The sequence below is a fragment of the Lepidochelys kempii genome, chromosome 5 (assembly GCF_965140285.1).
Source record: "Lepidochelys kempii isolate rLepKem1 chromosome 5, rLepKem1.hap1, whole genome shotgun sequence".
Classification (NCBI taxonomy): Eukaryota; Metazoa; Chordata; order Testudines; family Cheloniidae; genus Lepidochelys; species Lepidochelys kempii.
This window is the reverse complement of record NC_136384.1, coordinates 113,541,406-113,613,494: the sequence shown is the minus strand read 5'-3', so window position 1 is coordinate 113,613,494 and position 72,089 is coordinate 113,541,406. Positions and strand designations below refer to the sequence as shown.

General features: G+C 41.0%; 5 protein-coding genes and 1 pseudogene across 6 annotated transcripts; all 6 read left to right on the top strand.

Moving 5' to 3' along the window:
• Window positions 1–24,809: 24,809 nt before the first annotated feature.
• On the top strand, window positions 24,810–33,890 carry LOC140911966 (interferon kappa-like; annotated as a pseudogene). The gene is made up of 3 exons (XR_013635877.1): window positions 24,810–26,427; window positions 32,356–32,866; window positions 33,847–33,890. The product of XR_013635877.1 is annotated as an interferon kappa-like (transcript).
• Window positions 33,891–39,389: 5,499 nt separating this feature from the next.
• Window positions 39,390–39,965, top strand: LOC140912123 (interferon beta-like). The gene has a single exon (XM_073346286.1). The coding sequence runs from the start codon at window positions 39,390–39,392 to the stop codon at window positions 39,963–39,965; it is 576 nt and encodes a 191-aa protein (XP_073202387.1).
• A 9,064-nt stretch (window positions 39,966–49,029) lies between these two features.
• Window positions 49,030–49,605, top strand: LOC140912122 (interferon beta). The gene has a single exon (XM_073346285.1). It carries the CDS (start codon window positions 49,030–49,032, stop codon window positions 49,603–49,605), a length of 576 nt encoding a protein of 191 aa, XP_073202386.1.
• Window positions 49,606–56,232: 6,627 nt separating this feature from the next.
• LOC140911965 (interferon beta) lies at window positions 56,233–57,495 on the top strand. Its single transcript, XM_073346123.1, has 2 exons — window positions 56,233–56,806; window positions 57,452–57,495. Exons 1-2 carry the CDS (start codon window positions 56,233–56,235, stop codon window positions 57,493–57,495), a joined length of 618 nt encoding a protein of 205 aa, XP_073202224.1.
• A 5,089-nt stretch (window positions 57,496–62,584) lies between these two features.
• LOC140912121 (interferon beta) lies at window positions 62,585–63,160 on the top strand. The gene has a single exon (XM_073346284.1). The coding sequence runs from the start codon at window positions 62,585–62,587 to the stop codon at window positions 63,158–63,160; it is 576 nt and encodes a 191-aa protein (XP_073202385.1).
• A 7,493-nt stretch (window positions 63,161–70,653) lies between these two features.
• LOC140911964 (interferon beta) lies at window positions 70,654–71,265 on the top strand. The gene has a single exon (XM_073346122.1). The coding sequence runs from the start codon at window positions 70,654–70,656 to the stop codon at window positions 71,263–71,265; it is 612 nt and encodes a 203-aa protein (XP_073202223.1).
• The last annotated feature ends 824 nt before the right edge of the window (window positions 71,266–72,089 follow it).

Sequence of the window (72,089 nt, the reverse complement as noted above, 5' to 3'; positions counted from 1 at the left end):
GATATTAGGGGGACAAGATGAGAGAGGTAATATCTCTTACTGGATCCACTTCTCTTGGTAAGAGAGAGGCAGGCTGGCAAGCTTACACAGAGCTCTTCTTCAGGTCACATAAGCTCAACTGCTTGTCTCTCTCATCAACAGAAATTGATCCAATAAAAGATATTACCTCATGCACCGTGTCTCCCTACATTTGCTAAGGCTACTTGTCTTGTACTTTTTGGATTGTTATTTCCCCCCCAGAACACTTCTTACAATTAAAACAACAGCAACCCTATTTATTTATGCGCTACCCTTGAAAACTTATCTGATGTGCATGTACACTAAAGGAAACATACTTGTAAGAGAGGATTTAACTTCAAAAAGGTCATAAGTATGCTAAAGTAATGAAACAGCTTGACAGAGTTCTCTGAAGAGAGAGAGCCCAACTCTGAAACCCTTTATAACTGAATAGCCCCTTATTCCCTAAATAGTCACATTAACTTTCATTGTCACTGCTTGCATAGTAAGGGGATTTCCTTAAGCATCTTCAATATCAGGATCTGCCCCAAAGCATGTACTAAATGAGGAAAAGGCCTAACTCTTCAATAATTTGATACTGAATCATAGAAATGTGGGACTAGAAGGGCCCTTAATAGGGTCCCTAGTCCAATCTCCTACACTGAGGCAGGAATAAGCATTAGGCCGGGACTAATTCTTGTTGTAACTAATACTGGTCATATGAATAACATGGACACTCATAATTTTGGGTAAGAAGTATGAATTTTCTTCAGTGATGGCTTTTTAAAAATTGGGATCACAAATGTTAAACTACGCTAATTGCTTATTTAAAATTAATCTACTGTTAAATAGAATTATGCTCTGCAGTTGTACCCAGGCAATTGAACAGAATATGGCAACTGTACAGTTGGTTGATCCATTAGATACTGGATTACTGTTTTAGGAATAACACTATCTTAGCTGCCTAGAACATAGCATAATATTCTAAGAATTCACAAAACTTTAAGGCATCTATTCAGTTTTTCAAGTATGCACATAACTCATTATGATTAAAGGGTAGTACAGTGATGAGAGATTAGACTTGCTAGATTTGGGACCCTTTTGCAAAATAACTATTTTTAACTGAGAAATTACATGCAGTTTGCTTGCCTATACTCAGCACTCTGCAATTTTTATACAGAACATGCTGGTTTGAGAACAGATTCAGAATTTTTGCTTTCTCAGGTGGTATGAATTGTGGTGAAACAGTGGGCTGGCAGGGACAATGAAAGCGTCATCTCACTCTTGCATTACACCCGGCAGTGCCATCGCTGTTTAGTTTTCAACCCTAGTCATTCCTTTCCTTGAAAACCTCTCTGATTTCTAACAGTCTAAATCAGTGGCTCTCAGTCTCTCCAGAGTACTGTACCCATTTCAGGAATCTAATTTGTCTTGCGTACCCCCAAGTTTCACCTCACTTAAAAACTGCTTGTTTACAAAATCAGACAAAGATACAAAAAAGTGTCATAGCACACCATTACTGAAAAATTGTTTACTCTCTTTTTACTTGTGTAACTATAAAATAAATCAATTGGAATATAAATATTGTACTTGCATTTCAGTGTATAGTAAACAGAACAGTATAAACAAGTCATTGGCTGAATGAAATTTTAGTTTGTACTGACTTTGCTAGTGCTTTTTATCTAGCCTGCTGTAAAAGTAGGCAAATACCTTGATGAGTTGATGTATCCCCAGGGGATACATGTACCCCTGGTTGAGAACCACTGGTCTACAGTAATGCCAAGAAGTAAACTAAGTTTTCTCTTCTTAGATTTACTTTGGAACTTAGAAATCATTTGTGGAGAATGATCTCTGCCATTCTCTGTTCTTGCGGGGAGCCCAGCTGTCAACACTCCTGTTAGCTGTTCCATAGGTAGGGTGACCCAGATGTCCTGTTTTTATAGGGACAGTCCTGTTTTTTGGGACTTTTTCTTATATAGGCGCCTATTACGCCCCACCCCCTGTCCTGTTTTTTCAGAGTTGCTATCTGGTCACCTTATACATAGGTAGCTTATTCACCAATATCACAGAACCTAGTTAGCAAGGAAAGAAAGTTGTTTAAGGGTGGAGGATGAGAAGAGACCAGAACTACATTTAAGAACAAGACTTCTTTTTCTTATTTTGTAGTACATTAAGCCAAAGATATACCATGGTACAATGCCCCTTTCTATTAATCAAAATCACTTAGTTGGATATTCTTCCTCTCATTACATTATATTATACTGTCTTACTTTAGAAATCCATTTGGCTCTCATAAAATCTCATATGTAAATTATACTACCTGCTATTTATACAGTAGAAAAAAGACTCACTAGTCAAGCTAGTTCCCACATTTCACATGCATAATTTTGGAGATGTGAACAATACATCTGGAGGGTGGAACTAAAGGAATCAAACACTTGATTCTTGGCAACTTACACTCCACACATAGAAATTTTCACAAGTAAAAGTTTATTTTCTTGAAAAAGCTGTCTATGAATTTTGATGTTGGAATCAGCAATCTGAAATAGCTCTGATGCTCTCCACTTTCACTTCTAATTGACATTGCATACCAGGCAGATGAATATGAGACTTCTACATTTAAGAAGGGGAGTAGCGAGAGGGATGTTTGCAGGTGAAAGCTGTTGACGTCTGCAAGTGGTACATGTGAATTAGTTGTGGTAGTTTTGTTTGTTTAAAAAAAAACAAGAGCTGCACAATGGGAGGAGATGGATTGCCCTGCAGATCAATGAATCTTCATCACATGCTACTGTGGACTTCAGCCTAAATGCATTCTGCTGTCCATTTCCCCCACGGATTGAACAATTAAAAATCAAAATGTTGTTCTCCATTATTGTAAATATCTAAAACCAAATTATTTCAAATATCTTTAAAAAAAATCCAGAAAACTATATTCAAAGAACATTAAGATTGCAAAATCAAACATTCAGAGTAAGAAACACCAGAACTAAAGTTGCTCGGGCAACCTTAACTTGGGCCCCTTATGCATATGCAGTCTGATACAATCTAATTCTGATTATATGATCACATACTGTACTGTGTTCTTCCACAGGACCTCTTCCTCATTCAATGAATAGGTAGTTAGTGAATATTTCTTTTCATCCTGATTCTGTGTGTACCAGGCCTTATTTAATGCACACCATCCAAACCCTGTATTGAACATAAAATTACTAATTTCTTCCTGTGCATTTCTATGCTTCTTTCACCATAGTAGGAGTGCTTCACAGATGAGTTTGTCTTCACAATACCCCTGTGAACTTAAGCAGTATTATCCCCATTTACAGACCGAGATCTGAGGTATAGACACAGGCCAAAATTGTTCCAAGTGTCTACTACCTCTGGGTACCCAATTTGAGACACCTTGGGCCTGGTTATTTCAGACTACTTAGTGTTTATATGGCACTTCATAAGATCAAAGCACAGCTCCCACTGACACCAGTTGAAGTTAAGCGCTTTAGGACTTCTGCAAATCTGGTTCCAGATATGTCTCACTGGGAATCCAGGAAACCAGGCATGCACAATTCGTTGCCACCTGTGAAAACTTTGGGTTAAGTGATATGCCCAGCATCCCATAGCGACGCTGTGGCAGAGGCAGGATTAGAGTCCAGTTCTCCAGGCTAGGATTTGCATATGCCTAAACCATAAGACCTTCCTTTCTCTTCGTACAGTTTCCTACCTTGTTCCTGCATATCTTCTAATATTTGCAACAAATGCAGCAGGGGTCCTCCAGACAGTCTACTTACTGCACAACCCTGATTTATTCTAAGAAGACTGCCTGTGCATTCAGTGCACCGAACGAGGCACAGGTCCTATGGAAAACATAGTATGTGATGTAATGAAAGACTGTTGCTACAAACGCAAAAGTTCTGATGAAAGTGAGACAGTTTATTTTTAAAGGGGTAAACATTTTGTAGTGAATAAATAATCTATTGGGACCCAATCCAGCAAGAGCTTGAGCACCAGTGACTCCCATTGACATTAATGTAAAATGAAGGCTCTCAACACCTTGTGGAATTGAGCCAATCATAATATTAAAATAAAAAAGGTAGTTCCTCTTTTAAATATAGTAGTTGTACATTTCAAAGGTAGCTACAATTTTTAGGGGGCAATATATATAATATTTAAATGTCAGAGATAGATTTTTAAATGGTGCAAGTCATACAATGCATTTTTTTTAGAAGGACAGGCATGGATTTCATAGTTTCATTATAGAAAGTGATATTTAAAATAAACTGTAGCCTCATTTGATCTTAATTGGGGGAAGGGCAGCAGCGGGGCTAGTGCCCCCACAGTGGAAACATTGTGAGAGCTGATCTGTTTCCACCTTGCGTATCGTCCCACCATTCCGGGAACCCGTGTTCTCTGCAAACTGCATGCAAGTGTGGGGTGTGGCGGTGGCAGAAGTGAGCAGCTGCCATGGCACTCAGGTTTGGGTCAGGGAGCAGATTGGGCTGGGATCAGGAGCTGCTACTCCCAATGGCCCGTTGGCCCGTGAGACAAAGACAAACTGCTGGGACCCCTCTTCCCATCCTTGAGCTGGCTCTCTCCTTCTCTTCCTCTACTCCCCAAAATCTCAGTAGTTCCCCTCCACCCCACCAACTTCCCATGCAGAGCACTCTACCCGCACCCCTCCCGTCCCTCCATTCCATTCAAAGCAAGCTGCCATCGCCACTGCTTTTAATGAATTAATTTTTTTTAAAGGCCTGATTCTGACACGTCATACTGACTTCAAAGGATGCAGGATTAGACACTTCATTTTATTGCCCTAACTTGCATCTTTTTCTTTTTGAAAAATGTAAATGCATTATTGCGACACGCATGGAAAGGCTAAAGGTAACTTGAAGATGTGTCTATCACATAATGTTAGCTACTCCAATTTAAAAAAATAGGTGGTTTCACTACGTACGTATAAATTGCCCAGCTCATTGCACTGTAACCCTCAACTCTTGTTCCTCTTAAAAAAAAAAATGAAATTACCTTGTTTCATAGGCTTCACCCCCACCCTGAATTTTTACACTTAAATGCATATTTTTAAAATCCAAAGGAATATCTTAAAGAAAAACCTCTGGAACCATTTCTATAGCAGTTACTCTTAAACAAAAATCTCTTTATCTGGAACGTAATTCTCTATTATAGAATTCTGCAGGTGGGCCTTAAAATTCAGTGCAAAGGCTATTCTTTACTGACCCTGCTATAGGACTTCTCCAGAACGGTATTTTTTGTTGTGAATATTCTTCTGCTCCTGCATTTACAGATTGATCGTATAATGCATCTTTAAGTAAATCACCATTTACTAATGTCACACTTTGTAAACTAAAACACTATTTCAGAAGTGAGCATGGCATGATTAGCATTGCTCAAATATCTGGAAGAGGGTCACTAAGGCAAATAGTTAAGTACATCTTCACACATGAGAGGCAGAACTCTTCTTCTGTAATTCTCTTCAGGCCACTGCATTGACTTTGACATCCCACTGCCTCCCTGGAAGCACAGCTGCATTGGGGCTGCCATGGAACCCTCAGAAGAAGAGGCAGCAGAAAAGAAAGTGCTGTCTGGGGCTGTATTTATCATCTTCTCCGGGAACAGAGGAGGGGGGACTATCAACGAATTCCCCAACCTCAGTCCTGGCCTGCCTGCTATGCTACTTGGGTATTTCCAAATCTCTATACCAATCCTGGCTCCTTTCATAATTGCAGATTCAAGAAACTGTAAAGGAAAAGAACTGCCTCTACACCAGTCACCCTGTGTATGTCCCTAGTACATTACTGATTTACAATCGGAATATTCACTGACCTATCTTGTCTTCACCTTCTCCTTCAGTATGGACCCCTGGCCCTTACAGAGAGGAGGCAGAAAAAAAGGAGGGGGAGGATGGTGGGTGGCAGCCATACTGTAGTAGTGATTGAGCCCTCTTCAGTGCAGTAAGGGATAGACCTGAGCCAAAGACTGAAGTAATGGAAACTTCCATGGATTTGCCTAGAGCAAGATCAAAACACGTGTCCATATTGAAAATCCTGATTTAATCCAAGTTAGTTTCTTCAAAGCAAATATTCCTAACAGACTAGCTAATATGGCATTAGATTTTTTTTATTTATACTTTCGACATAGAAAATAATGTCACAAAGGTTTAAATATGCAAGAACTCATTTGTAAGGCATCTAGCCCAGGGAAAAGCTATATAGAATTAATTTATCAACACCTTTCTTATATATATAGTTAAAAAAGAACTAGAAAAGTTCACATAGCAATAAGCATTAATTTTTTAATCAGACATCACTGACACCTGACCATGAGAGCTCAAGATCGCAAACCTTTCGCCTCACACAATGTACAACACTGTGAAGCCAATGCTCTACATGCACATTGTCTTGTAATGGGGCATGAATCCCAGAGGTCACCAATTTATAAAGTGTAAAATGTTGCCAAGTAGCTTACCGTACACAGCTACCATTTGTGTAGCAAATAACCCAAGTTACTCCGTAAAACTGCGTGGAACAGTTACTCATTTCAGAAATACAGTATGAACTATAGTTCATTCTGCAAATGTAAATCCTGATACATATTGAGGAGTAGAGCTGGCTAATCACAGACTTTAAGGTCAGAAGGGACCATTATGATCATCTAGTCTGACCTTCTGCACAACGTAGGCCACAGAATCTCGCTCACCCACTCCTGTAACAAACCCCTACCCTATGTCTGAGCTATTGAAGTTCTCAAATCATGGCTTAAAGACTTCAAGGTGCAGAGAATCCTCCGACAAGTGACCCGTGCCCCATGCTATAGAGGAAGGCGAAAACCCCCCAGGGCCTCTGCCAATCTGCCCTGGAGGAAAATTCCTTCCTGACCCCAAATATGGTGATCAGGTAAACCCTGAGCATGTGGGCAAGACTCACCCACCAGACACCCAGGAAAGAATTCTCTGTAGTAACTCAGATCCAACCCCATCTAACATCCCATCACAGGCCACTGGGCATATTTACCACAAACAGTCAAAGATAAATTAATTGTCAAAATTAGACTATCCCATCATACCATCCCCTCCATAAACTTATCAAGCTTAGTCTTGAAGCCAGATATGTCTTTTGTCCCCACTGCTCCCCTTGAAAGGCTGTTCCAGGACTAAATTATTCACTGTGGATATGCTTTCTGAAACTTCAGTGCTTTTTTTCTTGTTTGAATCAATCCTCATTTCTGCAAACATTTGCAGTATTAAACATTCACAGAATAGTTTGTATGAACAATTATTAGCCTGTGGTGTGTTTGAACTGTTTGCTATTCCTCCTTTGTCATGTGAATGGTCACCTGGTATTGTTTCTATTTCCAGATTGAGTGGCTGACATTTTAAACGTGATTATTAGCCAGTATTCCTGTTTATGCATGCATCTTTTGTATGGTGCTTCTACAAAAGATCAGCAATTACGGGCAAGCAAAGCTCCATCCAGCAATAGTGAATAAAAAAGGAAAGAGAAGGTCCCCTCACCATTGCTTTGATTTTATAAGTCTCTTGCTGAATATAAATGCTGGGATACAGGTTCTACACCTAGATTTGTTTTGGGGCTGTAATCATGCAGAAGGTGGGGGAAGGGAGAATCTTGTGATGTTCAGAAACAGTAGTCTATCCTTCTGGTTGAAACTGTTACCAGAAGCAACATGTGACAATTCACACCATGCACCCCTCATTTTTCTACGCCAGCAAGCATAGTGTAAACAACGCCTTTTAGAGCAGCAGAAATGGCAGTTGACCAGATTTTTCCCAAGTTTCTCCTAACTCCCTCAAAGTCAATGTTGCTACACCAGGGATGAATTTATCCCACTGTCTCTGGGCAATTACTTCACTTAAGCAAAATTAAGTGAGAGCCCTTCTCCACTAGCAAAGGCTGTTTCTAGGCGAATAATGTGTAAGGGTTGTGGGACAGTATACATAGTACATAATAGAATACATCCTTATGCTCTCACTTTAAAATGTGTATCCCAATTCATGACTCAGCAACACTCTTCCTCCTCCCCTCCCCTCTTTGCAAGCAATAAAGATGTTGAATAGGCAGACAATCCAGTCACCTGGTCTCTTGAATTGACAAAACTCCCCAGAAACGATATAGCTATGCAATTTACATTGTATTTTCTGTTGGATTTCACAGAAGATTAAAATTAATTCAGGTCCAAATGACAGGTGTTACTGCAACAAAAAACAGGACTGTAGAATTTCACATTCCTACTTATCTTTGAAATGGTCCTGTTCTTGCATCTGTGTATGCATAACTGAATTGACTGACTTATCTAGTCCTCCGGGGGAAGAAAAACTGAGCCAGTTTCCTTTTTCTTGATAATTCAACCCCCCATCTCTAAACAGCCTCTTGTGCGTGTAATGCACTGATTCCATCCAGACTGTGCTGCAGGCAGAGGATCCACACTGAGGATAAGTGTTATCTGATTTAGCTTCATACTGAATCCAGTTTCCAAACTGGATTCCAAACACAGGCATCAATGGCCTCTTTAAGGTGTCTTGAGTTGGGCACCTCAAAAATTGACACCCAAAATCACATTGCTGAAAACCTTAGGTGGCTTAATCTTTTCCCCCCGGCACTCACCCCAAAAAAAAAAAAAAAAAAAAAGTCACAGCACTGATAAAGATCCACACGCCTTGTCTGCACCAGAGCTCTTGTTTTCACTCCAACTGATGGAACTGAATCTGTGGTAGTGAAGTTGTGGACACTTTAGAGGACAAAAGGCTAACCTTGTGGGACCAGGGGGGGAAGGGGGAGGACACTGGGACTTACAGGGCTCTGATGCATACCTGGAATAGCATCCAGTTGTGGGCACCACAATACTAGAAAGACTGGCTAACTGGAGAGAGTTCAAGGTAAGGCAACAACAAATATCAGAGTTGGATATATTGATTTATGAGGAAAAACTTCAAAAGTTTAGTACGTAGAGTTTGGCTAAGAAATGAGTAAGTGGGGGTCGACTTAACCCACAAATATTTGCAGGATGTAAATGCCAAGGAGGGAGAAAAATTTTATTTTGTTAGTTCCATGGGGGTGTAACTAGGAGTGATAGGATGAAATTAAGAAATTAATGTTTAGAGTGAAAGGGCCTGAACCAAAGCCTGTTGAAATCAAGGGGAGTCTTTTCATTGACATCAGTGGATTTTGGAGCTGGCATAACATCAGAAAAAAACACTGACATTCTAGACTCTAGAATGTTCTGTTATGGAAAGTGGAAGCCCTATCTGTTGAGACTTTAAAAAAATGTTTTTCTCCAGTCTAGTTTTTTAAAGTGTACTGGCAAGAAGATGGGTTGGATGAGCTAATGGGTCTCTTCTAGGGCGGATGAAATAAAAAATTCCTTAGAAATAATTTGATGTTTGATTAGGGAAAACCTACTCATGGAACACTCTCTGCCCATCTGTGGAGATGGTCAAATAACAGGGGTTGGAAGTTTCTGAATAACTTATCAAAAGAAATTGAAAATAACTTTTCTAAACTTTGGCAATGAATATTTCAACCAGTTCTAGACTTTACTATTTTGAGCCTTAAGACTTTTATATTTTTTATGGCTTACTAGTTGGGAAAACAATCTTCCACATGAAACCTGGTTATATTTAGGATCGCCTAGAAAGCAGCCCCTCATCTCCCCCCCCCTTTTTTTTTTTTTAAAGCTATCTTGGCTTCCCCTTTGGATGAAAGGCTCATCTATTCAAAGGTTTAACATCTCCAGAGATCTTCCAACAAACATGGTTCTACTGCACATATTCCATACTAGAGTGGCAGTAAATCTCCCTGCAAAGCCCACTTAGAGCGGTTCCCAATAATGCTGCAACCCTCTAGGAATAGAAGTGTGGCACCTCAGCACGTATATGCACATATTATAATGTATATTTTCAAAGAAAGGAGAATTTTTTTTCTTAAAATGTACTGCATTTAGTAAAATACCAAATGCTGTAAATGAAACTTAAAAGTAATGAACTGATACAATTAATGAGTTAATTCGTGGTAGAGTCTTATCTCTAGAAACTCCTAGGAAATTAGCCACAGTTTTTCTCTAATTAGAGGGAAACCTATTGAAATAGATAATGCCTGTCACAAGCTGCCAAAATAGTTGTTTTTAAAATGGGAGTCCTCCAGACAATGTCCCATACCTAGTTAGTACTGAGTGCCAAATTTGCAGTCAGACCTATAAGTTAGTGGGCCTGTATAATTAATTGCAGGTATATAACCATCTCCTAAGGCTGTGTCTGCACCATGCACTTTTTTTTCTGATTTCCACCACTCCCCCTGCACCCTCCGCCCGCATTGCTAATATCATTTTGGCTCCACTACTGCTACCAATGGTGGGAGCCTAGCATGAATGAGGCTCCAGGCAGCCACCACACTTTAAGCAGTGGGCCAGCAAGTCTACGCAATGTATTGGAAAAATGCCACAGCCTCACCTTCTCTACAGTACGGTTCCCAGTTGAGCTGAATTGGTGTTAACCAGGGGGAATTTTTTTCCAAAAAAAGCCAAGACTTAGTGATTTGTTTTGTGAATAAGACACTTGCAGAAGTAATCCACCTAAAGCTGTGCTCCTGAAATTGCCTTCAGTTCAGGACTCAACTGTATTCAGGTTTCACTTCCTGAGATATCTGTGGGGAAAAATGGTTGCTAACCTGTCCTGTAACATTATTGTTGGAGGTGTGTTGCAAGTGTCCATTCCATTCTTGTTGTCAGTGCACCCAGCACATGGCCATTGGAAACTTTTTCCCTGAGTACTCCTTGGGCCGCTAGAGCTCCCCCTGTTGCCACACGCTGCTGCAGGCAGGCCCAAGCCACCCTCAGTTACTTCTTGCCATAAGTCTGATGAAGAAGGGGGTGGGGGTGGGTGGGTCATGGAATGGACATGCACAACACATCTCCGCCTGAACAGGTAAGGAACCATTTTTTTTTCTTTGAGTGATTGTATATGAGCATTCCACCCTTGGTGACTCACCATCTGTAAGACAGGAGGCAGAATTGGAGTCTAGTTCAATAAAGATTGGAGAACTCCTCCCACTTCAACAGTCTCTCTGGTGTCTTGAGCCACAGCATAGCAGGAGACCAATGTGTGAACTGAGAACCAGGTTGCCGCTGTACAAGTGCCTGCAATTGGAACTTGTGCCGAAAAGGCTGCTGAGGCAAATTGTGACCTTGTCAAATGAGCTGTGATTCCGTCCGGTGGAACATCATTAGCTAAACCATAGCGTGTGCACTCAAGAGGCAATCCAGGAAGAAATTCTCTGGGTGGAGACCAACTGATCTCTTACTCTGTCTGCCACTGCTATGAACATCTGGGAGGATTTACAAGAGTTTTTTACCTGGACAGAACCATACACACCAAGGCTCTTCAGACATCCAAGTTCTGCAACCACTCTTCCTCTGTGGTTGTCTATGGTTTCGGGGAGAATACAGGCAAATAAATTGGCTGGTTGATGTGGAAAGAGGAAACAGCCTTTGGGATGAACTTCAGATAAGGACATACGTAAACTTGGTCCTTTTAAAAAAAATCTTATATGGAGGTCCTGATGTTAATGCTTGCAGCTCCCCTACTCTTATGGCTGAGATAGTGGCTGCCAAAAATGCCACCTTCATTGATGAATGCCGCAACAAGCGGGTAGCCAATGGTTCAAAATGAGGACCCATAAGTCTTGACAATACTGCACTAAGTTTAGATCCTACAGTGGAACAGGGTCTTGCACGTGAGGGTATAATTTCACTAAGCCCTTTTAAAAACCTTAATGTGTCATTGGAGAAAAGAGTGATTTTCCACTTTAGGATGGAGTGCTGAAATAGCAGCCAGATGTACTCTGATGGCACTAACTGCCTAACCTTGGTGTTTCAGGTATAATTAGTTGTCTGGAATATGATGAACTGGAGAACTGGTCGGGGATACCCCATGCTGGCAAGACCAGATGGAGAAACGCCTCCATTTAGCAAGATCAGTAGCTCTTGTAGAAGGCATTTTACTATTTAGCAGGACCCCTTGAATGTCTTTCAAGCAAGCCTGTTCTTGTGTGTCAAGCCATGGAGCATCCATGCAGTTAACTGAAGGGCTTGCAGGTTCAGGTGGAGTAGGGAACTGTGATCCTGGGAGATTAGGTCTGAGTGTAGTGGAAGTGAAATTGGAGGTGTCACTGACAGCACCAGGAAAGTGAAGAACCAGTACTGATGGGGGCCCATGCTGGAGCTACAGTATGACTCTGGCTTGTTCCTGTCTTATCTGTAGCAATATCTTGTGAATGAGTGGGGTTGGTGGAAAAGCATAGAGGAACCTGCCAGACCGTGTAAGTGAAAAGGTGTCTTATGGAATCTGGGCTGTGACTCTGTAGGGAGCAGAACTGCTGTTTTTTGTTGGATTTAGTTGCAAATAGGTCGACTGAGGAAACCCCAACTGCTGGAAGATGTATCTGGGCAAAGAGACCCCTCATGATGACTCAAATGTTCTGCTCAGCTAGTCTGCGAGGTCGTTCTTGTGTGCCCAATAGGTAAGATGCTTCTAGATTTATTGAGCTGGCAATACAGAGCTCCCAGAGTGGTTGCTTCTTGACCGAGTGGAGAAGAGCAAGCTCCTCACTGCTTGTTGAGGTAACATTGTTGCTGTGTTGTCTGTGAGAACTAACAGGCTGCTTCCCTTGATCTACAACAAATACTTGGCACATCAGCCGGACACCTTTGTTCTCTGATGTGATGGGTAAAGATAAGTCCTCTGAGGAGCATAGCTCCTGCATTTGTAGAGAATCCAGGTGAGCTCCCCATCCCAGAGCCAAAGCATCTGTCACTAATGAGAGTCGGAGGTGGGCAGGCAAACTGAATGTTTGCACGTACATTGGCTGGATCTGGCCACCAATCTAGGCAGGTGAGGATGTGGGAGGGCACTTTTACCACCAAGTCTAGCTAATGTTGGTTTGGCTAGTAGACGATGCCAGCCAGCCCTGCGGAGTGCTGAATTGCAGTTTGGCATACTGAACCATGTCTGTGCAAGAGGCTGTCTGACACAGATGCCTCAAATGGTTTTGTTCTGTTGTGACCAGGCGAGCCTTCAAATATATAACAATTGATCCAATTGTCTGGAAACTAGAATGTGGAAGAAAGGCCCTGGCTTCATATGAGTCCAGTACAGTCCCTATAAATTCTATACTCTGGACCAGGGAGAGGAGAATTCCCCCCCCCCCCCACCATATTTTAACAATCCCAGAGCACTGAATGTCGACTGGAGCAGAGAAACCATGTTCTGCACTTGCAGCATGGACAGGCCTTTGACAAGCCAGTCATATAAGTAGGGGTAACCCTGAACTCCCAGTCTTCAGAATGAAGCTACTATTGCCATGACCTTAGTAAAGATCCTGGGCACTGCTGACATGCCTCAGGGTCGTACAGTGAGCTGATAATGATTTTGATTTACCAGAAATAGGAGGTACTTCCTGTGAGCTTGATTGATTGCCACATGCAAGTAGGCATCTTTTAAGTCAAGGGCAGCAAACCAGTCCCCAGGACAGTCAGGTTTAAATGCAGTAGTCAAGTTAAATTATGCTCTGTGTTCACCCTGACCACACCACACGATCCATCGTCTACAGCCAAGCTCTGCGATACAACCGCATTTGCTCCAACCCCTCAGACAGAGACAAACACCTACAAGATCTCTGTCAAGCTTTCTTACAACTACAATACCCACCTGCAGAAGTAAAGAAACAGATTGATAGAGCCAGAAGAGTTCCCAGAAGTTACCTACTACAGGACAGGCCTAACAAAGAAAATAACAGAACGCCACTAGCCGTCACCTTCAGCCCCCAACTAAAACCCCTCCAACGCATTATTAAGGATCTACAACCTATCCTAAAGGATGACCCAACACTCTCACAAATCTTGGGAGACAGGCCAGTCCTTGCCTACAGACAGCCCCGCAACCTGAAGCAAATACTCACCAACAACCACATACCACACAACAGAACCACTAACCCAGGAACTTATCCTTGCAACAAAGCCCGTTGCCAACTGTGCCCACATATCTATTCAGGGGACACCATCACAGGGCCTAATAACATCAGCCACACTATCAGAGGCTCGTTCACCTGCACATCCACCAATGTGATATATGCCATCATGTGCCAGCAATGCCCCTCTGCCATGTACATTGGTCAAACTGGACAGTCTCTACGTAAAAGAATAAATGGACACAAATCAGATGTCAAGAATTATAACATTCATAAACCAGTCGGAGAACACTTCAATCTCTCTGGTCACGTGATCACAGACATGAAGGTCGCTATCTTAAAACAAAAAAACTTCAAATCCAGACTCCAGCGAGAAACTGCTGAATTGGAATTCATTTGCAAATTGGATACTATTAATTTAGGCTTAAATAGAGACTTGGAGTGGCTAAGTCATTATGCAAGGTAGCCTGTTTCCTCTTGTTTTTTCCTACCCCCCCCCCCCAGATGTTCTGGTTTAACTTGGATTTTAACTTGAAGAGTGGTCAGTTTGGATGAGCTATTACCAGCAGGAGAGTGAGTTTGTGTGTGTATGGGGGTGGGGGGGATGTGAGAACCTGGATTTATGCAGGAAATAGCCCAGCTTAATTGTCATGCACATTGTGTAAAGAGTTATCACTTTGGATGGGCTATCACCAGCAGGAGAGTGAATTTGTGTGGGGGGGTGGAGGGTGAGAAAACCTGGATTTGTGCTGGAAATCACTTTAGATAAGCTATTACCAGCAGGACAGTGGGGTGGGAATAGGTATTGTTTCATATTCTCTGTGTATATATAAAGCCTGCTGCAGTTTCCACGATATGCATCTGAAGAAGTGAGCTGTAGCTCACGAAAGCTTATGCTCTAATAAATTGGTTAGTCTCTAAGGTGCCACAAGTCCTCCTTTTCTTTTTGTCCATGCTTGATTTCTCCACAATCCAAAGTAGCTGGATGTTACTGCTAATCATGTTAGGGAAATAGATAACAAGGAGAGTCAACTGTAAGTCATACAACCTCCAGTTTTCCCCCTACTATTTTATATTAAAATAGTTCTGTCACTTCACTTGGTCTGTGTATTTGACAACACTTTGTTTATTGTCAGCATGGACTCTTCCAAAGAGCAACAGAGCAGAAGGAAAACCATTAAAGAATGTGGCATTTCTCAGCCTTTTGGCTAAGATGAAGTATAAAAATTTCTAGCAGTTTGCTTTACTCACACACACACCCTTTATCAGTCTGGAATGAGCTATAGTAGCTGTGGTACTTTATCTATAGAAAAATCCATACTGTTCTATCCTGCAGTCTGAGATCACTTGTAGTTCTTGAAATCACAATGCTCTGCTTGCAGTTATATGATGGACTCAAATGGCATGTTAACTTTAAGAGGCAGTCTTCACTGCTCAGACGTACTTGCCAATCGTTCGAACTGATTCATAGATGCTGTGCTGCTCGCCTTCAAAGTAGGGGCACAAATAAGTTTACATTAATGCTGAAAATCATGTGGTTACATGAAGATCTAGCTGCAGTTCTGTGCACTGACCCTCAGCACAGACATGTTCCGCTAGGGAAAGAGTGTGTGAGATATTAAGATGGTCAGGTCTGGGAGCATCAGTGTCAGTGCCCTCTGATTACGGCTACAGATTCAGCCACAAAAAAATTGTAGGTTATGAGGCTTGTGATATTTGGAAGAACTCCATATGCAAACAGCTATGCCCTGCTTAGGAACAACCACAAAAAAAGTTTCTATGTATGCATATAGAGACTACATGGCTTGAATTTGGGCAAGCGCCTGTTTGCAGGCATACTATTTAAGCTATCTATTCAGCACTATGATGTAAATACAATGTTATGTGTTGCCTTAAAGCAAAGACTGCTAAGATTTGCCTGGTAACATTTCCTTGTCCACATTGAACATGCTATATATAGTTAACAACCTAACTAGTAAGTGAAAAATTAGCCAAGATTTTTTTTTAAACAGAATGGGTTTAAACTCACCCTTTTCGGTTTTAAATCTTGTCCACTCTACTATGTGAGTAAAGTTTATATATATATATATATATAAATACACACACACACACACACACAGCCTAGACCCCAGCACGGGGAATTTCAGTCTCCAGGAGGAAGAAAAGGAGTACTTGTAGCACCTTAGACGAACAAATTTATTTGAGCATAAGCTTACGTGAGCTACAGCTCACTTCATCCGATGAAGTGAGCTGTAGCTCACGAAAGCTTATGCTCAAATGTTAGTCTCTAAGGTGCCACAAGTGCTCCTTTTCTTTTTGCAAATACAGATTAACATGGCTGCTACTCTGAAAGTCTCCAGGAGAACTCTTCACCTATGAGAACATGAAAAGAAGGATATTAAAGTCTTGACATAGCCATAACTATTAAGATTAAAATATTTTAAAAGTAACCCTAAAGTCACTTAAATTTACACAATGATTGTGTAATTTTCACTATCAGTAAATTTAAATACAAAGAAAAAACAGGCTTGCCAGCCAGGAAAGAGCAAAGTTATTCTGTGTACTGAAATTTTTTCAAATTATGCAATGACATGACACCTTGAGTTTAATATTTATAAGTAGGGTGGGGGAGGGGAACATACAAGAATCACTTTTTCTGGAATATACTAAGCCTTATGGATTGGTCCTATAGAATTCAATTTCAATAGAATTTACAGAATACTATATAGAAGGAATAATTCTCTAAATCATATAGGTAGTTTAAATCAGGGTGGATAAAAATCAATTTTTTTTTAAATTAAATCTGATTTTAATTTAAATAGTTTTTTGATAGGTGTTTTCCTCAAAGCATTTTATCTAAAGATTATAGCTCAAAGATGACTCATACTATAGAATCAGAATTTATAATCCCTATTCCATGATGAGATAATATACTCATGTAATGTTTAAGAAGAGTTTTGTAAACAAGTTCCAATAGTTCATGGATTAGGGACCCAATCTTCTGGGCTTCCACAGGTTTCTGTATAGATTTATGCTTGTTTTGTTAAAATATTTTATGTTTGCTGTTGAAGAAAAAATCCAGAATACTTAACTTTGTTTTAGTTAACTAAAACAATTTAAATGTTTGTCTGGTGATGATCTCCTTCTAATACAGCATGGCAAAAAAATCCTCCAAATATTAATGATTAACCTGTTGAATTGGAGATAGTTCACCTCCCAGTTACTTCATAAATATCTGCTTGAATTACCTTTGGTAAATGAAATAAACAAACAATCATTCATTTTCCGATATAGCTGTAAAACTACTCTGAAAAGTTTTCAAAAATCACTGTTTAAAAATGTATAGTGCCTACCTTCTAAAAATGAAACCTACATCTGAGTTGTGAAGAATATGTACTAAGGTTAACAACCAACAAGAATGCTCTTTTATGTAGTGAATTATGATTAAATAGAGTCTTCCTGACTAGCGATTTAAGTAAAATCCACCCTGGTTTAAATGCCATTGAAAAGAGTGTCTTAAAACTTGAAGGATTGAGAGAAGTTTTTGGAATGTTTTCTAACTTTCACCTCTTAATTTATATTCTTCCACAGGAAGAATTGGAAAAACCTGAGTTATGAGAGAAAATGACTGTTGGACCATCATCCATGTTGGTAACATTGTTTTTGAACTATTCTGGACAGGAAAATAGGACTACAAAATACCTTCCTGATTCTTGTTAAAAATCAAGCAAAGTGGGCTGTTGTCTGGAGATGCCGAAATGCCACTGTGATAAGCAAGGTTTAATAACTTAAATAGAATGGTGTTAGAATTACATTATGAAGATACGATTCTCTTTCAGAATTTCTGTACAACATTTGTCTTGTATCTGATAACATTTAAAATGTATCTATAATTTGTACTAGTAGTGCGTAGAGGCCCCAAACAAGATTGTGACCACATTGTACTAGGTACACAGCTTTACAAAGAGGCCCCAGAAGCTCATTTCTATCGTAAGTACATGTCTCAGGATACGGGTTTCATAGTTTGCGTGTGGCCTTTGATTAAAGTATAAGTAACTAGCCTAGTTTAAACAGCAAAAAAAAAAAAAAAAAAATTAAGGATGTAAATTTGAAAACAAAATTGGAAATTAAAGGTTCTCTTATCAGCTATTCAATATTGCCACCATATATTGCTTTGGATTATTGCTAAAAGTCACGGTACCCTGTATAATTTAACCAAACATTTGGTATTTCTTTTGCTTAAGTGGCTGCTTCTCCATGATGTGATATAACCAGTTTTGTTTTAATTCTTGCTGTCTTATCTAGTGTACCACACCCAGATACTTGGTGATAGATGCTATAATCTATTTTTTTTTTTAAAGCAGGAAAAAGTACTGCCCCAGTTTCTGCTCAGATAACTTGAGCAGTTGAGAGAATGTTCCTTGAGTTTCGTACAACCACTCCCAGTTTCCCCAAATACTCTGCCTTTTGGCTGAGACAAATAGAAAGTTTTTGCCCAAAGAGACAGTCTCACCACGCTTCCTGCCCCCACAGCCCCTGCCCAAAACAAACTGACACAAATGGATTGAGAAGGTTGCAATGCAACATCTAACTATAACATTTGCTACCATGGTATATTTTTATAGTTGTGTGTTTTTGTTTTAAATCTAATCATATTTTAGCATTACTCTTCATTTAGGTGAAACAATGAGGCAGACCAAATCTAAAAATCAGAGTACTTAAAGATACTGGCAAATGTGTTTATAGATAATGTAAGCATGATATAGCTCAGGACTCATTTACCATCAGCTTCTGTTGGACTTTTACAAAATTGTCAGAGTATTTACATGATTTCACTTTGCAAAAATTGGTGAACCAGTATTGAGCCTAATCTGCATCTGCTCCATGCAGAGAACTACCACTGCACTACCAAGCCTACTTACATTTCACAGCCATATTAGAACTGCCATGTACTGTGTACTACAGGTTTGTCACTGTTTTACCAACAACAACAAAAAGCAGGTTCAATGTATGTTTTTCCCCTCTTTCAGGTCAAATAAATTGCAAGAGGATACCAATACTGCTGAAGTCTTTGCAAGAAGTTCTTAATCAGACCTTGAGGGGAGGCAAGATGTTGGCATAGCTGTTGACCTAATAACCTGCTATGCCAACATATTGTCATCTTTCTTGTCTATTTGCAGCAACAGCCAACTTTCTCCATTGATGCGGACATAAGTTTTAGCCTTCTCTCTTGAAATACCACCTACTCCCTACGATTAATGAAGTATGGTACTTTGACAATATACAGCACTCTATATAAGCACTTAATTTCCCAGACAACTGTTTAATGTAGTCTACAGAAGTCCATGTTAAGTGGTGGGGTAGTAGATCTTGGGGGATGGAACGGGGTGGAAATCTTGCACTGCTTGAGCTGTGCCTGTTGGTGGAGAGAATTTCAGTGTTGTAATTTTTTTCAATCTGGCAGCCTTCATAAGCACTTAAACTCCATTTACACAGACTTTTGCCTTAATTCCTCTATTGCGCGAAACTTGGATATAATTTTAATGTTGAATATTTATGCTTTCTGCCAATACTCCACTAGAGAAAGGTCTGTTTTGTCACTAACTCAATATATTAATCTAACTGTACACACATTAAACAAATGCTGCAGTTGCATGTTAGATCTGTTTCCAGTCATAACAGAACATGAAATAATAATGACATGGCAACATACATATTGTGCATCAACATCTTAATACATAATTAATTCTTTTTGGAGAATGAGTCTTTCAACAATATACTAGAAACATAAGTCTGTGTATTTTTCCAGAAGGATTAAATAGCACTATGAAAGTGCTCTTGTACCTACAACCTCTTGGATCTTCAACCCATAATAATCCTCCCACTTTAAGTGATTTGACATATTTCCAAAAGTAGTCACTGTTAAGACTGGCTTGTATTGTTGCCAGTGCCATCTGCCTGCTAAATAGGATCTCGTATTTAATCCATTAATATGAAGAAAACTGTCAAATTAGCATCCAGGTTTTTAATCTGGGAATTACATTGCATTGAGTATAATAATGAAACTACATGTGATGGGTTTTTTTCCCCCATCAGCCTCAATGGCACTGTACTGCATTTTATTCAAAACTTACACAGGAGTGGCTTCTGGGATACTGAATACAAGAATGCTAGGCCTTAGTCATGCAGATTCGCCAGTTGCACTTCATTTTAACAATCGGAAGCAGTCAGGATCACAAACATGTTCGACATAGCACCCCCTGACTACATTACGGTGGAGAGTCACATTTGGTGGTTCTAGCAAGCATGCAGAATTTTCCATCCCTGATTTTGTCTGAAGTTAGTTTGGGATATAATGGGCCTGTGTCAAGGGCCAAAACCTGCTTTTGTTTGTATGGAATTTAGTTTTAGCAAGATGTAGATATGAGCACATCTTTTCAGAAGCCTCTAGTATCCTTGCAGAGTGTGTGTGTGTGTGGAGAATGAAAAGCAGATAGCAATTCTACCTCTTCGTTTTACCGCTACCTCTTCTAGTAAGTAAATTAAGCAAAAACTCAAAAGCTGTGTCCTGCTAATTTTTTGGGGGCCATCCCTGTAATGGAAAATTTCCATGCTTACCTGAGGTTCCTTCCTCTACATCAGGCTGGACTGCAGAGTTCAAAAACAGCTCTTGGCTCGCTGCACATCTGGTCACCTATCCCCCATTCTGCTCCTCACTGTTTACAGCAGGGGCCTGTGAGTCCAGCTCCTCAGGAGGTATCCACAGTGGTGGCGGGGGTCTCCGCCAAGTACCGTGTGCAGCTATTTGTAAAAGTGGCACGCCTGTGGCTCAGCACCAGATGGATTGTTGCCTCCCTGGCCTTTTGGTATGCCTGCCACAGCTCCTTGGCTTTACTTTGTCATGCCACTTCTGCCTGCCCTGAGCAATCAGCTCATAGATGTTGACATTTCTACGGCTGGTTCGGAGCTGTGCCTGCACAACCTCTTCTCTGCAAAGTCCCAGGAGCTCCAATAGCTCCTGCCTACTCGAGGCAGGAGTGCGCCTGGAGTCTGTAGCCAGCATGGTCAGCTGTGCCCAACAGCAGAAAGCAGACAGAGGTAAACTCACCAAGCTGGACAACCAGGAAAAGGCCTTTAAAAAATTCATTGGGGGGGGGGGGGATGGAGGGGCTTCTGGTCGACAAGAGCAGACAGTGTCAGGTATTGTGGGACATCTGCTAGAGATGACATAAGCTGCATTGACACTCCTCAGGGAGGTGGTGTTACTACATCAGTGTAATGGATCACTTCTAGCGGTGGGAGACAAATTTAAATGTCCACACATACATAACTAGGCCAACGCAAAGTGACTTATGTCAGCCTAACTTTGTAGTGTAGAGTAGGCCTTAGACTCACAGACAGGAGTTTGGGGTGCTATTAGTCATTCCTCCAAGAATAACTTCCTTTCCTTTCTAAGGGTTTGTCTATATTTACAGCACAGCAGTCCCTTTGCGATGATGCTACCTATGCCGACAGGAAAGCTTCTCCTGTTGGTGTAGGTACTCAGCCTTCCTGAGGGGGTGGTAGCAATGTTGACAGGAGAAGCCCTCCTGTTGACAATGCACTATCTACACCAGGAGTTATGTCAGTGTAACTGCATTGCTCAGGGGTGCAGAAAAATCCATACCCCTGAGCGATGCCCTTAGAGCGATGTACGTTTGTAGCGGTGACCAGGGCTATATCAAATGCTGGGAAGTGGCTACATGAACTAGGGCTTGATGCTGTGATTTCCAGTCAGCTTGGAACTACATGGAATTAACAGCACTCTGTCCACTGAGAAGTCCTGCTGCTCCTCACTTATCTACGGGGAGAATATCTCACTTCATTCTCACATATATTATGCAAAATGCAACAGGAGGATATTGCTACATTAGTCAAATCATTGTTGTACATCAACAGGCTTTTCCAGTTTGCTTTCACTCTCCCAAAAAAGCACTCCACTGCCCTCTTGCTCCTGCTGAGTAGATAGTTGAATATGAGATTTCACCTATGCCCTCAGCAACTATATTTGGGTTAGCGTAATCAGGGAATGGCTTCAGCAGTCATGGCAAAAGTGAATGTGAAGGCTCGTCCACAATAACTATGGGGAGTGAAATGCCACTGATGTGCTGTTGGGAAAGTACTGCTCTTCAGAAGTCCAGAGGTTCTAAAAGTTCTGGCCTCATGGACATTGCATGACCACCCTATCTGAATGTCTAGGATCCTGCCACAATGATCCAATAAGGCTTGCATTTCCTTTGAGTAGTACTCCTTCTGTTAAGACATTCCTGGGCTAGTCTTTAGAGTTGGATAGGAGAAAGACACAAAGAACACAGAATGGCCACACGGTTTCCATCTCGTAGCTTTGACACAGTTAAAGAATCCCAGCAGTTGAACTCCCTCAGTGATCTCTCTCACATTAGTCACTTCGATTATATATCCCTTCAATATTCAATGTATAGCTATGCATGGCTTTGTTACCCTCTGTGCATGCCCCAAACCCAGACTGGGGTTCAAGTTATCAGTTACTGACCAAATTAGTGAGTTTCTATAGGGCAAACTCCACCCTTATTTTCATGATGAGCAGAGGTATCCTCCTTGAGTGGTACTGCTAGATCATCAATGCTAGTCCATAGATTTTTTTTTCTTTACTTCTATCTTCCTTCTAGAATTATGTAGCCACTACTTCTCATCCCAGGTCTTGAGACTAATTCAGACCCACCATCTGTGGTGGCAGTTAGGACCCAAAAGTTCTGACTGATTGCTCAGAGCTGGCTAACCCAGAGTTGGGGAGCTATGTGACAAATGTAGTAGTAAATCCTTGAACTGCTGGTCTCATTCTCTAGCCCTTCAAAGAGACCGCCACAACACCCTCTTCCAGACAGATTACTCTTGAAAAAGCTCCATCCAAGCAAGCATCAGCAACTGAGTTTTTACTCTGGCCTCTATTTTGAGAAAGAATTAGCAAAATAGCACCAGCTCATGGGGACTCAGGGAAGTTTTCCAGATAATTATGGGAACTTTAACATATTCTCATGCAATCTGTTTGGGCTTCCAGCTGTTATGTTCATGGTATACACAGAGAAATTATATAAAATCATCAATATTCTTGCTGGAAAGTTACAAGAAACACTTTTATTTCTTAGAATTCAGAACAACAACACTCAAGTAACCCAAACCACAGAGAGACAATGCAAGCTGCTCCCTGAAATAGAGCCACCTATCTCTTGGCCGTCTCTGCTGACTGACTCTGATTGCACCCTTTGCATGCTTTCCTACAGAGCCCCCTAGCCTGCCAGCAGGACCAGAAAGCCCTTTACAAATTAAAGTGACAGCCTACAGTTTTCAAATACACCACGATAGAGGCCTCTTGAAATCTCCTGCAAGCGACTGTTTCAAGTAGCCATGCCAGGAGCTGTCAGATAGGTAACCAGAGGAAAATATAACTGGTATAGTACAGTACAGATGTTGACTCAGGGTAAAACTAATATACAGAATGGTAAATATGCACCATTGCTACTTACACTAATGGTTCAATTACCAACAGATCAATTGATGTGGACGCAGCAGCAAAATAAAGACAGACAGATGCATAGAATTAAGAAGCAGGCTGCAACTTTTAATTAAACTTTAACAGGGGAAGGGCACTACCTGCCCATCACCCATACTCTCCTATACCAGGCATTTAATTGGTTCCAGGGCTCCTTAGCATATAACCCATATATGGTACCAGGTTACCGGGCTCTGTACCATATAATCCATACTGTGGGGTAGGCTCTGCTCAGCCTACCCTCCAGGACTCAGCTCTCTGAAGCCTAGCACACTCCTTCCTGCAAGGGGGAAAGCAGGTGCAGCAGGAATGAGGAGCAAGAGCTAGTATGTATGACCTCAGCCTGCAAAGGCCACAAGCTCTCACCTTATCACATGAGCCCAAGGCCCAATACCAAAACCCCATGTCTTTCACCTCTGAGAGCCATTCATTTTATTCTTTACACTACGCTGGAAACCAGCTGCAAGATGCAACAAACAACTGTCTCCACGCCAGTATCTCAGTCAGGTATTGTGAAGTGCATTCCTGCTTGATCCACTGTGGCTTGAAGGTGCTGTAAGGAAGGAAAAAACCTCCCTGCTCCTCTGCCAATTGGCCCGTGGGAGAAAAAATTCCTTCCTGATCCCCTAAACAGGTGATCAGCTTGACCTTCAACATATGTCAGGCCAGGTTCCAATTCCTAGTTCAGGTGGGTACAGTGGGCTGCTGGAATGGAGCCAAAAGAGGCTCCACATGGCCCCTGTGCTGGGCTAAATCCTGGGAGCTGGGGAATGCTGGCCAATCAGCACCCCCTCCCCAAGCTGGCCAATCAGACTCCCAGAAGGAGGAGCTACCTATTGTTCCTTGGTGGGTGTCTCCCTTCCTTGCTACTGGAACAGTTCTGCTTTTACTGCTGGCCCCATCAAATTCCCCCACCCATTGATGCAGGTGGGTGGCATTTCTCAAATTAAGACAAATCAAATCAGGGAGTCTATAGGTCCCTAGACATGGTCCCTGAATACAAGGAAATTATCACCAGCCAGATTCTGAAGTGATCTTGGTATTAAAAATAAAGACAAGACAGATGAATAAAACTACCTTTTGGGGTCCATTGAGAAATTTCTGTAGAATTAAATCTGTATGGTTTTCCATAGAAATTTATCTGAAAAGCTACATAATTTAATAAAATACCTTTCCTGTTGCTTTTTAAAAAAATCTTACAGAATTCTATAGCAAAACCATACTTCTCTATATTTAATTAATATAAATTAAATATATAAAATTGTTCAAAAAAACCCAATAGTAAAAGTTAATATTTTCAATTAAATTCTGTAGGCCTTTCCTATAAAGGGAGAAGTGGCTGGCCCAAGTACCTCGGGCGCAGATCAATAACCACATTTTTATCAAGTTTGTATTAATGTTTTCATATATACATTTTATAACTCCTCTAATCTTCCCTTTTTATGAAGCAAAAAAGTTAATAGAATGATGTGAGTTGGTGTGAAAGTTAAATTCAGAAGGTACCTGCAATTTTAAAGGAATACACAACAGGTGAATTTGCTGCAACTGTAAATATAGGGGAAAGAATGAGAGAAGCAACAATAAGACCCATTAGTGAAAACAGCTGTGAAAATCAAATATTTAGAGAAAAAATTGTTGGCTAAAATTATTCATTCAGCGCGAAGGAATAGACTGTGCTGAAACGTCTGAGCTTTACATTTTTCCCATGATCACCACCGGAGGGGAAAAAGCATCTATTAACTACAATGCTTTTCTCCTGCACCTGACAGAAAAGGTTATATATTTTGAGTGTGAGTCATTGCACTTTAAAATTTAACTCAATTAGACACAATAAAGAAATACCGTATAACACAAAGTACCATCATTTAAAGTATAACATGAATACTGCAATCTAAGTAAAACTTTAAAATATATGGTCGAGCTATGGACAACTGTAGGGAGAAATTGCTACTATAATTTTTCAGCGTGTGAATGCTGTTAAGCTACCATCTACTGATACAAGTAATAGGGCCAATTTTTTTCAAGTCATAGCCTTACTCACACCTTTGATTTTGCACATGCAAAATAGATCACTTTATGGAAGTTTAGACTGCAATGCCAAGGCTTTAGTTTAGAAAAAATGGCTTGGATAAAGATACACCTGAATGATTGTGATCAATATATTTATGGCACAGACAGTGTATTTGCCATTATTACTTTATTTCTGTGTTGACTTGTAAAAATAAAATAGCCCCTGGCCTCCTAATTGAAATTACAAGGACTACAATATGATTTAGTATCACCAGTATAAAGATAGCAAACTAGAGATGCAGCTGTAATAGCAAAACTGAAGCTTGTATGGCCTCTTTCCCACTGATATGGATCAGTATAAAAACAACACTCTCACTAGCTTTTTATGCTTCCCACTGTACTTCTACCGTATTCTGCTCGGTTTTGGTATCTGAGCCTCATATTAACTACTGTAGCAAACTCCATTTGCTAAAGTTTCAGATTTTGGTAAGAGACACCCTTCTGAAATGTTATTTGGTCTTACGCAAGAAGACATGCATAGAGTTATTAAATGCTAATAAGATGTAATTTGGGGAATCTTAACATATATGTAGAAAAGAATGGTCATATCTTAAACCTGAAACTTTTCCCTAGATTAGCAATAAGGTATAATGGGTTTGATAAAACACCTTATTGTCATGATAATTTTTTTAAGTGTTTTAATTTGCAGAAGAAACAAACCAGAAAAAAAAAGAATGGAAAAAAGTTAGAATCCTCAGTCTAGACTAGAGATTTCATGAAGTAATGAGACAAAAAACAAACAAAGAAGGAAAACCTAGAGGATGGAAGACAGACTGATTCCATGCGAATAGAAAAACATATCCACATAAGGTGAAATTATCATTAAAAAAAATACTGTTACATCTATCATTGGGACAATTTTGTGAAGTTACTGTGTTCAGATTCTAAAAAAAAGGAAGTCAAACTCAAAAAAGTTATTAGGTCCCCTTCTCTTATCAGTGAGCTTTCCATGGTTAGCATCCCACACCCTTTCGAATCAAGCAATACTATCTGTAGGATTTTTATTTTTACAGTATTTGGCTAAGGTGTGGCTTGATGCAAAAGGTGGAAAAATCAGTCCTATGTGTTTTTCAGGAGGTGCAACACTGACCTTTAAAATTTACCAGTTGCCTTAGATATCTGAATATGTATTTGTAGTTAGGTAACCACAATATTTGCCAGCATTACCTACAGTATGTATAGAGAAGTGCAAAGAAATACTGCAGATACTGAGGTAAACATTATCTACCGATTTATTTTATATTAGATAAAAGTGGACAAAATTTAAGGGTTGCCACTATAGATAACCTCCACTTGGAGGCCTAAAAATACCACTGAAAAGTCAAGGAATAATGTGGTCCCAATGATCTCATTGATTAAGTTAATGGGGACAGATCCTCAGTAAACTGGCATAACTTCTGTGTAGAAATTTGTCATTTTACATCAGCTAAGGATCTGGCCCAAGATCTACAATCGGAATTCAGCCACATTGGCTATTTATACCAGATATGGCGGAAAATACCTCTTCCCCACACTTCCTACAGTAAGCATCTGAACCTTCCTTGAAAAACAAACATTTTTAAGATGAGGAAAAAAACCCCACTATGGAATCTCTCTCACACACACAGAGTGGTGGCTCTTTGTCTTGGTCACTCTTAGGGTAACCGCTACTCAAATGACTGCCTCTATCTGTTTTAAATCATGAAATTACAATGGTTAAAACCACATCTGAGGACTTTGAGTCAAAATCTGCTCTGGGTTAAAACATGCAACCCCATTGAAGTATCCAGGCTTACACAGGGTTAATCTAGAGAAAAAGTTATTCCTCTGTTCTGCTCCCAGGTTTGTAAACTCTCCATTACCAGACTTCTTGTAAACCTGCTACTTGATGATTCATCTTGCACTGACACATCAGGATTGAATCCTTAAGTCAATTGTTATCTGCATCTTTTTTAGTATGCAAACAGAAATAAAATAGAAGGAAACAATGCTGGTTGTATACCTGTATGTTAATGGGAATTTTCTATTGACTTCAACAGGCATAGAATCAGGCCCTTTATGCTTATTTATTGTGTTTATTATCTTCCAACAGAAATAAAAAAGTATTAAAAAGAAAAGAAAGCCAAGCAGAACTGTTTAAGAACTAATGACATGTCCAAATACTATGTTACATGTAATAAATATGAACATGCATATTCATGCAAACTGGTACTTTGTTCTTTTTTCATAACCCCAAAGATGAATGGATAGTTATTCTAATTGTTGTTTTGGGAAGATGCGGCAGTTCTGGATAAATTATTTTAACTGCTGAAATAATAGTGTAAATGTAGAGTATTTCAAAACTATGGAACATTACATATTCTGAATATGTTGAAGATTCTACGGAAAGGAAAAAAATAATAAAAATGTCAGATTAAATCAAGTTATGGTATGAACCCAATTTGAGGTGGGTGGGGTGGAAGAGCGGAAGTCAACCATTCAAACTTTTGGCAGGACCTCTTCAAACTCAAATACAATTTTTTTGCAAGCTGTGAAGTTATGTATTGTACCATATCCTCCCAGAGATTAATATTTACATACTGTCTGCCAAGATATTATAAAAGAATTGATAAAAGTGTTATTAAGATTAATTGCAAAACTTACAAACCACTTTATGTCATTATATATAGGAAGGCAGAGGTAATAAAGTCTTTCCAGAAGTCTGTCTAGCGACATCCCTACATTTACTTATATCTTAGCACAAGTGGTGGAGTAAGACTGAGTCCTGGATTCAATATAACTATAGGGCAGCTCTGCAAACCCAACTAACAGATGTTGTTTGCCCTATCTACACTTGGTCAAAAGTTCTGTTTAAAATCAAATTAGTATAACCTGTTTTAAAACACAAGCTATTTTCCCAATTTAGACAAAGCTTCGTGAGAGAGTGAAAAGTTCCATGGAAGTTGAAAGAAAATATTTGCTGAAGCTGCTACAATTCTACTTGTGCCATTAAACCAGCTCCAATACACACCACAGAGGGAGGGATAGCTTAGTGGGTTGAGCATTGGCCTGCTAAACCCAGCCTTGTGAGTTCAATCCTTGAGGGGGCCATTTAGGGATCTGGGCCAAAAATTGGAGATTGGCCCTGCAGGGGGTTGGACTAGATGACCTCCTGAGGTCCCTTCTAACCCTGATATTTTATGATCACAACATCTTTTTTAGCCCCAAAGTAAATTGAAGGAAAAGTGGATGCTTCATCATTATAAATACTGTATGTGAGAATGTCATATCTGAGCTCTTTCCACAGGCATTGCTAACTCTAACTGTTGCACACGGGGCCAAATTCTGATATGTTGCACCTATGCAACAACGTTCTACCCTCTGAGTTTAAGGATAACTGAGAAATGTTTTTATACTCCACAAATGCAAGTACAAAAACCATGACCAGCTTTATTTAGCTCCCTCCCCTCACCCAAACATTGAGAAATAATCTGTTCAGCCTAGCCCATAACACCAAGATAATTCCCTGTACACTTTCATTTCTATGCCAACCCTCACCTACACTGTCAACAACAAAGTTTGCTTTCAAGACATGAACTGTAATTTTGAAAAAATTAAGTCCTAGTCATCTGAACTAAAGCAGCCTTTATAGTGCTATGTACTCCGCACAATATAGTCTAAAAAAACAAAACACAAAACACAAAACAAAGAGTAGTAATCATACAGCAACACACAAGTGTTCTACTGGACACATTTTCCAAAATGAAAACAAGACCATCAGTTCTGGAAAGTCAAAGCCCTTTACAAAGATTAATATAGCTTAACACCCCTGTGGGACAAGTAAATATTATCAGCCTCATTTTACACAGAGGTGGAAGGAAGTGAGTTACCCAATATCATGCTCAGGCAAAACCAGGATTAGAATTTGGGATTCCTGATTTTAGACATAGGCCTCACCCTCTAAACACCCTCTAAAGAGCAGTACAGCTTCTTTAGCTCAACAACATCAACCATATCAGTAGCTAAGGCTCATATAATAATGGGAAAAGGATTTCTGAATTTTCATTTTGGATTTAAAAATCCGTTAGTGATTCATTTCAATGGTATTTACTACCCCTTTTTGTTCATTGTCTATCTACCTGCTTGTTTTTAAAAAGTCATAAGAACATAAACAAGACAAAAAGAAAAGGAGTAACCAATTTATTGGTTAGTCTCTAAGGTGCCACTAGTACTCCTTTTCTTTTTGTGAATACAGACTAACACAGCTGCTACTCTGAAACCTAAACAAGACAGTGTTCCAAATATTCCTTCAGTTAAATATTCATGCCCCCGGTATACATTTCCACAAATATTTGTACATGTGAGTTTTTGGTAGAAAAGGATAGTTACATAAAGAGAAGGTATCCAGGCAAACTTTTGAAAATACATATTATAAAGAGAATTCTCTCCAGAAAACTTCATGCAGCCATCTTGAAAGTAGTTTTTAATTTGAAGTCAACCAGCTAGACAAGAGAAATAAATTATTCTCCTTAACCACTGAAGATACGAAAAGAAGCAATGAGCTAAAATTGCAGCAAGGGAGATTTAGTTTAGACATTAGGAAAAACTTCCTAACTGTAAGCCCTGGAACAAGTTACTGAGGGAGGTAGTGAAATCTTTAACAGGTCAGACATACACCCGCCAGGGATAGTCTAGATAAAAACTTAATCCCTGCCTCAGTGCAGAGGGCTGGACTAGATGACCTATCAAAGTCCTTTCCAGGCCCACATTTCTATGATAACCATTTGTGAAGTCATTCTGAACAAAACACATTAGCAAAATTTGAATTTGTTTGCGGATAATTTGAAAATAGGAAAAGGAGCTACGTTACTCTTAAATTAAACACTCAGATAAAGCTGGTTGACACGTAGAGGGGAAAACATCACAATTGAAATTTAAACATATTTCATCCATTTCAAGCAAATATTTCAGCCTGTCCAGATCAAATTTTTCCCCAGTAAACTGGCTAGTGCTATGCTAATTGCTAATGCATATTTGCCGAAAGACTTACTTTCATTTCTTTGCATTTTAACCTTTCCTGTTAAGATTCAGATTTTTAATTTGTTTCTCAAATATATTACCTCTTGAAGCTTCCACTTGCCAGGAAACACACCCCCCCAAAACTCCTGCTGAAGATAATAGGAGATCAGGGTGCATAATCCATGGTAAGATTGAGTAACCTATACTGTATACAGTATTAGACATACAATAAACTGCTTTTGTTTAAACAGACACTTCAACACACTTTAGGTACAAACTCTAGAATATGATTAAATACAGAGCTTGAGATGATGGGGGAGGGAGATTTAACAGAACTAATATAAATAAAAATATTTCTATATTTTGTTCCTCTTCATATTTAAAATGAAAATGAAAATCATTTTCTATTTTTAGATTAAAAATCATTCCCCTAAACTAAAGGAAGCTCCATTGTGACAGCCTATTGCTACGTAAGGAAAAACACAAAGTGAAACTGCCCACAGGAAGCAAAGCTCATTCACCAGACCAATTGAGGTTCCGTTTCCAAGCCCAGTGAAACAAATATTGCAAAAAGCTTGAATGGCGAAAAGTAAATCAGATTTGAAAAAACTGGCTTAATGTAAATCACCTTGGGATACCTAGCAGCACAAGAAAGGGAGATGTTAAATTAGGCAAAAATTTAATTTCTAACTTAATTCATTTATGTGGATCTGTCTAGCATATTTATTATCAGCTGCACAATCTGTTTTGAGAACACTCCTCCATATCACTGCATTACATAATGTGAATACTCAAAAGCAATGAAGATAATATGGTCACACTGTTCACATGTACCTTTAGCTGAGATACCATATGTTTTTCACAGCTGGCATCAGGTTCATGATTAAAACTCCCAGTTTCCGAGTGCCCTCTGTCCATCACTTGGTATTCCCTACAAACGTATCGGTTCCCTCACTCATTTCTCACATTTGCAGAAAATTGTCTGAGACTAATAGACAATTTTCTGGCCCACATCTCCAATAGGAGTTCTTTGCATGAATTACCAAATTACGATGTACAATTGGAAAGAAGGAATGAGAAGGCTAGAGAATAGCAGAGTTTTATGATTTTCAGTGCCATTCCAGATAGGGAAAGGTTTCCTTCTACTGGCGAAGTGAAGGAACAGCTGGTATCTGACAGGCATTTCATGACCAGGGTCTAGCAAAAAGAAGCTCTGCAGAACCCTAATTCCGCTCCCCACCCATCTCCCAAAATTTATTGATACCATTTCACTGCATGTATGGTCTTACTATGGTAACAGACATTCATACCTGCCTAAAAGTGATGGCTTCAGGTACTTGAGAGTAGACAGACTGGCCCCTACTCTAAACACTGTAACTGGAGCATAATGTTAGTCATCATACTCTGCTTTACCCTTTACATCTTCTTTATCTAATGGGGGAAACTACAAGTAATTAAGGGGTTATTTTAATACTGAAAAATGTACTGACTGTGGCTTTATTCTTCTGATAGTTTGCTAGTTCAATTAAATAAAAGAAAGGAATGTGAAAAGGAAAACTTTTAGAAGCAGAAAGTGATGAAATAAAAAAAACCTTATCCTACAAAATACTTAAATTCATAGACATGGGTCAAAAACACAGCAGTGTGCAAAAGACTTTGAACAAACACCAGTTGTTCAAGTTCTACACTCAGACAGGGAATCAGAGAAATCATGATCCGCAGGTAATTCCTGCAATTTTACCTTGTGCTTCTCTTCTCCAGTGAAATCTCATGTCTGGACTGTAACAGGATTTATGTTCTACAAACCAGAATGAACAATGAGAATTTAGAGCGTCTGGAGAAAATGGGTGGCAACTTTCCCTTCCAATGTCTAAATGAAAGGACAGCTTTCAAGCCCAGAGATATCCTCAAGCTCCAACTGTCCCACCAAGAGAATGCCAAGGTAGCCATCCAGCAGACCCGCCAAGAGCTCTTCCATATCTTTAACAACAATCTCACCCAAGCTGCCTGGAATGGGACTTCCATAAAGGAATTCCAAAATGGACTTCACCAGCAGATTGAGAAGCTGGAGATGTGTTTGAGTGCTGAGATGGAAAAGGAGGAAACCTACCCAAGAAATGAGAACCTCCTGCTCACTGGTCTGAAACTGAAGAGATACTTCCAGACAATAGAGGATTTCCCAAAAGAAAAGCAATACAACCGGTGTACCCAGGAAATCATCCGTGATGTTTTCTAATTCTCAACATACTCACAAAGAGACTTGAAAATGAAGGTATCATATTTGAGTTTTTCTAGGAAAAAAGAAAATATGACTCCTGAAACATAGGGCCCAATCTTTCTCCCATAGTAATTTTATGCATACAGCTATTTCAAACGCATGCTCAAATCTTTTCAGAATAGCATATAATTTAGTGCTTCTCTACCACACACAATATTCTGTATGAAAAATGTACAAATATATCATAACTGCTAACTAAAGACAAAATATCATTAAGTGATTGTAACAGGGTCCATGACCTGCCCTTCTTCCTGGGGCCCACTTCCTGCTCAGAGAGGCTTCAGGGTTGTTCAGCACCCCTGTCTTTATTTACTTACAATTATCCCACCACCAGTGTCTATTTACAAGCTTTACAGGATTATTCAACCTATTTTACAGGCAGAGTCAGCCAGGAGGCCTCCAGTTCCCTCCCTAGCTGTCCCACCCCACCATCTGTCTCCCTCCCAGCCTTTATAGCCCTTGGCTTGTCAGGCAAGCAGGTGTTGACAATCCTCAGGCCGGCATCAGGCCTTTTCCATCAGCCCCTATCTGCTTCCCTTGATTGGAGCTGACTGGCTAGGGGCTAATTAGGGGCTTTTGCACCAGCACCCTACTATGGTGATAACTAACCACACCAAATGTAACTTTGCCCAGTAAGTGTCTAAGTTGGGGAAAAGAACAGTGAGAAGCCCCCTTTCAACAACTGCCTCGTTAGACAACATTCCAGTTAGGACACTAGAAAACGGGGGGTCTGTGTTCACACACTTCTATCCCATCAACTCATTTTGCACATAGGGACGGCCGAGGGTTCTTATTCTGCTTTTCTTTCTTTTGTTTACCCCTAACTTCAACAGCTTTAGTAACAACAAATTGTGACAAGATGACAAGTGCACTAAGGCTCAGGATTTAGGATTTGACATCTGGTTAGAAAAAGATGGCCTCTATTTGGCATTTGAATCTCTCCATGTTTGAACCATTCCCCTTTTTCATTCCAGCAAGTGATGCTTCCAGTAATGATGCTCTGAAAACAGCTGAATGAAACTGCACCTCCACTGGAGTCCTTCGTCTCTAAGTTGATTCTACAAGGAGCACCTTTCGAGACTCTTATCAGTCCATCTTGAATTAAGCAAACTGTCAAACTCCAACTGCACTATTTATATACTACTTGCCATTACCGGACTGATTTATTGACATGAGAAAATGTAAAAGAGAAGATTTTGTAGAAGACAACGTAGTATTTGAACGGAAGGAGAAAAACCTTACTACTTCTTAATCATTGATATTACACGTTTGCTCCAAATTTGCCTTGGGATGCTTTTAAAAATGAAATCTTACTTCCTAACTGTAACAGGCTTCACTTCAGCATAACAAACGTAAACCAGGACAATTTGCAAACAAAATGGAAGGATAATTTCCTGCAACAGCAGAACGAAGACAGAGACTTGACATGGCCCCAGAAAGTTCAAGCCCAGAGAAACCCAGAAAGAGACTACCAAAGTGGCCATCCAGGAGATCCTCCAACGGATTTCCTGCATCTCATGCTAAATACCCTCACAAGCTGCCTGGAAAGACAGTCGCATAGAAAGATCCTGACATGGACTCATAAGCAAGGGAAACTTCTGGAGGTGTATTTTGTGGCAAGGATAACAAAGAAAGAAGAATATCCCAGTTTCTAGGTCATTTATAATTAGGCACTCAAATTTTAAACTAGTGCAAATATATATTCTTTTCTTGCACTGTGAAAATATTTTCAGATCATTTTACTGGATCTGTAAAAGTGTTTTTATGTTGATCCATTTATATTTATTCACAATATTAATGTATTGCTTTTATTTATTTTTTCAGAGGTTATATAATATTTATAAATAAATATTTATTTCTACAAAATAGCAACTCTATAGCAGTAGTGATTTGTACTAATTAGATTTTTTTTTAAAAAACAGAGACCCAATAAAAATCTTCTCTTGTTTTACCTTAAGACTCCAGTTCAGCAAAGGACTTGTAAACATCTGCCTAACTTTAAGTTAACAGATGGCAGCAGTGTTTTTATGTTGTCCCATTTATATTTATTCACATAAATATATCATTTATTAATATTATCAATTATTATGTATGGCTTTTATTTATTTTTTCAGAGGTTTTATAATATTTATAAATAAATATTTATTAATACAAAATAGCAACCTACAGCAGCAGTGATTTGTATTAATTAGATATTTTTAAAAAACAAACAGAGACGTAATACAAAAAATCTTCTCTTGTTTTACCTTAAGACTCCAGTTCAGCAAAGGACTTTGCCTAACTTTAAGGACACGAGCTTTCCTCTGACATAAGTGGTTAAACTTGACAACATGCTCAAGTCCATTGTGAACATAAACCCAGATTCAGCAGTGATTCCATAAGAAAAATAGCTATGGTAATTAGTTTTACCACTCCAACAGACCACACACCACAACCTCAACTCTGCAGCTTTTGTGTTTCTGCCCGTTAACAGATTATTCCCCCCCCCGCCCCTCCCACAACATTTGAAGTTGTGGGTGTTTGGAGCAGTAGCTCATTGTGATGAAATGAAAGGGATGATGGAGACACAGGCATTCTAAGGGGAAGACTTCAGGTTGTCGTGGTACAAAGTTGCTTTTCCCTGTGCGCAGACTCCGTATGCCCCCCGATCCCCATCAGGAGGCTTGTTGGGCCTAATTTTCCCCCTCCACCAGTCACGTTTGGGTACACTTGGCTCACAAATACCATCAAGCTTGTACATACCCAACCCCTCCTGTCACTCACGCTTGTAAGCATCTGCTGCTGCTTCCCTTTGCTCTCCCCCGGGTGCTCCCAAACCAAGCGTGTGTGCTTAGGGACTGCATGTTGCACCAACAACCACCAGCTGAAGGAGCACAGTGCATCAAAATTTCAGTTGAGCTGTGAACGACTAAAAATTACCCTAAACCCAATAGTTAAAAATTACCTGAAAGCAAAAACCAAAAACAAAAACCATCCATTGGACCAAATCTTGTAAGGATCTCTTTGCCAAATTCAGGTATGTAGATAGTATTTTTGAAGAGCTATTAGTCAGTCCCATCATTGTCTAGCATTAATTTAAGCCACACTCTAAATCTGGAGATTTCTTATTTAAAAGCTTTTAAAGAAGTCAAACAACCACTACATTAAATATTCAAATAGTGAAAAAACAAAGTGTGTGTGAATTTTTACACTGACTGGGAAAAAACTGCCTTTGGGAAAAAAACCAGGAAGGTATATCCCATTTTAAATCCCTTTTGTAACAGTCCAAACTATGGTGTCTCTAGTAGGAGACTAAATTCTTCACAGTCAACAGATGGCAGCATTGCAGAAGCGTTTGCCCTCTGTTCTCTTTAGCTGAGGGGTTCTCAAACATTTCATTATGTGGGCCTCATCTTACAAAAATTGATCCTTTCCCCTCCCATTCAGGATCAGCTAACATTTGTGTGGCAGGTACACCAAATGGTTACAAAGAAAGGTAGTACTAGAAACGCATTTATATAATTTTAGCGGTCTTTAAAGGAACGTGGGATCTGCCAGTTCTCTGAAGAAGATCACCCAGTACTCCACGTACTGCCACTGATTCAGGAAACTCAGTTTGGGACCTGCTGGTTTAGAGGCATGTACAAGGAGTTAACTCTTAAAGCAAATGCCTCTCCTTTCTTATGGTGCAGTTTTTTCCAAGAGCTGTAGCCATCAGCTGTCCAAGTTCTTTCCTGCCCAAATCTTTCTCCCTTCATTCATTCATTCCTTCATGTAGCAGAAGCCAAAAGTTATATTGACACAACACAATCATCTGAGAATAATGAGAGCAAAATTAGACTGCATGAAAAAGTCAAGGATTACAAAATCATCACCCCCATAATGTATCCCCCACCCCTCTGATGGAACATGGCCGTCATATAGCACCTGGGAGCCATACAAACTCTTCAGGCTCTAACTGCTTTGTTGCCCAGGGAGTGCAGTGGGGAACCTCCTGACATTCATCCCATCATATGGTTTATAAGATGTGCTATGTGGAAAAAATCCATTCATCTACTGAAGAAGCCATTTGATGCCATGTATCATCTAGGATTTCAGGCCTTCCTGTGGGAAAGCCAACCACAGGGGGATAAAAAGGGAGGAACATGCTAATAATACATCCCCACTTCAGCTCACTTTTATCCTTCCACTGGCAGGCAGGAGGGGATACTCCCAGGTTTGTCCCCAACCTTCATCATAGAAGCAGATGAGGCTGTGGCTTCTACACAGAACACTAGGTCTTTTCACACAGAGCTACTGAGTTTCTGCATCAGTTGTTGGGACCACTCAGAGCCCCGTTCCGGTCCCTGTCAGCGAGGTTCCGTTACAGCCATGAAACCAGGGCTTCCTTGAGACTGCAGTTGCCTCAGACACTCTCTGTAGGTGACATGGAGAGATGCACCCACCAGACCTGTAGTAGCACTGCCCCAGTTCAATGCGCGTCTGCTCGTTCCAGGCCCCACACGTGGATCATAACTGTATGGAGAACACCCCAAGAGGGAACTGGGAGCAAAAGCTTCTGACTCCATGGCACCTCATCTCACCCCACACACACTTCCATGTGGCACAGGGAAGAGGCATAAGCAGAGGGCTCTACCCCTGCATAGATCCTCTGCAGCAGGCTCTGAGGCCCTTGTAACCAAGTTTTCTCAAATAATAGACTGGTTCTTTGCCTACTTGCTGCAGGGAAGATGGAAGTAGGGGTGCTGGGGTTGAACAGCGTCACGTAACATTAGCAAGTGAATGCATGGTCTCCATCATATATAGGGTTTACAGTTTTGTTCACTGGCTTTCAGCAGCCATACAACAACAAGTATTCCAGTGCCCCTAAATTGCTGTCACCATACAGATTTACTGAAAAAGATGATTTGGCTCCCCCACCCCGCATTACCCTGTGATTACTTTGTTACCTTCTCCTCTCCTAGTATTCATACTACAGTACTTATTTCCCTCTCTCCTCAACATCTTCTCTGGACTTCACCCTCGTTTGGGATAAACATCCCCAGCACCCATGGAAAGTAATGCGAGAAAGGGGAGCGTAGTGCATGGCAATCTGGAGGCTCTGCTAAGTCTGCTTTCTCTGCACTATTCAGAAACTTTCATGTTGCTGATGCAAGACCCTGATAGTTCTTATCAAAGTGCAGGAAGCCTTGGGAGACTCTAACCAAATTAATATGCACAGAAATGTTTTCATGGTTTATTCAGGTGATTCTACCTTTCTAATTTCAGTGAAAATAGTTTTCTTTTTGGATGAAAACATATTTTCCTGCCATGATGGCAAAATCCAGCACAACAGTCTGTGCTAGGGGAAGAGAACCAGAAAATGAAATGTGACCACAGGAAACAAAGAGGCTAAATCAAAGCTGAAGAATTTCCCTGCCCATGCCAAGAGGAAAACAAAAAAGTTAAGAGAAGGAACTAGCCAAAATGGTGAACACTGATTTTGATTTTTAAAAAATTCTTTGAATGACTACAACCGAGGGACATGCCTGTTAAAAATACAAATCAGGACTTCTCTTACAAATCACCTCCTTCTGGCCCCACTGTAAATCACAATCATCCATGTGGGTACCTCTCTAGTATGTGTAACTAATTGCTCATCCTGTTTTACTAATTACCCTCCATTTTTCACCACTGTCAACTACTCAGAGTGACCAATAGGACAACATGTTCACACCATCTAAATGCATCGATTGCTCAGCTTCAGTATATACATTGAGATCTGGAAGTAAACAAAAACTGAAAAAAGGTTCCATTCTCTCAGAGCTCACTCTCTATCTCCAGTGTTTTCCTAGAAGGAAGATACCGATATTTGCTGGTGTCTACATATTAAGTGTGCTTTTCAAGTTGCATGACTGAAGTTGAAATTTACCATTATTTTTGGGAGGCCTAACATAGGTGCTGCCATACCCCCTGGCTTGAAGTGGTTTCCTTCATATTCACGGTTTACAGTTTGGTTCAATGGCTCTCAACAGCCCCACTACACAAACTGTTCCAGCTCCCCTGAGGCCAACCCTTTCCTCCCACTTCCTCCAGGCCTCAAAACTTTAAATATACCTAAACTAGTTTTGTCTGTCAAATGCAGGAAGTGATGAATGAGAAAAGTGTAGGGTTTGATGAATTGGCGGTCTTCTCATTACCACTTCTGAAGTGTGGATGATCTTATTATATTAGATCTTTAAATTAATGCATCATGAAAAGCCTGTATGTATGTGGATCCAGCATAAGTGAAAGGGGTTTGGTCACTTTCACAACAATACAAAAAGGAGGAAGCGTGGTAAAAGAATCTAGAAAGCAGTGAATTATACAGAAAGAAAAAGACTGAAGCCTCCAGGAGGGAAAAACCTTTTAAAAAAAACAGAAAATGATGAAACAAAAATTCTGCAGCCAATTATTTAAAGTCAGAGACATGAAGGAAAGACACAGCAGTCTACATAGGACCCTCAACAAACTCCAGGCTCAAGGTTCCACACAAAGAAAAGAAGTGGAAGACATCGGCATGACCACCAGGTGTTTGCTGCACATTTGCCTCATACTGCTCTTCTCCACTGAAATCTCATCTCAGCTCTGTACCATGCTTCACTTCCAGCAGAACAAAGTGAACAAAGAGAGCTTGGAGCTTCTGGAGAAAGTGAGCGGAAATCTCCCCTCACAATGCATAAATGAAAGGGCAGCTTTCAAACCCACCCAGGATGTCCTCCAACTCCCAGTGTCCCAGAAGGAGAATGCCAAGATGGCAATTCAAGAGATCCTCCAAGAGATCTTCAACATCTTTAGCAAAAACCTTACCCAAAGTGCTTGGGATGGGGCTTCCATAGTCAGGTTCCAAAATGGCCTTTACCAGCAAATTCAGCGGCTGGAGGCATGTTTGAAAGCACAGACAGAGAAGGGCTTAACCAACCCAGAAAGTCAGGACCTCCAGATCACCAGTCGGAGAGTGAAAAAATACTTTCAGGGGATAGATGCTTTCCTGAAAGAAAAGCAATACAGCCTGTGTGCCTGGGAGATCATTCGCATGGAAATACCCAGATGTTTTGTACTGATTGACAAACTCACTCGAAGGCTGAGTAACTAAGGTACAGTACAAAACTTTTCCCTGGAGTATATATAGGGCCTGATTCTTCTTTTATAGGATCAGTGGCCAAATCGCAACTGATTTCCATGGCAGCAGCTTTAGGCTCTTCCTGTCCTGTCCTAGAAATGGATTTTCAGTAACATGGATTTACTTTTTGGTGTTTCTACTATTGTTTATTTTTGCACATCTTCATAATCTCTCACATATCAGTACTGTTGTGCAGTAGGGAATTGGCAGACCATGCAACAAAGTACACATATGTGGAATCCTTCGGCACCTCACCAGCACTTTGTGGTATGGGAGGGAAGGAAGTATCATTATCCGATGACCAAAGCACTCTGACTTCGACATACATAGTGTGTTTCTACAATTATCAGCATGGCTATTAATTAATTTGTCCTCATGAGAACTCTTTCTAGTATTCCAAGGTTTGAGAAGCTTCCTAGAGACTTTTTAAAAAAAATATGAACATACAAAAAGACTTGTGAGCTTACGTGTGGAAAAGATATTGTCAATTAATTTCTTGAGATCAATTCAGTGAAAATTATACTTTTTCCCTTTGTGTTTCAACTATTTCCAATTTCATTTCAGCTCCGGATGCTGCAACTACTGAGGTGAAGACAGACGGATGCAGTGGAATCCCTCCTCTCTGCAGATTCTTCCCACAGTGACATCTAACACTCCATAATGCTTGATGTCTTATGCCGTACATTCACTCTCATGAAATTCCAACTGCACAAATTTCATTTCATGTGATAATATTCTGTTCATTTACTCAGGTTTAAAATGCAAAATGAAGGATATCGATGCAAAAAAGTGCTTGCTCATAACTCCATCCATCAGGTTTGTGTGCCTTCACATACCACCTCCCCACAATACATTTACAAGCACCAGCCCGCCCATTAAGTGTGGGCTTCCATGAATGCTCATCATTTGTGTGTCCCCCACACACATTCGGTTCCATCATTTTTGTGTGAGCACAGCACAGACAAAATTCATTCTTGAGTGCACACCACAAACAAAATTACATTTGAGTAATGAGAGCGGGAATAGGGCATTAGAATGAGGATTATCAAAGCTTCTCTGTCACCTCTAAAATGCAGCCCCCAGTTTGGGGGTGTCAAGGTTCCTTCCCCACTCTGAACTCTAGGGTACAGATGTGGGGACCTGCATGAAAGACCCCCTAAGCTTATTCTTACCAGCTTAGGTTAAAAACTTCCTCAAGGTACAAACAGGGAAAGAGCCCACTTGGAGAGGTCTTCCCCCCAAAATATCCCCCCAGAAGAATTTTAATGAAAGAAACAGTAAAAGAATCACCTCTGTAAAATGGTAAATACCTTACAGGGTCATCAGATTCAAAACACAGAGAATCCCTCTAGGCAAAACCTTAAGTTACTAAAATATACATTCCATTCAGCACAGCTTATTTAGCAGCCATTTAAACAAAAGGAAATCTAATGCATTTCTAGCTAGATTGCTTCCTAACTTTTTACAGGAGTTCTGAAGAGCGTTCCTGATCTGTTCCCGGCAAAAGCATCACACAGACAGACAGACAGACCCTTTGTTCCCCCCCACTCCAGCTTTGAAAGTAACTTATCTCCTCCTTGGTCATTTTGGTCAGGTGCCAGCAAGGTTATCCTAGCTTCTTAACCCTTTACAGGTGAAAGGGTTTTGCCTCTGGCCAGGAGGGATTTTATAGTTCTGTATACAGAAAGGTGTTACCCTTTCCTTTATACTTATGACAGGGGGAATACATCAGTCAGTTACTATCCAGGAACAATACTGAATTCTTCGGAAAAAGTCTAACTGCCCCAAACCTATTGTGTGCCAGAGAGAAATTATTCCTACTCATGCCAGCAGACCTTGAATTTTAAAAAAGGGGCCATGCTGAGTGGAGAATTCAGTTGAGCTCTTTGACAATATCACCTGTATCATAAGGAGCAGCCAATGCCTGTGGGGAATCCCAGCTCGCATTTCTTAAAAGAGAGGAAAACTGTGTAAATATCCCCCACTGAAGTTCTCCCACATCCTTCCAATGGTGGGCAGGAAGGAGGAGGACCAGGTTGGACCCCAGCCTTCATCATGGAAGTGGCTGTCATTCCATCTCCACATTCGGCAGAGTCTATGGTTTCTGCACTGATCAAAAAGGTCTCTCCAGACACAGATCTGCAGCATCTGTCTCAGCTCTGGTCCCATTAGATTCCCTGCCCCAGTCCTTTCAGTGCCAAAGAGTATTTTCAGAACCACGATCCACCTACACAAAACTTGGTGGAGAGGTGGAGGCTCACTAGATCTGATGCCACCAGCAGGTTTATCACTATAATTTCACTCCCCCTCCAGGGAAGAGCTGAGAAAGGAAAAGGAAAAAAAATAGAAATCAGCTGTTGCCACCAGCTAAGTAAAAACCACGTGCACAAACCTCGTAAGACACCAAAAATACAACCCTATTCTTAAAAAAGGTAAATATTAAAAAAAGAAAGAGAGAGAGAGAGAGAGAGAGCTAACTGCGTCTTTCTAGACATTTCCTGATCTACGTAGATATCCAAGGTTTCAAATGAGTAGTTTCTAGGTATGATAGTGATGATAGTTCATACCGGGCCCCAGGCTTCTTAGAGCATAGTTGCTGCCTTCTCGAACTCTCCAGTTGGGAGGACAGACAGACAGATAAAGGGAGAGTTTTTCCTCCATTTTAAGAAGTTCCAGCATGGTGAGCACTCACTTCCTTTCACTTATGCTTTGCAGAGAGACTTTTTACCCCTTTACATGTAAGGCAAGTGGAGAACAGCAACTACAATGGATTTTACATCTAACTGGCTGTCCACAAAAGGGAGCTAACTCCCCACCTTCATTTAGCACAAAAGCTTCATAAAACTTGCAGCCACCGGCCCCGCTCTGGCCTTGTGGCCACCGGTTAAGCCGTAGGCTCCTCCGCCTCCTGTAATCTCACCTCTTGGAGACTCCAACACGCCGTCTCTTGCTAATCCCCCTTTATTTTCCTGCTCTCCAGTCAGTTACTGCAGGATTCTCTGTCCATGTGCTGCACTTTGATTCCAGTTGTCGCGGAGTCACAGGGCGATGCTCTGGAACTACTCCATATGAAGCCAGTCACGACTCTGGGAGAGTATGCCTCCTCTCTTTGAGCATACTGTTTCCAGGGCAAGAAGCTTACACAGCTTCGACCTTTCTGGGTCTGACCTTGGAGCATTCATCTCTCTCTCTCCATATATATATGAATTTTATTGTCAGGCTCTGGCTCTGACCCTCTTACACCAATCACTGTAACTGACTTCTACTTTGGCTTATCTGTTTTCTTCTAATAATATTGAGCCAGCCAATGCTGCCAGGCTGCATTCCATGAGCTGAAGATCTGGCCCATTGGTCTCATGTTGGGCCAGATTCTGCCACCCTTAGGTTGACTAGTCCAATACCCCACAAGCAAGCCCCATTGAAATCAGTGTTAGTAGAGTGAGGTATTGCTCAGTGTGAGTAGGGGTGGCAGAATTTTGCCTATTTTGTCTAACTATTCTTTCTACTCGTAGCAATGTAAATTAAAGGCTGTTTAGTAAATACTACACTTTTTAAAGTAGATTTTCTCCCTGCCTAGTGCAGCTGCCATCTTGTCCTTAAGATGCAGCATGTTACAGTCACTGTGTTTTCTCTGTCATGGAAAATTTCTATTTGTTCAGTCTTCGGGCCCAATTCTGAGAAGTGCTGAGCACCCACTAGTTCACTGGGAGTTCAGGGTGCTCAGTAGGAAGCGGTTAGTGTCTGTTAGGGTAAAGCCCTTTCTGTGATGTTTTTCCTTCACCTGAAATGAAAACAAATCTAGACTGAAGAGTATGTTTTACTCTGTGAGTATGAGCATGAAAAACATCATTCCTGTGACTTGGAATCACCTTTGCCATAGCCTGTGGAGGTTCTTCACCTTGTGTAAGATTCTGTGTTTAGATAACAACTATAGCACCTCTGTCTTGTCTATTTATGTCCTTCTGCTTGTACGTCAGTCCGTGTTGTGATCCTGTGTGTCATATCAGTGCACTTACATTTTCTCAGACTTTATACAAAGAAGTATCTGACAGAGGTTCAAGGAGCAGATTGATACCACACAGATTTATACATGGGGCGAATTGATGCATTCTGACTTGCATATTTAGTATATATTTTTGAAAGTCATAAAATTTCAACATAGAAGATAATTTAACATTTTATTATTTTGCTAATGTCAGTTGCATACATGCTGCAATTATCTGTGCATTTGACCATCGCCCGCATGACTACACAGTCAAGTAATTGAAAACAATCACCCCACCAGATATGAAATTGTTCTTTTGTGAAAGGAGTTGTGATGAAAAGCGTTGCCACGTTGTCAGAAGTTCAGAGGAATAAAGGCCAAGATGAGCTTGTCTTTTAGCCAAAAAGCTCCCCAAGGTTGGAAAGCCCCTCAAGGGAAATTAGGATTAAAGGGGTTTATTTCATGGCCCTTATTGGTTATCTAGCACAGTTTTGATCTAACAGGGAGATGAAGCTGTCCATAAAAGGAAAAGTACAGGCAAACTTGACACAGACCAAGAGAGAGGAAAAGGAGGAGAAACGATGTGGGAAATATGCCATGAATTTTGCTGTGGTGCCATAATTCTTAGATGAAAAGTAGGAGTAAGGGAAATCTAGAAGATAATTATTTAGACCTGATTGGAAGATCTGTTATTTTCTAAAAGCTATTTATGGACTGGACAGCCCAACAGCATTTGGCATTTTATAAAACCTCTAGCTTTGTGAAACAGTTTTTATGGTGGTGGCAGTGTTACCCGGGGTTCTTTCAACCCAAAGCTCTTGGTAACTTTTACTGTGTGTGAGCTGCTGTCAGGAAATAAATCAGGGGAGACACGGCTGTCCGAATGATAGATGGCTGGCACAAACAGAACAAGACAAGAGTGCTTTCACTTAAAGCTAAACTTTACTTAGTCTCAACAGGTTAGTAAAACACCCCCAATCCTTGATAATTATCCAAGCTGAGTGTGGCTCTTGAGTGACACAGCGGCAGCCCGTCTGCCACTGGAGAACGCAAGATACATCCAGAGGGAGAGTCCCGTCCTGAAGAGTCCCACTACCTCAAACTTTTCCCCCGTATTTTACACATTATAAAACAATGACATGTTCCTTAAAGAAAACTTGTTAAGCAAGCAGTTTCAGTGGTCAAGCAAGAGGTTTTCTTCTGATTATTGATTACCCAAGTGTGGGTTTTTCCCAGAGTTTGCAGCCTTGAGGTCCTATTCGACATTCCTGAGGGCACATCCTGCTCTTCTAAAATGCATGTATCAGCAACTTCAACACAATTCTTATCAGGAAGGACACGGGGTTGAGCTGCTCTTTCTATGGCACCCAAATGCCCCACCCCTCCTGCCTTGGTCAAGCTGAGGCTGCTGCATGGCCACTTTACGGCCTGCTGACATGACACACATGCAATAAGCAATCGTGGTTTAAGGCGCTTTCCTGGTTTGCCAAAATCAACATGATCTTACAGTCACAATGTAGCATGTACAATATAAAGTGATGCTTCATGGCCAATGCAATGTTAGAACAAATACACACATGTGGCAGTCAGTTATGGCTCTAAGAGTGGGAAGGGGAGCTGCACTGCCTGAGTGGTGGAGGCTAAAGGCATTCCTAGTCTTGGGAGCATACTCTCACAGTACCCCTCAAGTGGCAATTGCTGCATCTACAGACCAACAATAACACATGTTCTCTTTGGTGCAGGCCGACACACACTTGCCTGGAGGGTTACGGCCACCCCACACCGCCCACCACTACTGCATGCGCATATAAGGGGTGTGTCTATGGTCATGTTCTTCACCCACCGGCCACACATGACCCCTTTGAGCGGCTGATGGATACCAACAGTGCCTTGCTTCCACTCAGGCCATGTCTACACCCTGGGCACTACAGCAGCATAGTTATGGTGTTGTAACTATTCTGCTGTAAGTGTGTAGTGTAGACAGACTACAGCAACAGAAGGGGTTTTCCTTTACTGTAGGAACTCCATCTCGGAGCATTGGTACTTTGGTGGACAGAAAGAGTTGTGTATACTATTGGGTGAATACATATCACAATCACAATGAGACTCCATGAATATGTTACATGTCTTCTGGGAGGGTTGCTCCCCAGCCAGGCTCTCCCCTATCATCAGCCCTTCAGTGGCTTGGTGTGGTGCCTGTAGACGTAGCTGGAAGAGAGAGGAAGAGCATGGCAAACATCTCTCCTTTTTATCATGTTATTTCTTCCCTCTTGGCTTTGTCTCCCGCCCACCACTTCAAAGTCAGGTGAGCATTACCCCATCGCAGTCCCAAACCGTCCACAGGAACGGGGGATGGGGGAGAGGGTATGACTCACTGGAGAGTCCAACAGATTCTTTTGTTGCTGCCTAGGCCAGCATCCTTTGTTCTTGTGAGGCTGGGCTGGGTTTCTCCCATACATGCCCTGATGAGGCGTGAACTGCCTCTCTGCTCTTGGAAAGTTTTTGCTTTGGCTTATTTTAAGCCATGAAGACACATTTCAGCCTCACAATTCTAGACATGGAATTATAACCTATAACATTACTATAACACTGCAGTAACAACAATTACTATCACATCACTATGACCTCAATGCTCAGTGCATCTTGAGTCTTCCAAAGACACCCAACACAACAAACTTTGCAATAGACACCACACAATCATATTATAAGGATGAAAATGGAGGTGTAGGCTGTTCCCACGAGGTAGAGGACATCTCACCATGAAACTGTTCCATTTCTTCTGGGAGGATTAGATCTTCAGTAGCTGGACACATCTTTATGAAATTTGTGGCCAGAGGTGGTGGTGGTGGCTCTGCCCTTGCGGCCCTGCAAGTCAGTGTGTACACCTTTCCTCTGGGTGTCTTCTTAGGGAAAGGACCCAGAATATCCACAGCTACATGCTGAAACAGAACCTCAATTTTGGGAAGTGGCTGAAAAGGGGCCTTGACCTGGTCACATTGCACCTGGAGCCATACAAACTCTTCTTCAAAGTCTAACTTCTTCACTACCCCTATCGTGCAGAGGAGAACTGCCTGACAATCATTCTAGCACATTGTTTTGAAGCTGTGCTGCGTGGAAGAAGCTTTTAATCTACTTAAGAGCCATTTAGTGTTATCCATCATCTATGACTTTAGGTCTTCCTGTGGGAAAGCCAACCACAGGTGGATGAAAGGGAGAAAAACACCACCAATACATCCCCACTTACCACCCCCCCTTTTCATTCCACTAGCAGGCAGGAGGAAATGATTTCTGTGATGAAAGCTGGGGAAACTGATGACACGATGGCTTCTGCACAGAACACAAAATCTTTCCAAACAGTGCACCTGAGTGTCTGCATCACTTCTAGGGCTTTGTCAGACCTCCCTTCCAGTCCCTATCAGCGTGGTTCCATTACAGTCACCCTGTCAGGGCTGCCCCAGGCTGAAACAATGGCTGCTGGGGGTGTGAAACTTCAATAAGAGCGACCAAAAGCATGGTCTCATTCATATCCTGGGTTTGCAGTTTTGTTCATTTGCTTTCAGCACCCTGCAACATCTTCCCCTGGGATTTCACCCGGGTGTGGAATACAGATGCCCAACACCCCTGGAAAGTCATGGGAGAATGGGGAGCAGAGCCCATTACAACCTGCGGGCTGCGGTAAGTCTGCTTTCTCTGCTTTGCAGGGTGTCTTTCAAAAATTTAAAGCTAAAAATCTCAAATGTCTTATAAAAGTGCAGGAAGACTTGGGAGACTCTAACCAAATTAATATGCACAAAAATGTTTTCATGCTTTCTTCATGTGATTTTTCTTTTTTAATTTCAGTGAAAATAGTTTTCTTCTTGAATTAAAACAGATTTCCCTGCCATGATGGAAACTCCAGAACAACAGTGCTAGGGCTTGAGATCCAGAAAATGAAACGTGTCCACAGGAAGTGAAGAGAATTAACAAACGAGAAGAATTTCCCTGCCCAAGCCCAAGGGAAGGCCAATATTAAACGAGAAGGAACCAGCAAAAATGGTGAACACTGAATTTCATTTTTTTAAAAAATATTTGAATTCTTTCATTCCAGGACACACTCGGTAAAAAACACATAATGTGACTTCTCTGCATAACCTCCTTCTGACCACATTGTAAATCATAGTCATCCACGTGGGTACCTCTCTAGCATGCGTTACTATACTAATTGCTCATCCTGTTTTATGAACTCTTCTCAATTTTTTACTCCTGTCAGCTACTTGGAGTGATCGACAGGACATGATTTTCACACCTTTCAGCTTCCTCTAATCCTGAGCTCCACTGTGTATATTAAGACCTGAAAATAACAATGAGTTAAGGTGACATTTTCTCAGAGCACTCTCTCTCTTATGGTTTCACAGAAGGAAGATGCCAATAGTTTGTGCTGTCTAGATTTTAAATGTGCCTTCAAAACAGAGGACATCATTAAAGTTGAGATTTGCCAAATATTTTTGGGAGACCTAACCCTTTCCGCCGACATTTACTTCTTCAATGCCTAGCAAACTTTAAATATTCCTAAACAATTTCTGTCTCTCAAATGAAGGAGGTAATGAATGGCAAGTGCACTGTCTGACAAATTGGAGGTCTTTTCTGTACCACTGTGGAATTGTGGCTGACCTTCTTCAATTACAGAAATTAAAATATGACAAAATGCCTGTATGTCAGGGGTGGTCACTTTCACGCACACACAAAAAGAAAGAAAGAAAGAAAGAAAGAAAGAAAGAAAGAAAGAAAGAAAGAAAGAAAGAAAGAAAGAAAGAAAGAAAGAAAGAAAGAAAGAAAGAAAAAGAAAAAGGAAATGTGGTAAAAGAACTAGAAAACAGAAAGAAGAACAGAAAGAAAAATTCTGAAACCTTCAAGAAGGAAAATCTCGTAAACAGAAAATGATCAAAGAAACATTCTCCAACCAAATACTTAAATTCAGAGACTAAAAGGAAAGTCACAGCAGTCTACGTAGGACCCTCAACGAACTCCAGGCTCAAGGTTCCACACAAGGCAAAGGAGCGTATACACATCATCATGACCACCAGGTTTTTGCTGCACATTTGCCTCATACTGCTCTTCTCCACTGAAATCTCATCTTGGCTCTGTACCATGCTTCACTTCCAGCAGAACAAAGTGAACAAAGAGAGCTTAGAGCTTCTGCAGAAAAGGAGCGGAATTTTCCCCTCACAATGCATAAATGAAAGGGCAGCTTTCAAGCCCACCCAGGATATTGTCCAACTTTCAGTGGCCCAGAAGGAGAATGCCAAGGTGGTAATTCAAGAGATCCTCCAAGAGATCTTCAACATCTTTAGCAAAAACCTCACCCAAAGTGCCTGGGATGCCACTTCCATAGTCAGGTTCCAAAATGGCCTTTACCAGCAAATTCAGCGGCTGGAGGCATGTTTGAGAGCACAGATGGAGAAGGAATTAACCAACCCGGAAAGTAAGGACCTCCAGATCATCAGTCGGAGTGTGAAACAATACTTTCAGGGGATAGATGCTTTCCTGAAAGAAAAGCAATATAGCCTGTGTGCCTGGGAGATCATTCGCATGGAAATACCCAGATGTTTTGTACTGATTGACAAACTCATTCGACGGCTGAGTAACTAAGGTACAGTACAAATCTTTTCCTTGGAGTAAATGAATTAAATATTAGTGTCAATTATACAGTTGAACAGAGATAGCAGATATCTTATAACTCTGCTTACATAGGGCCTGATCCTTCTTCTACAGGGTCAGTGGCCAAATCGCAACTGATTTCCTTGGCAGCAGCTTCAGGCTCTTCCTGTTCGGTCCTGGAAATGGATTTGCAATTACAGGGATTTATTTTTTCAACTGTCATTTTGGTTTGCGATTCTTCATAATCTCCCACATATCAGGTGATGTTATGTATTGCATAATTGGCAGACCATGCAACAAAGTACATATATTTGGAATCCTTAGCCACCTCACCAGTACTTTGGTCATCAAATAATGACACCCCCAAAGTACTCTGACTTCTATACATGTAGTATGTTTCTATTATGAGCATGGTTGCTATTTATTAATCTGTCCTCATCCTATACCACAGCTTGAGAAGTTTCCTAGAGACATTTATAAGAAATATGAACATAGCGTAAGACTCGTAAGATTATGAGGTGCAGAAAAGATTGACATTCATAAATTTTCTATTTTATTTGTTTCTTTGTGTTTCAACCAAATCTCATTTCACTCCAGCTGAGGTTGCAGCGACTGCAGAGGTTAAAACAGTTGGACGAAATTGTACTGTGCGGTGGATTCCCTCCTCTCTACGATCCTTCCCACAGTGATGTCTAAGACTTCTAAGACTCCATACTACTTGACCTTGTATTGTGCAATACACTCACTCAAAATTTAAATTGTAAATGAAGGATATCGATGCAAAAAAGTTACAAGAAAATTAAGAAAGGGTTAGACCTTAAACATTGTTGACATTATGTGTTTGCTCTATTGTTCAATTCTTCTCTGATCAAATCTCATCTCTGAACCGTAACATGCAGCTTAACCACAGTACAACAGCATAACAAATGTGAACTGGAAAAACTTTCCAACAAAAAAGATGTGCATAATTTTCCTCTAATGTTGAAACGAAGAGAGACGTTTCAGGTGGCTTTAAGAGGTTTTCAGGCCTCGAGTGTCCCTGAAGGGGAATGCCAAGGTGGCAATCCAGAAAATCTTCCAACATATTTCCTGCCTCTTGGCAAGAATCTCTCCGAAACAACCTGAGGTGGGAATTCCATTCAGAGATTCCTGCACAGACTCATCAGCAAGTTGGACATCTGGAGACATTTGGCTGCAGCGATGGAAAACGGGACTCTCTGACCAGGAAGAAAGGACCAACAGTTTCCTAGGATGAACATGAAGAGATAACAATTCTTTCATAAAAGACAAGCAGTTCAGCCTCTCTGCTAGCAGGAGAATCCATGCGGAATTATGGGGTTTTCAAATGTCGGACAAACTCACAAAAAAGTTTAGAAATTTAAATATCAACATTTTTAGAAGTTCTAACTGAAATCAAGTAATAATTTTTACATGATTTAAAATCTGATGCAGTGGAATTTTAAAAGGTGTTGTTACTATATCTTCTGAAAATATTTTCAGATCCATTTACGAAATTTGTAACAGGGCATTTATGTCAATCTATTATTTATTTATTGTTCTTATTTATGTATTTATCATAGATATTTGTTACTTACCAATAAATAATTATTTTATATAAAATGGCAACCTATACCAGTAATGATTTGAATAAAATACCGATTGAACCAAAAAGAAAGAAAAGGAGAATAAAGAAAACCCTGTAATTGTTCAGCCTGAAAACCCCAATTCCAGAGAGTACTTATGCATGAGACTAACTTAAAGTAGGTGAGCCATCCTGCTCATGTTAGTGCTTCCAGTTGGGAACATCCTTCAATACATTGATGAATCAGTGTCCCAATTCGCACTAATTCCATTTTAAAAATAATCATTACAGAACGATAATTAGCCTTTCCATTCAAACAGACCACACACCACACCTGAATTCTCCCACCTTTTACCATTCTACTTTTTACCAGGTTACTTGTCCCCCAAAAAACTTGTCAATTTGGGTGTTTGGAGTAGTAGCCAGTTGTGTTGGAAGAGGCTAGATTGGTGCCCTTTCCTCCACTAAGCAAGAGTGCACGCACCCCTTAACACACACCAATTACATGTGAATAATGAGAGCAGGAATGGGGCATTCTGTATTAGAATTATCAAAGTTTCTCTTTGTCACCTCGAAAACACATTTCCCCACTGGGTGGAATGCGTCAGTCAGTTACTGCCCACGAAAACTATGGAATTCTTCTGAAAAAGTCTAACAGACCCAAACCCATTCAGCTCTGGGGGAAAACTATTCCCCTTCATTCCATCACACCTTTAATAAAAGAAGGGGAATGCTGAACGCAATGTTCAGCTGAGCTCTCACAATATCACCTGTATCATAAGGAGCCTGTGGGAAAGCCCAGCTCACACTTCTTAAAAGAGAGGAAAAAATTATAAATATCTCCCTCTGAGATTCTCCCACATGCTTCCACTCAGGGGCAGGAAGAAGGAGGGGTGGGTTTGTCCGTAGACTTCCTCATGGAAGTGGCTGTCGTTCCATTCCCACACTCAGCAGATTCTATGGTTTCTGCACCGATCAAAAAGATCTCTCCAGACACAGAGATCTGCAGCATCTCTCTCAGCTCTGGTCCCATTAGATTCTCTGCCCCCGTCTTTTCAGTGCCAAGTAGTATTTCCCAGGGCTGCTCCAGGCTGCATGCAGTTGCCCCAGACAACCTTATAAAGTGTCATTTTTGGGCAGCTGGGATTAGCGTGACCAGATGTCCCGATTTTATCGGGACAGTCCCCATATTTGGAGCTTTGTCGTATCTAGGTGCCTATTACCCCTCACCCCCTGCCGCCATTTTTCACACTTGTTGTCTGGTCACCCTAGCTGGGATATCAGCTGGGAAGTCTCTGAAGCTTGGCTTGGGCTTCCTCACCGAGAGGAAATATACAACCCATGCCTGGCTGGTGTGGTGCTCTGTCACCCTCTACTGGCACCTGAACAATTTAGAGATTGAGGAGTCTGCTACAGCCCTGGCTTAAGAGGCATTATCACATGTTCACACAGTCAAGGCTCATGCACTAAGGTTCAAATGTCCAAGGTTCAATCCTGCCTGCTGACAACTTCAGCCTGTCGGTGTTACAAGGGGGGGCTCATCCAACATATCAACTGGGAAGTCTTTGAAGCTCAGAATGTGCTTTAACATGTCCTCTCCCAGAAATATACCCAGAGGTGTTTACCTCTTCCAGGGGCCATGTAGTATGTGTAGATTATAATACGGAGACACTTTGCACAGGATTCTAACACACTGTTGCTCTTTAATTAATCACTCAGAAATACAGAAAATGGAACAAAAATTGTAAACCCTATCTGCAATTCCCTGCCTCAGTTTCCTCAACACACCAGGCCATTCTATGAGCCTGTATCCGATTCACTTGGGGTCATCCAACATCCTTCTGTTGCAATGCATCACTTATATGCACAAAAACAGAGCATTCTCCTCCAGCTCACATAACCTGGCCTTGGCCAGTTCATCCCCTTCATTCCTCTTGCCCAAATGTCCTGTGGGTCTGCCCCCTGGGATTTCTTTTAGAACCTTTGGGTTTTGTCATCTGGCTCTTTGTTGACCTTCAGTAACTTTCCACTCCTAACCCCCATTCTCCTTAACACCAACTTTGCCAAACTGGTTTCCCAACTCGGAAACACAGTCTTAAAGTTAAGTGTCCCCGTTGTCCTCAGCCTAGTGAGTACCTTCTGGAGGTCCTGTCCAACCGGATGGATACACATAGAAAGAGGTTTCCTATGATGAGGAAATTTCATGACAACAACTTCATAATATCACTTTAAAAGTAATAAGTGTTACAGAGACTCCTCCCCTTTACCCCGGCCTCCGCCTGACACACACACACACACACACACACACACAAACAAATCAAGCCATATGAATCAGGCTTGTGTACACTCAAGTCAGCAATTCTATCCCCCAGTTTTCTGACTAGCTGGTGCCGCCCCTCCACTCCCTCCAAATCAGGCGTGTGTGCTCCTTGCCACCAACAACCAGTTTGGTGCACAGAATGGATTAAACTTTGAGTTATAACACCAACAATACCTAAAAATTACCTAAACCCAACATTTAAAATTATAGTAATCAACCTGCCGGTGGCATCAGATGTAGTGAGGATCCTCCTCTCTACCAAGTTTGGTGTAGGTGGATAGTAGTTCTGAAGAGCTATCAGTCAACAGTAGCGCTGCCAACCACATACTTCAGCCACAGCCTGAATATTTGAGACTGATTAAACATTTATGAAAAATGTTTGGCCCTTTGTAAACATTTTCTGAAATATTTGTATGTGTGAGTTTTTGTTAGAAAAGAATATCTCTGTAGTCAGAAAGTATAAGAAACACTCATATCAATACATATTTTAAAGAGACTTTTTCCAGAAAAGTTCATGCAGCCATCTGGAAAGCAGTTTTGAATTAGAAGGCAACCATCCCAGGAACAGACACAATAGCACTGACTCAGGTGAACCATCACACAGGACAAGTAGCAAATTATGAATAGCAAATACTCATAGGGAAATGAGTGTGGTGACGAGGTCCTGAGCAATCAGAGTGGAATGTGTATAAATCATTTGTCAAATCACTTTAACTAAATCCATTAGCAAATTCTGAATTTATTTGCAGATTTGCCTATTGGAAAAGGGGCTAAACTAATCTCTTATTTCACATTCAGATTAAGATGGCTGACACAGAAGAAAAATATTCCAATAAAATTTCCTGCTTTCTTCACTGAAATTTAAATATACAGGATTTCATCAAATTCTAGCAAATATTTCACCCAGCTCAGTCTGCATCTAACCTTTCCCAGAAAACAGGCTCATTGCTGATGAAAATATGCTGAGACACTTTGTGTCTTTATTCCCATAGCTTTCTTACTTGAACAAGAACAGCTAAGATTCAGATTTTTTTAATTTCTTGCTCTTTCATATAACTATTATCTCCTGAAGCTTCAGCTTGCCAGGAAATGCACACGCAGAACTCCCAGTGGAGTAAATGCAAGATTGGGGTGCAGCACCTCTGGTATGATTGGGTCCCTTATATGGTATACTAATGTACAATAAACTGCCTTCTTTACAGTGACGCTTCCAAATCGTTTAGGCAAAACTCTAGATTATGATTTTAAAAAGTGCTTGAGGTGATGGGAGAGGGAGATGTAAAAGAAGTGACACGAACAGAAATATGGTCATGTTTTCTTCTTTTCCTTCTTTAAAATTAATATGAAAATATTCCTTTTCAATTTTTGGGTTGAAAACCATTCCCCTTCACTGATGGAAACTCCAACACGACAGCCTAGTGCTATGGTATGAAAAACAGAAAGTGAAACTTGCTACAGGATGCAAACTTCACTCATCAGCCCACTTGAATTTCAATGCCCAAGCTCAGTGAAATGCACATTGAAAAAAAGAATAAAGCTTGAATGGTGAAAAGGGAAACACGTTTGAAAGTAACATTCATTTATGTCAGTCACTCAAGTATATTACCAACCATACAGTCTTTGCAAAAGGAAAAGGAGGTCTTGTGGCACCTTAGAGACGAAATTAGTTCGTCTCTAAGGTGCCACAAGTACTCCTTTTCTTTTTACAATCTTTTTGGACAACTCCCTTCCATGTCACTACACTACATCACTGGGAACTACTCAGAACTGCCTGAGAAGACAGCATGTTCACACCCTTCAACTGTACCTGTTCCTTGCGCTTTTCACAACTGGTATCAGGTTCTTAAGTAAACCTCACAGTTTCTCAGTGCTCTCTGTCCATCCTCTGGTATTGGCCTACACACATGGTTTTTCATCTCTCATATTTCAAATGGCCAGGAAATTGCGAGAGATTAATAGAGACTTCTCTGGCCCCAATCTCCCACAGGAATTCTTTTCAGGCTTATCAAATATTAAGAGGTCCCTATAGTATTACTCCCTCTCAAAGGCTGGAAGGAAGGAATGAGACAGCCAGAGCATAGCAGGCTTTTCTGATTTTGAGTGCCACACCAGAAAGGGAAAGTTTGCCACCTGCTGGCAAAGTGAAGGAACAGCAGCTTTACACATCACTTCACTGCTGTTATTTGCAGAGTCTAGCAAAAAGAAGCTCTGCAGTAGTTCCCCCCATCTGCCAAAATTCACTGTTATCACTTAAAAGCATGGATAGTCTTGCTGATGTGACAGACATTCAGACCTGCCGAGCAGTGCTAACTACAGGAACTTGGGAGCAAACAGACAGGTCCCTACTCTAACCTGTAACTGGACGACACTGTTCATCATCATATTCTTCTTACTCTTTACATTTTCGTTATCTAAGAGGGCAGGGAGGACCGAAGGAAAGAAATGTTGGGGTTCAGTAAGATTAAAGTAGTTACCAACTGGGATTTGGTTCTTCGAATGACTTGTTCACTTCCACTAACTAAAAAGAAGGAAACCAAAAGTAAAAACCTCAAGCTGAAAAAACCCTGAAAAGTAGAAAGTGATGAAAGAAAAATCTTTTCCGACAGAATGCTTAAATTCAGAGACAGGGGTCGAAAACACAAAAGTTTACAGAACACCTTGAACAGACACCAGTTGCTCAAGTTCTACACAAACACAGGAAATCTAAGACATCATCATGATCAGCAGGAGTTTGCTGCAATTTTGCCTCATGCTGCACTTCTCCAGTGAAATTTCATGTCTGGACTGTAACAGGCTGCATGTTCTACAAACCAGAATGAACAGCGAGAGTTTAGAGCATCTGGAGAAAATGGGTAGCAACTTTCCCTTCCAATGTCTAAATGAAGGGATAGCTTTCAAGCCCAGAGATATCCTCAAGCTCCAACTGTCCCACCAAGAGAATGCCAAGGTAGCCATCCAGCAGATCCTCCAAGAGCTCTTCCATATCTTTAACAACAATCTCACCCAAGCTGCCTGGAATGGGACTTCCATAAAGGAATTCCAAAATGGACTTCACCAGCAGATTGAGAAACTGGAGATGTGTTTGAGTGCTGAGATGGAAAAGGAGGTAACCTACCCAGGAAATGAGACCCTCCTGCTCACCAGCCTCAAACTGAAGAGATTCTTCCAGACAATAGAGGATTTCCTGAAAGAAAAGCAATACAGCCGGTGTGCCTGGGAGATCATCCGTGTGGAAATACCCAGATGTTTCCTCATGCTCAACAAACTCACCAAGAGACTTGAAAATGAAGGTACCATCTTTTCTTTTTTCCTAGAAAAACTCAAATAATATTATTTGAATAAAACAGCTGGTGAAAGATGGGTGATAGGGTTATAACTCCTAATACGTCGGGCCCAATCTTTCTCCCATAGTAATTTTATGCATACAGCTATCTCAAACGCATGCTCAAATCTTTTCAGAGTAGCATATAATTTAGTGCTTCTCTACCACACACAATATTCTATATGAAAAATATACAAATATATCATAACTGCTAACTAAAGACAAAATATTGTTAAGTGATAACTAACTATGCCAAATAGAACTTTGACCAGTAAGTATCTAAGTTGGGGAAAAGAACAGTGAGAAGCCCCCTTTCAACAACTGCCTCGTAAGACAACATTCCAGTTAGGACACCAGAAAACGGGGGGTCTGTGTTCACACACTTCTATCCCATCAACTCATTTTGGACATAGGGACGGCTGAGGGTTCTTATTCTGCTTTTCTTTCTTTTGTTTACCCCTAACTTCAACAGCTTTAGTAACAACAAATTGTGACAAGATGACAAGTGCACTAAGGCTCAGGATTTAGGATTTGACATCTGGTTAGAAAAAGATGGCCTCTATTTGGCATTTGAATCTCTCCATGTTTGAACCATTCCCCTTTTTCATTCCAGCACGTGATGCTTCCAGTAATGATGCTCTGAAAACAGCTGAATGAAACTGCACCTCCACTGGCGTCCTTCGTCTCTAAACTGATTCTCGAATCAGCAGCTTTCGAGACTCCTATCAGTCCATCTTGAATTAAGCAAACTGCCAAACTTCAACTGCACTTGAAATCTTGAAATCGCTGTCCGAGCCCCCTGCCAGAGCCCCCGGTGTAGCGGCGGCGGCCAGGGGCTTCGGTGGGGATTGAAAGAGCCCTTTAAATCATGGCCTGAGCTGCCTCCGCTACCCAGGGGCTCTGGCTGCTGCCAGGAGCCCTAGACCCTTTAAATGGCCAGCCTCAGGAAGCCGGTCAGGTATGGCATGGTGTACAGGCTCTTGCCGTTATATTGGACCAGACCAGACCGCCTTACATTCACCTCTGCCTACATCTCATGCAAAATACCCTCACAAGCTGCCTGGAACGACAGTCGCATGGAAAGATCCTGACATGGACTCATAAGCAAGGGAAACTTCTGGAGGTGTATTTTGTGGCAAGGATAACAAAGAAAGAAGAATATCCCGGTTTCTAGGTTACTTATAATTAGGCACTCTGAAATTTTAAACGAGTGCAAATATATGTTCTTTTCCTGCACTGTGAAAAGATTTTCAGATCATTTTACTGGATTTGTAAAAGTGTCTTTATGTTGATCCATTTATATTTATTTACAATATTAATGTATTGCTTTTATTTATTTTTTCAGAGGTTTTATAATATTTATAAATAAATATTTATTTCTACAAAATAGCAACCTACAGCAGTAGTGATTTGTACTTATTAGATTTTTAGAAAAACAGAGACTCAATAAAAATCTTCTCTTGTTTTCCCTTAAGACTCCAGTTCAGCAAAGGACTTGTAAACATTTGCCTAACTTTAAGTACACGAGCTTTCCTTTGACATAAGCAGTTAAACTTGACAACATGCTCAAGTACATTGTGAACATAAACCCTGATTCAGCAGTGACTCCATAAGAAAAATAGCTTGGGTAATTAGTTTGACCACTCCAACAGACCACACACCACAACCTCAACTCCGCAGCTTTTGTGTTTCTGCCCATTACCAGATTATTTTCACGCACAACATTTGTAGTTGCAGATATTTGGAGCAGTAGTTCATTGTGATGAAATGAAAGGGATGATGGAGACACAGGCATTCTAAGGGGAAGACTTCAGGCTGTCGTGGTACAAAGTTGCTTGTCCCCTTCCTCCCCAATGAGATGTGTGTGAACTGTCAGGTTTCCATGTGCGCAGACTCCGTATCTCCCCCACCACCACCATCAGGAAGGGTTATGTGGGTTTAATTTTCCCCCTCTACCAGTCAGGTTTGGGTACACTTGGCTCACAAACACCATCAAACTTGTACATACCCAACCCCTCCTGTGAATCAGGCTTGTAAGCATCTGCTGCTGCTTCCCTTTGCTCTCCCCCGGGTGCTCCCAAAACAAGCATATGTTCTTAGGGACTGCATGTTGCACCAACAACCACCAGCTGGAGAAGCACAGTCCATCAAAATTTCAGTTGAGCTGTGAATGACGAAAAATTACCTGAAAGCAAAAAAACAAAAACAAAAACAAAAACCATCCATTGGAACAAATCATGTAAGGATCTCTTTGTCAAGTTTAGGTATGTAGATAGTATTTTTGAAGAGCTATTAGTTAGTCCCATCATTGTCTAGCATTAATTTAAGCCACACTCTAAATCTGGAGATTTCTTATTGAAAAGTTTTTAAAGAAGTCAAACAACCACTACATTACATGTTCAAATAGTGAAAAAACAAAGTGTGTGTAAATTTTTACACTGATTGGAAGCCTGCCTTTGGGAAAAAAACCAGGAAGGTATGTCCCATTTCAAATCCCTTTTGTAACACAGTCCAAACTATGGTGTCTCTAATACGAGACTAAATTCTTCACAGTCAACAGATGGCAGCATTGCAGAAGCTTTTGCCCTCTGTTCTCTTTAGCTGAGGGGTTCTCAAACATTTCATTATGTGGGCCTCATCTTACAAAAATCGATCCTTTCCCCTCCCATTCAGGATCAGCTAACATTTGTGTGGCAGGTACACCAAATGCTTACAAAGAAAGGTAGTACTAGAAACGCATTTATATAAGTTTAGCGGTCTTTAAAGGAACGTAGGATCTGCCAGTTCTCTGAAGACCATCACCCAGTACTCCACGTACTGCCACTGATTCAGGAAACTCAGTTTGGGACCTGCTGGTTTAGAGGCATGTACAAGGAGTTAACACTTAAAACAAGTGCCTCTCCTTTCTTATGGTGCAGTTTTTTTCCAAGAGCTGTAGCCATCAGCTGTCCAAGTTCTTTCCTGCCCAAATCTTTCTCCCTTCATTCATTCCTTCACGTACTTGGAGCCAAAGGTTATATTGACACAACACAATCATCTGAGAATAATGAGAGCAAAATTAGACTGCATGAAAAAGTCACCACCCCCATAATGTATCCCCCGCCCCTCTGATGGAACATGGCCGTCATATAGCACCTGGGAGCCATACAAACTCTTCAGATTCTAACTGCTTTGTTGCTCATGGAGTGCAGTGGGGAACCTCCTGACATTCATCCCATCATATTGTTTATAAGATGTGCTATGTGGAAAACAATCCATTCATCTACTGAAGAAGCCATTTGATGCCATGTATCATCTAAGATTTCAGGCCTTCCTGTGGGAAAGCCAACCACAGGGGGATAAAAAGGGAGGAACATGCTAATAATACATCCCCACTTCAGCTCACTTTTATCCTTCCGCTGGCAGGCAGGAGGGAATACTCCCAGGTTTCTCCCCAGCCTTCATCATAGAAGCAGATGAGCCTGTGGCTTCTACACAGAACACTAGGTCTTTTCACACAGAGCTACTGAGTTTCTGCATCAGTTGTTGGGACCACTCAGAGCCCCGTTCCGGTCCCTGTCAGCGAGGTTCCGTTACAGCCAGGAAACCAGGGCTTCCTTCAGACTGCAGTTGCCTCAGACACTCTCTGTAGGTGACATGGAGAGATGCACCCACCAGACCTGTAGTAGCACTGCCCCAGCTCAATGCGCGTCTGCTCGTTCCAGGCCCCACACGTGGATCATAACTGTATGGAGAACACCCCAAGAGGGAACTGGGAGCAAAAGCTTCTGATTCCACGGCACTTCATCTCACCCCACACACCGTTCCATGTGGCACAGGGAAGAGGCATAAGCAGAGGGCTCTATCCCTGCACAGATCCTCTGCAGCAGGCTCTGAGGCCTTTGTAACCAACTTTTCTCAAATAATAGACTGGTTCTTTGCCTACTTGCTGCAGGGAAGATGGAAGTAGGGGTGCTGGGGTTGAGCAGCATCAAGTAATATTAGCAAGTGAATGCATGGTCTCCATCATATACAGGGTTTTCAGTTTTCTTCAATGGCTTTCAGCAGCCATACAACAACAAGTATTCCAGTGCCCCTAAATTGCTGTCACCATACAGATTTACTGAAAAAGATGATTTGGCTCCCCCACCCCGCATTATCCTGTGATTACTTTGTTACCTTCTCCTCCCCTAGTATTCATACTACGGTACTTATTTCCCTCTCTCCTCAACATCTTCTCTGGACTTCACCCTCGTTTGGGATAAACATCCCCAACACCCATGCAAAGTAATTCGAGAAAGGGGAGCGTAGTGCATGGCAATCTGGGGGCTCTGGTAAGTCTGCTTTCTCTGCACTATTCAGAAACTTTCATGTCGCTGATATAAGACTCTGATAGTTCTTATCAAAGTGCAGGAAGCCTTGGGAGACTCTAACCAAATTAATATGCACAGAAATGTTTTCATGGTTTATTCAGGTGATTCTTCCTTTCTAATTTCAGTGAAAATAGTTTTCTTTTTGGATGAAAAAACATTTTCCTGCCACGATGGCAAAATCCAGCACAACAGTCTGTGCTAGGGGAAGAGAACCAGAAAATGATATGTGACCACAGGAAACAAAGAGGCTAAAAGAAAGCTGAAGAATTTCCCTGCCCACGCCAAGGGGAAAACAAAAAAGTTAAGAGAAGGAACTAGCCAAAATGGTGAACACTGATTTTGATTTTTAAAAAATTCTTTGAATGACTACAACCCAGGGACATGCCTGTTAAAAATACAAATCAGGACTTCTCTTCATAACCTCCTTCTGGCCGCACTGTAAATCACAATCATCCATGTGGGTACCTCTCCAGTATGTGTAACTAATTGCTCATCCTGTTTTACTAATTACCCTCCATTTTTCACCACTGTCAGCTACTCAGAGTGACCAATAGGACAACATATTCACACCGTCTAACTGCATCGATTCCTCAGCTACAGTATATACACTCAGATCTGGAAGTAAACAAAAAATGAAAAAAGGTTCCATTCTCTCAGAGCTCACTCTCTATCTCCTGTGTTTTCCTAGAAGGAAGATACCGATATTTGCTGGTGTCTACATATTAAGTGTGCTTTTCAAGTTGCATGACTGAAGTTGAAAGTTACCAATATTTTTGGGAGGCCTAACATAGGTGCTGCCATACCCCCTGGCTTGAAGTGGTTTCCTTCATATTCACGGTTTACAGTTTGGTTCAATGGCTCTCAACAGCCCCACTACACAAACTGTTCCAGCTCCCCTGAGGCCAACCCTTTCCTCCCACTTCCTCCAGGCCTCAAAACTTTAAATATACCTAAACTAGTTTTGTTTGTCAAATGCAGGAAGTGATGAATGAGAAAAGTGTAGGGTTTGATGAATTGGCGGTCTTCTCATTACCACTTCTGAAGTGTGGATGATCGTATTATATTAGATCTTTAAATTAATGCATCATGAAAAGCCTGTATGTATGTGGATCCAGCATAAGTGAAAGGGGTTTGGTCACTTTCACAACAATACAAAATGGAGGAAGCGTGGTAAAAGAATCTAGAAAGCAGTGAATTATACAGAAAGAAAAAGACTCTGAAGCCTCCAGGAGGGAAAAACCTTTTAAAAAAAACAGAAAATGATGAAACAAAAATTCTGCCGCCAATTATTTAAAGTCAGAGACATGAAGGAAAGACACAGCAGTCTACATAGGACCCTCAACAAACTCCAGGCTCAAGGTTCCACACAAAGAAAAGAAGTGGAAGACATCGGCATGACCACCAGGTGTTTGCTGCACATTTGCCTCATACTGCTCTTCTCCACTGAAATCTCATCTCAGCTCTGTACCATGCTTCACTTCCAGCAGAACAAAGTGAACAAAGAGAGCTTGGAGCTTCTGGAGAAAGTGAGCGGAAATCTCCCCTCACAATGCATAAATGAAAGGGCAGCTTTCAAACCCACCCAGGATGTCCTCCAACTCCCAGTGTCCCAGAAGGAGAATGCCAAGGTGGCAATTCAAGAGATCCTCCAAGAGATCTTCAACATCTTTAGCAAAAACCTTACCCAAAGTGCTTGGGATGGGGCTTCCATAGTCAGGTTCCAAAATGGCCTTTACCAGCAAATTCAGCGGCTGGAGGCATGTTTGAGAGCACAGACAGAGAAAGGCTTAACCAACCCAGAAAGTCAGGACCTCCAGATCACCAGTCGGAGAGTGAAAAAATACTTTCAGGGGATAGATGCTTTCCTGAAAGAAAAGCAATACAGCCTGTGTGCCTGGGAGATCATTCGCGTGGAAATACCCAGATGTTTTGTACTGATTGACAAACTCACTCGAAGGCTGAGTAACTAAGGTACAGTACAAAACTTTTCCCTGGAGTAAATGAATTCACATTAAGGTAATTTATACAGCTGAACAGAGATAATGGATATTTTATAACTCTGCTTATATAGAGCCTGATCCTTCTTCTGTAGGATCAGTGGCCAAATCGCAACTGATTTCCATGGCAGCAGCTTTAGGCTCTTCCTGTCCTGTCCTGGAAACGGATTTTCAGTGACATGGATTTACTTTTTGGTGTTTCTACTATTGTTTATTTGTTTATTGTTTATTTTTGCACATCTTCATAATCTCTCACATATCAGTACTGTTGTGCAGTAGGGAATTGGCAGACCATGCAACAAAGTACACATATGTGGAATCCTTCGGCACCTCACCAGCACTTTGTGGTATGCGAGGGAAGAAAGTATCATTATCTGATGACGAAAGCACTCTGACTTCGACATACATAGTGTGTTTCTACAATTATCAGCATGGCTATTAATTAATTTGTCCTCATGAGAACTATTTCTAGTATTCCAAGGTTTGAGAAGCTTCCTAGAGACTTTCTAAAAAAATATGAACATACTAAAAGACTTGCGAGCTTATGTGTGGAAAAGATATTGTCATTTAATTTCTTGAGATCAATTCAGTGAAAATTATACTTTTTCCCTTTGTGTTTCAACTGTTTCCAATTTCATTTCAGCTCCGGATGCTGCAACTACTGAGGAGAAGACAGACGGATGCAGTGGAAATCCTCCTCTCTGCAGATTCTTCCCACAGTGACATCTAACACTCCATAATGCTTGATGTCTTATGCCGTACATTCACTCTCATGAAATTCCAACTGCACAAATTTCATTTCATGTGATAATATTCTGTTCATTTACTCAGGTTTAAAATGCAAAATGAAGGATATCGATGCAAAAAAGTTACAAGACAATTAAGAATTTTAAAAGAAAGGGTTGGACCTTAAACATTGTTGACATTGTGTGTTTGATCTATATTTCTAAGATCTCTTCTCTGATCCAATCTCACCTCTGAACTGTAACATGCAGTATAACCACAGTATAACAGCATAACACATATGAACTGGAACAGCTTCCAAACAAGCTCCCTGAGGCGGGAGTTCCAGTCAGAGATTCCAACATAGACTCATCAGCCAGCGGGGCATCTGGAGACAGGTTTGGTTGCAATGATGGAAAGCGGGACTCTCTTACCAGGACGGAAGGACGGACCTTCAGCTCACCAGGATGAAGGTGAAGAGATACCAGTTCTTTCCTCTAGCAGACAAGCAGTTCAGCATCAGCGCTGGCAAGAGAATCCAAGTGGAATTATGCAGTTTTCAACTACAGGACAAAGTCACAAAGAAGTTTAGAAATTAAAAATACCAACCTGTTTAGAAGGACTAACTGAAATCAATGAACATTTTAGACATGATTTACAATGAGATGCAGTGGAATTCTAAAAGCTGTTGCTACTATTTATTCTATTTGTGCATTGTGGAAATAGTTTCAGATCATTTTATGATATTTGTAACAGGATATTTATATCAGTCTATTATTTATTGCGCTTAATGATATTTTATCGTAGAATAATTGAAATAAATTATTTTCTTATACAAAATGGCAACAGAGTGGTAATGATTTGGTTAAAAAAAAATCCAACCAAACACTCTATTATTGTTCAGCCTTAAAACCCCAAGTCCAGAAAGTATTTATGCACGTGACTTCTAGTATGTGACCCATCCTACTGGTGTTCATGCTTCCAGCTGGGAACATACTTAGATACACGGATGAATCAGTGTGCAAGTTCACTGTACTTCCATAGGAAAAAAGGAGCTATGGAGTGATAATTAATCTTTCCACGATAACAAACCATGCACCACACCTGATCTCTGCCTCTTTTTCCTCTGCTACTTTTTCCTTGGTTGTTTTCCCCGAGCAGATAACTTCTTGTTGTGGATGTTTGGTGGAGTAGATGTCCTGGAAGAGGCCAAACTATTGCTGGGGGGCGGGTCCCGGGGGGAGAAGAGGGCACCAATCAAGACAGTATACACCTTCAAACACACACCAGTTAAGCTACCATTTAATTAGCTTGCTCATAACTCCATCAATCACGTTTGTGTGCCTTCACATACCACCTCCCCACAATACATTTACAAGCACCACCCCCGCCCATTAAGTGTGGGCTTCCATGAATGCTCATCATTTGTGTGTCCCCCACACACATTCGGTTCCATCATTTTTGTGTGAGCACAGCACAGACAAAATTCATTCTTGAGTGCACACCACAAACGAAATTACATGTGAGTAATGAGAGCGGGAATAGGGCATTCGAATGAGGATTATCAAAGCTTCTCTGTCACCTCTAAAATGCAGCCCTTCCCCACTCTGAACTCTAGGGTACAGATGTGGGGACTTGCATGAAAGACCCCCCTAAGCTTATTCTTACCAGCTTAGGTTAAAAACTTCCTCAAGGTACAAACAGGGAAAGAGCCCACTTGGAGAGGCCTTCCCCCCAAAATATCACCCCAAGCCCTACACCCGCTTTCCTGGGGAAGGCTTGATAAAAATCCTCACCAATTTGCATAGGTGAACACAGACCCAAACCCTTGGATCTTAAGAACAATGAAAAAGCAATCAGGATCTTAAAAGAAGAATTTTAATGAAAGAAACAGTGAAAGAATCACCTCTGTAAAATCAGGATGGTAAATACCTTACAGGGTCATCAGATTCAAAACACAGAGAATCGCTCTAGGCAAAACCTTAAGTTACAAAAATATACATTCCTCTCAGCACAGCTTATTTACCAGCCATTTAAACAAAAGGAAATCTAATGCATTTCTAGCTAGATTGCTTCCTAACTTTTTACAGGAGTTCTGAAGAGCATTCCTGATCTGTTCCCGGCAAAAGCATCACACAGACAGACAGACAGACCCTTTGTTCCCCCCCACTCCAGCTTTGAAAGTAACTTATCTCCTCCTTGGTCATTTTGGTCAGGTGCCAGCAAGGTTATCCTAGCTTCTTAACCCTTTACAGGTGAAAGGGTTTTGCCTCTGGCCAGGAGGTATTTTATAGTTCTGTATACAGAAAGGTGGTTATCCTTCCCTTTATACTTACGACAGGGGGAATACATCAGTCAGTTACTATCCAGGAACAATACTGAATTCTTCGGAAAAAGTCTAACTTCCCCAAACCTATTGTGTGCCAGAGAGAAACTATTCCCACTCATGCCAGCAGACCTTGAATTAAAAAAGGGGCCATGCTGAGTGGAGAATTCAGTTGAGCTCTTTGACAATATCACCTGTATCATAAGGAGCAGCCAATGCCTGTGGGGAATCCCAGCTCGCATTTCTTAAAAGAGAGGAAAACTGTGTAAATATCCCCCACTGAAGTTCTCCCACATCCTTCCAATGGTGGGCAGGAAGGAGGAGGACCAGGTTGGACCCCAGCCTTCCTCATGGAAGTGGCTGTCATTCCATCTCCACACTCGGCAGAGTCTATGGTTTCTGCACTGATCAAAAAGGTCTCTCCAGACACAGATCTGCAGCATCTGTCTCAGCTCTGGTCCCATTAGATTCCCTGCCCCAGTCCTTTCAGTGCCAAAGAGTATTTTCAGAACCACAATCCACCTACACAAAACTTGCTGGAGAGGTGGAGCCTCACTAGATCTGATGCCACCAGCAGGTTTATCACTATAATTTCACTCCCACCTCCAGGGAAGAGCTGAGAAAGGAAAAGGAAAAAAAATAGAAATCAGCTGTTGCCACCAGCTAAGTAAAAACCATGTGCACAAACGTCGTAAGAAATCAAAATTACAACCCTGTTCTTAAAAAAGGTAAATATTAAAAAGAGAGAGAGAGAGAGAGAGAGAGAGAGAGAGAGAAAGCTAATTGCGTCATTCTAGACATTTCCTGATCTACGTAGATATCTGGGGTTTCAAATGAGTAGTTTCTAGGCATGATACTGATGATATTTCATACCTGGCCCCTTATTTTACACATTAAATTTTTATTTATCGGGACAGTCCCCATATTTGGAGCTTTGTCGTTTCTAAGTGCCTATAACCCCTCAACCCCTGCCCTGATTTTTCACACTTGTTGTCTGGTCACCCTAGCTGGGATATCAGCTGGGAAGTCTCTGAAGCTTGCCTTGGGCTTCCTCAGTGAGGGGAAATATACAACCCGTGCCTGGATGGTGTGGTGCTCTCTCACCCTCTACTGGCACCTGAACCATTTAGAGATTGGGGAGTCTGTTACAACCCTGGCTTAAGAGGCATTATCACATGTTCACACAGTCAAGGCTCATGCACTAAGGTTCAAATGTCCAAGGTTCAATCCTGCCTGCTGACAACTTCAGCCTGTCGGCGTTACAAGGGGGGGCTCATCCAACATGTCAACTGGGAAGTCTTTGAAGCTCAGAATGTGCTTTAACATGTCCTCTCCCAGAAATATACCCAGAGGTGTTTACCTCTTCCAGGGGCCATGTAATACGTTTAGATTACAATACGGAGACACTTTGCACAGGATTCTAACACACTATTGCTCTTTAATTAATCACTCAGAAATACAGAAAATGGAACAAAAATTGTAAACCCTATCTGCAATTCCCTGCCTCAGTTTCCTCAACACACCAGGCCATTCTATGAGCCTGTATCAGAATCACTTGGGGTCATCCAACATCCTTCTGTTGCAATGCATCACTTATATGCACAAAAACAGAGCATTCTCCTCCAGCTCACATAACCTGGCGTTGGCCAGTTCATCCCCTTCCTTCCTCTTGCCCAAATGTCCTGTGGGTCTTCCCCCTGGGATTTCTTTTAGAACCTTTTGGTTTTGTCATCTGGCTCTTTGTTGACCTTCAGTAACTTTCCACTCCTAACCCTCATTCTCCTTAACACCAACTTCGCCAAACTGGTTTCCCAACTCGGAAACACAGTCTTAAAGTTAAGTGTCCCCATTGTCCTCAGCCTAGTGAGTACCTTCTGGAGGTCCTGTCCAACCGGATGGATACACATAGAAAGAGGTTTCCTATGATGAGGAAATTTCATGACAACAACTTCATAATATCACTTTAAAAGTAATAAGTCTTACAGAGACTCCTCCCCTTTCCCCCGGCCTCCGCCTGACACACACACACACACACACAAACAAACCAAGCCATATGAATCAGGCTTGTGTACACTCAAGTCAGCAATTCTATCCCCCAGTTTTCTGACCAGCTGGTGCCACCCCTCCACTCCCTCCAAATCAGGCGTGTGTGCTCCTTGCCACCAACAACCAGTTTGGTGCACAGAATGGATTAAACTTTCAGTTATAACATCAACAATGCCTAAAAATTACCTAAACCCAACATTTAAAATTATAGTAATCAACCTGCCGGTGGCATCAGATCTAGTGAGGATCCTCCTCTCTACCAAGTTTGGTGTAGGTGGATAGCAGTTCTGAAGAGCTATCAGTCAACAGCAGCGCTGCCAACCACATACTTCAGCCACAGCCTGAATATTTGAGACTGATTCAACATTTATGAAAAATGTTTGGCCCTTTGTAAACATTTTCTGAAATATTTGTACGTGTGAGTTTTTGTTGGAAAAGAATATCTCTGGAGTCAGAAAGTATAAGAAACACTCATATAAATACATATTTTAAAGAGACTTTTCTCCAGAAAAGTTCATGCAGCCACCTGGAAAGCAGTTTTGAATTAGAAGGCAACCATCCCAGGAACAGACACAATAGCACTGACTCAGGTGAACCATCACACAGGACAAGTAGCAAATTATGAATAGCAAATACTCATAGGGAAATGAGTGTGGTGACGAGGTCCTGAGCAATCAGAGTGGAATGTGTATAAATCATTTGTCAAATCACTTTAACTAAATCCATTAGCAAATTCTGAATTTATTTACAGATTTGCCTATTGGAAAAGGGGCTAAACTAATCTCTTATTTCACATTCAGATTAAGATGGCTGACACAGAAGAAAAATATTCCAAGAAAATTTCCTGCTCTTTTCACTGAAATTTAAATATACAGGATTTCATCAAATTCTAGCAAATATTTCACCCAGCTCAGTCTGCATCTAACCTTTCCCAGAAAACAGGCTCATTGCTGATGAAAATATGCTGAGACACTTTGTGTCTTTATTCCCATAGCTTTCTTACTTGAACAACAACAGCTAAGATTCAGATTTTTTTAATTTCTTGCTCTTTCATATAACTATTATCTCCTGAAGCTTCAGCTTGCCAGGAAATGCACACGCAGAACTCCCAGTGGAGTAAATGCAAGATTGGGGTGCAGCACCTCTGGTATGATTGGGTCCCTTATATGGTATACTTATGTACAATAAACTGCCTTCTTTACAGTGACGCTTCCAAATCGTTTAGGCAAAACTCTAGATTATGATTTTAAAAAGTGCTCAAGGTGATGGGAGAGGAAGATGTAAAAGAAGTGACACGAACAGAAATATGGTCATGTTTTCTTCTTTTCCTTCTTTAAAATTAATATGAAAATATTCCTTTTCAATTTTTGGGTTGAAAACCATTCCCCTTCACTGATGGAAACTCCAACACGACAGCCGAGTGCTACGGTGTGAAAAACAGAAAGTGAAACTTGCTACAGGATGCAAACTTCACTCATCAGCCCACTTGAATTTCAATGCCCAAGCTCAGTGAAATGCACACTGAAAAAAAGAATAAAGCTTGAATGGTGAAAAGGGAAACACGTTTGAAAGTAACATTCATTTATGTCAGTCACTCTAGCATATTACCAACCATACAGTCTTTGCAAAAAGAAAAGGAGGTCTTGTGGCACCTTAGAGACTAACAAATTGAGCTGTAGCTCACGAAAGCTTGCGCTCAAATAAATTTGTTAGTCTCTAAGGTGCCACAAGTCCTCCTTTTCTTTTTGCGAATACAGACTAACACGGCTGCTACTCTGGAACAGTATTTTCAGTTATCAGTTTCTTAAGTAAACCTCCCAGTTTCTCAGTGCCCTCTGTCCATCCTGTGGTATTCCCTACACACAGGGATTTTCCTCTCTCATCAGACGGATAGTCTTGCTGATGTAACTTACTGATCTAACAGATGTTTACATCTGCCTAGCACTACTAACTACAGATACTTGGGAGTAGACAGGCAGGTCCCTACTCTAACCTGTAACTGGAAGAAACAGTTAATCATCACTCTTCTCACCCTTTAAATTTTCTTTATCTAAGAGGGTGGGGCGGGGGGCCCTCAGGAAAGAAATATAGGGATTCTTTCTTCTAAAAAAAGGGAATGACTGTGATTTTGTTCTTCCAATGACTTGTTCGCTTCCACTAAATAGAAAGGAGGAAAATGAAAGTAAAAACTTCAAGCAGGCAAAAGCTTGAAAAGTAGAAAGTGATGAAGGAAAAATCTCTTGCTACAGAATCCTTAAATTCCTACTTAAATTCAGAGACATGGGTCGAAAACACAAAGGTTTACAGAAGACCTTGAACAGGCACCAGTTGCTCAAGTTCTACACAAACACAGGGAATCTAAGACATCATCATGATCAGCAGGAGTTTGCTGCAATTTTGCCTCGTGCTGCTCTTCTCCAGTGAAATCTCATGTCTGGACTGTAACAGGCTGCATGTTCTACAAATCAGAATGAACAGCGAGAGTTTTGAGCGTCTGGAGAAAATGGGTGGCAACTTTCCCTTCCAATGTCTAAATGAAGGGATAGCTTTCAAGCCCAGAGATATCCTCAAGCTCCGACTGTCCCACCAAGAGAATGCCAAGGTAGCCATCCAGCAGATCCTCCAAGAGCTCTTCCATATCTTTAACAACAATCTCACCCAAGCTGCCTGGAATGGGACTTCCATAAAGGAATTCCAAAATGGACTTCACCAGCAGATTGAGAAGCTGGAGACGTGTTTGAGTGCTGAGATGGAAAAGGAGGTAACCTACCCAGGAAATGAGAACCTCCTGCTCACCAGCCTCAAACTGAAGAGATACTTCCAGAAAATAGAGGATTTCCTGAAAGAAAAGCAATACAGCCGGTGTGCCTGGGAGATCATCCGTGTGGAAATATCCAGATGTTTCCTCATGCTCGACAAACTCACCAAGAGACTTGAAAATGAAGGTACCATCTTTTCTTTTTTCCTAGAAAAACTCAAATAAGATTATTTGAATAAAACAGCTGGTGAAAGATGGGTGATAGGGTTATAACTCCTAATACGTCGGGCCCAATCTTTCTCCCATAGTAATTTTATGCATACAGCTATTTCAAACGCATGCTCAAATCTTTTCAGAGTAGCATATAATTTAGTGCTTCTCTACCACACACAATATTCTATATGAAAAATATACCAATATATCATAACTGCTAACTAAAGACAAAATATTGTTACGTGATAACTAACTATGCCAAATAGAAAAGAACAGTGAGAAGACCCCTTTCAACAACTGTCTCGTTAGACAACGTTCCAGTTAGGACACCAGAAAATGGGGGGTCTGTGTTCACACTCTTCTATCCCATCAGCTCATTTTGCACATAGGGATGGCCGAGGGTTCTTATTCTGCTTTTCTTTCTTTTGTTTACCGCTAAATTCAACAGCTTTAGTAACAACAAATTGTGACAGGATGACAAGTGCACTAAGGCTCAGGATTTAGGATTTGACATCTGGTTAGAAAAAGATGGCCTCTATTTGGCATTTGAATCTCTCCATGTTTGAACCAGTCCCCTTTTTCATTCCAGCACGTGATGCTTCCAGTAATGATGCTCTGAAAACAGCTGAATGAAACTGCACCTCCACTGGAGTCCTGCGTCTCTAAACTGATTCTCGAATCAGCAGCTTTCGAGACTCCTATCAGTCCATCTTGAATTAAGCAAACTGCCAAACTTCAACTGCACTATTTATGTCCTCCTTGCCATTACCAGACTGATTTATTCACATGAGAAAATGTTAAACAGAAGATTTTGCTGAAAATAGCCCAGAGAAACC

What these genes read in the sequence shown, in the direction of transcription:
- LOC140911965 (XM_073346123.1), top strand. Translation starts at nt 56,233, where the DNA reads ATGATCAGCAGGAGTTTGCTGCAATTTTGCCTCATGCTGCACTTCTCC. An exon ending in CAAGAGACTTGAAAATGAAG is followed by an intron (nt 56,807 to 57,451) that starts GTACCATCTTTT and finishes TTTTCATTCCAG; the next exon opens with CACGTGATGCTTCCAGTAAT.
- LOC140911964 (XM_073346122.1), top strand. Translation starts at nt 70,654, where the DNA reads ATGATCAGCAGGAGTTTGCTGCAATTTTGCCTCGTGCTGCTCTTCTCC.
- LOC140912121 (XM_073346284.1), top strand. Translation starts at nt 62,585, where the DNA reads ATGACCACCAGGTGTTTGCTGCACATTTGCCTCATACTGCTCTTCTCC.
- LOC140912123 (XM_073346286.1), top strand. Translation starts at nt 39,390, where the DNA reads ATGACCACCAGGTGTTTGCTGCACATTTGCCTCATACTGCTCTTCTCC.
- LOC140912122 (XM_073346285.1), top strand. Translation starts at nt 49,030, where the DNA reads ATGACCACCAGGTTTTTGCTGCACATTTGCCTCATACTGCTCTTCTCC.